We start from the raw sequence: 72,089 nt of genomic DNA, 5'->3' as shown, positions 1-72,089 counted from the left end.
GATGGGCACTACCAGTTCCGGGCTATGCCCTTTGGGATGAAGAATGCCCCTGCCACCTTCCAGAGGTTGCTCAACCAGGTGGTGGTTGGACTGGACTCGTTCAGTGCAGCCAACCTGGATGACATCGCAGTGTTCAGCTCCACTTGGGAAGAACCCCTGCGCCACCTCTGGGAAGTGTTAATGGCGCTGTGGAGGGCAGGCCTCACGATCAAGGCGAGTAAGTGCCAGATCGGGCAGGGTTCCGTGGTGTACTTGGGGCACCAGGCTGGGAGCGGCCAGGTGGTGCCCCTTCAACCCAAGATAGAAACCATCCTGAATTGGGAGTCGCACAAAACCCAGACAGAGGTGAGAGCCTTCCTAGGTCTCAACGGGTACTACAGGAGGTTTGTCAAGGGGTATGGCAACATTGTTGCCCCCTTGACAGCGCTGACTTCTAGGAAGCAGTCCAGGAAAGTGATTTGGACTGACACCTGTCAGAAAGCATTTGAGGCCCTGAAAGCTGCTATGTGTACGGCGCCCGTGCTCTTGGCTCCCAACTTCTCCAAAGAGTTTATCGTTCAGACAGACGCTTCAGAGCATGGTGTGGGGGCTGTTCTTTCACAGATTAATGAAGAGGGCCTAGATCAACCTGTAGCCTTCCTTAGCAGGAGGTTACTTCCCCGGGAACAGTGCTGGAGTGCTATTGAGCGTGAGGCATTTGCTGTGGTCTGGGCGCTGAAGAATCTAAGACCCTACCTGTTTGGGTCTCACTTCCGGGTTCAGACAGACCACAGGCCCCTCAGATGGTTGATGCATATGAGGGGTGAGAATCCAAAGCTGTTGAGGTGGTCCATTTCCCTACAGGGTATGGATTTCACGGTGGAACATCGCCCTGGTACAGATCACGCCAATGCTGACGGTCTGTCCGGATTTTTCCACCTTAGTGATGAGGAACTCCATGGGGTAGGGTAGTTCTCCCCACTTTTCAGCTGGAGGGGACACGTGTTCGATCTGGCACCTTGGCGTGAGTCTCCCTTCCACTTTTTGTCGCTGTGCCTCATGTGTTTTGCTGGTGTTAGCTGCTCAGAGCACCGTGCCACTGCCAACCAGTGCCACAGTGCAAGTGCTCCCTATTTAAAATGTATATGTTGGTTGAATTCCATGATTGACTTATTTGGTTTACTGTCAGACCCCAGTAAAGTGCACCAGGAGTGCCCAGGGCTTGTAAATACAAATGCTGCTGGTGGGCTTGCAGCACTGGTTGTGCCACCCACAGAAGCGACCTAGTAAAATGTGTCTAAGGTCTGCCATTGCAGAACCTGCGTGCAGTCGGGTACTGTCATGCTGACTGGGCAAGTGCACCCACTTCCCAGTCCCTAAACCTTCCCTTAACTTCATATTAGTCACCCCTATGGTAGGCCCAAGGGCAGGGTGCATTGTAAGCATAAGGTAGGACAAGCCCTGATGTGTGTGGCATGTCCTAATAGTGAATTACAGCCATTTTCGTTTTTCACTATTGCAAGGCTACCTGTTCCCATAGGCCAGTATGGGCTGTTAGAATTGTTACATCCTATGATCCTAACAAGCCCAGGGAACATGGTAGAACATTGAGTTTAGTATGCCTGAACTCAGAATAATAAAATACATCTTTTAGTAAAGTTTATTTTAATATTCTGTGTTTGCAAATACCACTTTTAGAAAGTAGATATTTGCTTGCCTAACCATTTCAGCCCGCCTCTGCTATGATGTGTATCTGCCTGTCTGGTTTCTGTGAGTGACAGGGCTGGGGAAACCCAGAGGGGCAGGGCTAGGTAGCCTGGTGGTGAATAGAGAGATTGACATCCAGATGGGTGGGAGGAGTGCACCTGAACTCTGAATAGGGCTGTGCTCTGCCACCACAATGCTGGCTCCACCTCCTGTGGAGAGGCTGATGTCTCTGCCCTGCACCCTGAACAGAAAGTCAGAGTCATGTCAACAAAGTGCTCAGGAACTGGTTTGGACTGGGCAAAGGCCCCTCTACCCCAGAGGAACAAAGGAATTAGGGATATAAGTATTGGGACCCTGCTCCCAAGAAATTAGATCCTGCTTGACAAGAAGAACCTCTGCCTGAGGAGAGGGAACCGGGAAAGCTGTAAGGAGGAGTACTGTCCCTGACCTGGGGGATTGGCCTGCAGTGGTTGCCTTGCTGCTGAAGGAGAGGAGAAAGACTACAAAGACTTTATTTCAACTTGTGCTTAACAGGATCTCCAAGGGCTTGGAATAGAGCTTGCCTCCTGCTGAAGTCTCAGGAACAACAGACTTCACCCCCCAGCTCCCCAGAGTTCTTTGGAAGTGCCTGCTGCTGTTGTTGGGCCTTCTGAAGGACTGCGTGTCGCAAAGAGCTGGAAGCGCGACTCAAGGAGGAGAAGCATGCCGCCGTCGGAGCTGCTGTCATCGCATCTCGTAAAGTGTATCGCCGCTGCAGCATCGCATCGAGCGGAAGCGTCTCACATCAGCCAATCAGTGTCTCGCAACGCCGAAGAAGCGTGTCACCATCGCAGCCATCGTAGCTGACGCATCGCACCGCATCAAGAGAAGAGTCTCGCATCGAGGAAGAAGAGTGTCGCCATCGCAGCCATCGTAGATGTCGCATTGCACCGCATCAAGAAAAGCGCCTCGCATCCACGGAGAAGCGTGCCACCGTCGAAGCTGCTGTCGTCGCATCGCGTAAAGGGGTGTCACCGCTGCAACATCGCATCGAGCGGAAGCATCTCGCAAACGTTGGAGAAGAGTGCCGCTGCCAAGGCCGCTGTCGTCGCATCACGTAAAGGGTGACGCCGCTGTAGCTGACGCATCGAGTCGAGTCTTCTCGCAACATCGGAGAAGTATAATGCATCTGGAAGATCTTCACGTCTTTATTTCTTTGCACCAAAAACTTCATCGCATCAACATCGTTGCAAAACTTTCGTTGCCCTGCGTGTCGCATCTAAAAGGTACATTGACTTAAAGTGTCGCATTTAAGAACTTAAGAGAACTAAGCAAAATTCTACCATCTAAAGTAACAGTATTGTGTATGTTCGTCGTTTAATGGTCTTGTGGTAACTCTATATAAAGAATCCTTATTTTTAATATAAAACCTGTGTGGTGTCCATTTGTAGTGTTGTCACTGGGTTACTGTATGTGTTCACAAATGCTTAACCTATAACGCTCTGAGATAAGCCTTGTCTGCTCGCGCCAAGCTACCTAGAGGGTGAGCAGGGGTTATTTTAGGAGTGTAACCCCTTACCCTGACTAGAGGAAAGGTTCCCTGCTTGTCACAAGTACCTACCTGTGCCAACCAGAGAACCCGGATTCTAACAATGGCCATATGCAAATCAGTCTGACCCTGTGCCTCATGGGAACAGTCCAGCCCGAACTGCCAAGCCAGGTCTTCCCTGGACTGGAAACAAGCATCCTGGGACCGGTTTCGGGTTCATAACCCTCAGCAGCCAGGCTATCTAGAATCCAGTGGCAAAGTGAGCAAGGGACCCACGTCTGGGCATACCCTGCCAACTTAGAGCGAACAAAGCGATACCAAAGGGGATGATGGACGGAGCATTTGAGCAAATCAAACACTCACCCCCAGTCAACTGATCTGGGTTTAATCCATCATCATTCTTTAGCACACTCCACCACCCCAGTTCAGACATGGCCATATGCAAATCAGTCTGACCCTGTGCCTCATGGGAACAGTCCAGCACGAACTGCCAAGCCATGTCTTCCCTGGACCCGAAACAAGCATCCTGGGGCCGGTTTCAGGTTCATAACCCTTCATAAGCCAGGCTATCTAGAATCCAGTGGCAAAGTGAGCAAGGGACCCACGTCTGGGCATACCCTGCCAACTTAGGGCGAACAAAGCGGTACCAAAGGGGATGATGGACGGAGCATTTGAGCAAATCAAACACTCACCCCCAGTCAACTGATCTGGGTTTAATCCATCATCATTCTTTAGCTCACTCCACCACCACAGTTCAGACATGGCCATATGCAAATCAGTCTGACCCTGTGCCTCATGGGAACAGTCCAGCCCGAACTGCCAAGCCATGTCTACCCTGGACTGGAAACAAGCATCCTGGGACCGGTTTCGGGTTCATAACCCTCATCAGCCAGGCTATCTAGAATCCAGTGGCAAAGTGAGCAAGGGACCCACGTCTGGGCATACCCTGCCAACTTAGGGCGAACAAAGCAATACCAAAGGGGATGATGGACGGAGCATTTGAGCAAATCAAACACTCACCCCCAGTCAACTGATCTGGGTTTAATCCATCATTATTCTTTAGCTCACTCCACCACCCCAGTTCAGACATGGCCATATGCAAATCAGTCTGACCCTGTGCCTCATGGGAAAAGTCCAGCACGAACTGCCAAGCCATGTCTTCCCTGGACCGGAAACAAGCATCCTGGGGCCGGTTTCGGGTTCATAACCCCCATCAGCCAGGCTATCTAGAATCCAGTGGCAAAGTGAGCAAGGGATCCACGTCTGGGCATACCCTGCCAACTTAGGCGAACAAAGCGATACCAAAGGGGATGATGGACGGAGCATTTGAGCAAATCAAACACTCACCCCCAGTCAACTGATCCGGGTTTAATCCATCATCATTCTTTAGCTCACTCCACCACCACAGGTCAGACATGGCCACATGCAAATCAGTCTGACCCTGTGCCTCATGGGAACAGTCCAGCCCGAACTGCCAAGCCATGTCTTCCCTGGACCGGAAACAAGCATCCTGGGACCGGTTTCGGGTTCATAACCCTCATCAGCCAGGCTATCTAGAATCCAGTGGCAAAGTGAGCAAGGGACCCACGTCTGGGCATACCCTGCCAACTTAGGGCGAACAAAGCGATACCAATTGTTACGATGTGGGCACTAGGCCCATATACTAAGTAGATAAATGTGACATCTTAGAACTGACTACAAGCATGTACGCCTTGACCTTTTGATTGGCAGGGTCACCTGACCAGTGACGCCTGTGTTGGATGGGTGTAGGGTGGTAGTAAATGCCAGCCCTCTGGGAGTGGCTGGTAAAATCACCAGAATGTGTCCAGCAGGGCACTACAACCAACTACAAGGAGCACAATTTCCACACCAGATACTGCTGGCACTATGTAACCTGTCTGCAATGCAAGGGGCTGCTTTACTGATGTGTATGCTGTTTGCTTTCTTATCTGGGTGTACATACGGCAGTTCAATTTTCAGACAATCGACTATTGCACACCTGCTGTTTGCTGGGGATTCCAATCATATGTGCCTAGTAGGTAATTATTAGGAACTCACACTGGGGCTGCATGTGTACTTGAGGAATGAATTCCCAAAGATAGGCACTCATATGTTTTTGACATCACAATACACCCACAAGACTAACATTTAATTGCATGCACATAGGGAGTCCCTGCAGCATTATCATAGCAATCATTCCTAACAAATATCCCATGTCTTTGCTGCAGCCAATGTCGGGTATGTCAAACCACCCAGCCTCAACAGACGGTCAACAGGGCCCACATAAATATGAAAGCTATCATTGAGCAGAGTATTGGCATCCTTCACATGTCTTGATCCATGGGGTAGTATTGCAGTTCAAGATACCTGTAACCTGTTGCGTGTTGCACACCCTTGTCTTTTGATGGGGGTTACATGTAGACCTTACCCCTGAACTAAAGCCACATTCAGGATACAGGGATGGGCCACAAACCAGAGGTCAGGGTTTGTAGGTTCATCACCGACTAGTGTCCTCACATTTCACCTGTGCTGGTAGTTTGTTTGGTGCATACCAGTTGCTGGATTGTGTTGAGTCAATGATGAATGGTGGATTTTGACCACAACACATTTGCACCACTACAAAACTTGCAATTTCAAATGTAATATGTGTATGAGGAAAAACTGTAGTTGTCCAGAGCAACTTTCCAAAGCAGAGAGTGAATTAAATCAAAGATTTCAAATGTGAGGCTATAACAAAGTAGTTCTAGAAAAAGCTAAGGATAAAGCCGATTTGAAGCCCAGGGAACAGCTAATATTTATGGACAGAATCAGTATAGACGTTCTTCCTGACAAGCAAGATCGAATATTCAGTTTCATTACTGGGAACAATACACAGCATCAAAAGATCAGACCTACATTTCAAAAACACTGGCACTTAGTACGTAGTGATCCCATTTTAGGACCAAAGACAGGCAGGACCTCGTGGTTAATAGTCCATGTATGCAGCAACAAGAAACATGGCTGAGACAAAGTAAGGGTTTCAGGTGGTGCCACAAATGCAAAGCCTGCAATTTGGGCGTCAACATCACAGAAGTGCCTTTACATTCATAGATAGAAAGTGGAAGATTATGAAACCTTTAAACTGTAAAAGTCAATTTGCCATATATGCCCTGAGATGCACCTGTTCCAAAATGTACATAGGTAGTACCATTTACATTTACATCAGCGTATTTTACAACATATAAGAGCCATAAAAAACAAATACCAAACGTACCCAGTAGCCAGACATTTCGAACAGGTGCAAACAAAGTAAAGGATTTGGAATACTTTGTGTTAGACCAGGTGCTGAAAAGGCTAAGAGGAGGCAACAGAGAGAAATATCTGAGGCAATTGAAATCACAATATATTTTACGTTTTAATTCCAAGATCCCCAATCACCTTAACACTGAGAAGGATTTGCATGTCCACCTATGAACTGTAATCATGAGTGATGTATCTGGTGATTATGTTGAACTTTGAAGTAGTTATGATTAATATTAACTCAGTACACTCCTACAAACAATGTTTTACCTAAATTTTAATAGTTTCAAGGACTTTGTACTGCACTTTAGCACCAAGTGGACCTGCTTATAACCGGTATGAATTTCAGACATATGCGTTAACAGTGTTAATGGGCACTTTCCCTGTTGTAATTACATGTCATTCGCAATCCTTGCAATTGTTTTCGGTGAATTGAATGATTTTACACTACAAAGAGTTTGTTGGTAAACAAGCACATTGATGCAATGTAACAACAACCCTCAAACACAGGAACAGACTCTGTAAAAAGTTGTTGGCAAGGCAGAGGCAATTCTAACATTTTAACACTTTAACACTTATTGTTCTAGATAAATTGCTATGCTGGTACGGAATGTAGTATATTATATACAATTATTTATTTGTTAAGATGACTTAACGAATTGGCACAGATCACTTTTTTCGGAAAGAAAATGCATATGTCACTTCAATTTGTGAATTTGGCACTGTCACTTTAAGGTTGTTTAAACTTTATGTAAGTGTTTAAAAAGCAAACAAAAATGCAATATTAGGTTTGACAAAGAACCTGCTGCGGTTGAAACACGTTACCTGGTTGCTGTAGCCACAATAAAGCTCTTTTTATGTGAGCCCGAGCGTGCTGGGGTCTGTTCGTATGCTTCAGCAGGCACTTTGAGGATATATATAACAACAACCTCTGCTCCTGTTTCGCAAAAGAGCACACACATGAGGACTATTTGGGTTGAGGCCTTTTATTTAGATAAAGCCTCCTCCGACCCAGCACAAAGATACACGTTTCAGCTGACGCAGCAGCCTTCCTCAGTCTAGATATATATATATATATATATATATATATGCACACGAAAAAGCTCCATTTTACCGGGGGCCTCCAACTCTGCAGGGCGAGCTCTCAAACAGGAATGGAGAATCCTGTAAATAGCACAGACGAGAACAAACAGAGCCCACAGCTTCGGCATCCTTACAAACTGACGCTTTATTTGGTCTGATTGTCATGGCAGCTTTAAAACAACTCTTAGTCCTTACGCGTTTCAGCGCCAAGCGCCTTGTTCACAGGTGAGTTGATTTGTGTTTTTGAAGTCCAAGTGGTCACATGGTCAACGTCAAGACCACAGTACCCAGAGTGCATCACTATTTAAATTAACAGCCTGGCTCACGTTGCATTATATTTCGCTTAATAGCATTAATGTTCGCCAATGTCTGTGTTGTCTTTGCGATGCAAAATGGAAAAAATAAAACGCACAGTGCACTTTGCTGCCACTCCAAAATGATACTTGCTTGAAAGAAAAAGCACGAAGTCTGCCAGAAAGAGGGCAGCCCCTCCTTCGTCTCCCTTTCTCATAACCAACACCAAAATTTTCTTGGAAGTCCAGTGAAAGGTGTGGTGAAGAGCGAGTCATGCCCCCTCCATTGAATGCACACGAAAAAGCTCCATTTTACCGGGGGCCTCCAACTCTGCAGGGCGAGCTCTCAAACAGGAATGGAGAATCCTGTAAATAGCACAGACGAGAACAAACAGAGCCCACAGCTTCGGCATCCTTACAAACTGACGCTTTATTTGGTCTGATTGTCATGGCAGCTTTAAAACAACTCTTAGTCCTTACGCGTTTCAGCGCCAAGCGCCTTGTTCATATATATATATATATTCACTGAAAAAACCATAGGTTTCACACATGTTATAGTTAGCTGTACATTTCACTCGTAAAAAACCAATGAAATTCCCGCGTTATAGTTAGTGCAGGCAACTATAACTCACGCGACCGCAATCCTCTGCTGATGCTAATACTGTATTTCGACACTTATTTGCCCATGTCTTCTTCCATTAAATTTTAGCTATACATATATTACAAATATTTTTTTTTCACAAAGACACATATGTCATCAGCAGAAGATTGCGGTCGCGTGAGTTATAGTTGCCTGCACTAACTATAACGCGGGAATTTCATTGGTTTTTTACGAGTGAAATGTACAGCTAACTATAACATGTGTGAAACCAATGGTTTTTTCAGTGAATTTGCAAGGTTTTTTTAATGCTAATTCCTAACTATAACGTGTGTGAAACCTATGGTTTTTTCAGTGAATTTGTACGGTTTTTTAAATGCTAAATTACTTTACGCCATTCGTGGCGTGCGCGCCCAGTTAACGCAGTTCATTCCGTGCGCGCACGGTGCGCTTCGCGCACCGTGCGCGCACAGTGAGCACGCGGTGCGCTTCGCGCACCGCGCGCCCACTTTACGCAGTTAGTGCCGTGCACCGTGCGCACATGGGGGACATATTATGCGCATCTTTGTGAAATGTATTCTTTGTTACATTCATAGCTGTAATATGCAATGCACAAATGGTGCCCTTCGGGCACCATTTGCACACGGGGTGGGGAGAATGTGGATAATTTTTTTTTTTATAAATTTTTACCGTACGCGTATGGTAAGCGTAATCGGCGATTTTCCGAAAAAAAAAAAAAAAATTTTTTGGGCTTGGGGGTGGTTTGGGGACCCCTGTATCAATGCTGGGTGGTTAGGATCTCATGAAACTGCCTCTTTACACATTTTTGGGGTTCGTTTTTGCTGCCCAACTCAGGGAGCGAGAGAGAAAATGGCGGCCGCCGCTTCCTGGTTTCGACCGATTCGAATGTTTACTAAGAGCTAAGAGCCAATCAAAATCGCGCTCGCGCACGCCACCGTACGCGTACGGTAAGCGCACCGTAAGCGCACCGTACGCTGGCTCAGATATATATATTGATTTAAAGGCTATTTTCTCAGAATCTACTGAACAGATTTACACCAAACCTACAAAAGGCACTTCCTTGACCTGAGGACTACCTCTCTGCCAAATTTCAAGTAATTCTGTTCAGCCGTTCGGGCTGTAGCTGTGTCTAAAGGTCCTATGGAAAAATGCATGAGAAAAACGCGTTTTGGGACCCCCCTTTTATCTCAGCCCCCGCTTCACGAATCCCCCCGAGACTTTCAGGGTAGGAGCGGAGCGTAGCGCCCCACCTATTTTGAAAAATTCGCGAGGATTTGTCGACCGGCGCCAAAGTTATTCAAAATAGAATGTTGCGGATTTCCTATGGAAACGTGGTCCTAACTATAACTACCTACTGGCGACCGCCAGTAGGTAATATGTATATATATATATATATATGTATATATATATTCACAGAAAAAAACATAGGTTTCAGGCACGTTATAGTTAGGAATTAGCATTTAAAAAACCTCAGAAATTTACTGAAAAAACCATAGGTTTCAGAGGTGTTATAGTTAGCTGGACTTTTCACTTGTACAAAACCATTGAAATTCCCCCGTTATAGTTAGTTCAGCTAACTATAACTCGCGCGCCCGCAATGCACTGCTGATGACGTCACATATTACATCACTCATGACATGGTCAGTGACATCACTCATGACATCACTGATGACATCTCAAATGACATCACTGATGACATCACTGATGACATCATCCTTGTGGCAGACCTCCTCTCACCCTAATATAACCTTTGATATACACATTCAAAAATAGAGACTAAAAATTTCAAAACAATGGACATACCAATACCAGTTACAACAACCTCTTCAGTAATTCTAAGATCCACATACACATCCACTCATTCACCAACATTCCTATACAGTCACTCATACATGTATTCACTAGACCACTAGGTACCTCCAGTAAGCGCCACAGAGCTGCGTTGCAGAGAAGTGTAAAAAGGGGCTTGGCCTCAGAACACCTGTCTGCAGCGCAGCTCCCTGGTGCATACTGGAGATGCCTGTTGGGCTAGTTGGCCCTCAGGGACCCTCAGTATTGAAGAGGAATTAATTCCCCAACTTACAACTCGCCAGGGGGCGCGTTTGCAGAGTGCTGCAAGGAGGGGGCGTGGCCTCCGGCACGATGCCAGTCTTTTATTTATTTTAATTTTTTAAGAAGGGGGGCTGTGTGGTTCCCCTTCTTATTCTAATTTATTGGCCCTGATGACCCCATCCCCCAGGGCCTGTCTCCTAATTATAGTTTTTGACCCCAATCCCCAGGGCCGGCCACTGTTTTTTATTATTTTTAAAAAATATATATTTATAGACACACCTAGGACATGCTGGACAAACCGTACGTACCTATCACCATGACGATTTGCGTGATATTCATTAAAAGGCGACTATGCATACAATGAATCCACGTGGAATGTATTTACACCACTAGTGAAGCTCTGACATGTCTGATGCCCTACCGTGCCTAATCCCGGTAGACACCCTTGTCGATTATTTATACAAACATGGGTAGCTATTGACGGGCACATTTAATACACATGCACACCAAGCCATTCAAAGGGGATTCAACAAAAATTCGACCAAAACTATGCAAGAAACCCCCCTCACGGTTAATAAAACACACATCCACTGCCGGATGTGTAATACTTTTTATTTTACTCTCTGGAAAGGGGACGAACATCACTTGAGAGTCACAGCGCGCTCCTGGCAGAGCCCAATGCTGTGTTACACCCACCATTGCCTGCTGAGTGCCACACACCTCTGTGTTGTATTCCACTAGCTAGTGCATATGCTATGACACTCTCTAGCCCATGTGCACTGTAACACCACCCCGTGAATATGTCATGCCACACTTGTCTTCGCACGGGTTATATTGCCCCATCTAACGTGCCTTCCTCGATGCCTATGTTATAACGCACAGTGCTATGCCATACATATTACAATCTGGGATCCATATCTTTGTCACAGTGCATATGCAACGTTACACTCCCCAGCACATATTTTATATTACAACTTTAGAGACTAGTTAGGTTACACAACACTGCCCTGTGCATATTACACTCCAAGGCGCATATCGCATAGCACGCGCTAGTGCCTGTGCTATCTCGCGCTCTCCAATGAATCTGTCATTGCGCACAATGTATTGCATATTATATTTCACGCCCGGTTCACCTTATATCACACTTTTTGGTGCATAGTTTATACCATACACTATATCTAGTTTTCATTTTCAATCGTGCTCTCAGGACTATGTTCTATATAACACTGTGTTCACCTACCCTTTTCATGGGCATTACATTTTGCGATAGGGGGTGGAGGGTCAGGGGGTGTTTCTGCCAAGTGAGCCCGGAGTCACAGTCACAAACGTCCTCTTCTTCCTGAATAAAAGTGAGATTATGCTGCATACTTGTTCATATTTTAAGTAGTTCGCACAGACACACGTTTTAAAAACAATAAAGTTCCTAATACCCGCCTTCTCTGAACAGTTAGCTTGCTGCCCCATCCCCCTCCTCCCTATCCTCTGTTGTGTGAATCCATGGACTAGCCTCCTCCCTCCTGCCATGCATGGTCTGATGTGCTGCCACTGCCCTCAATTTAGTATGATGTACCAGTCCACTCCTCCTGCCCTCCATTGCCCAATTCTATGCCCCATCATTGACCTCCTGCTTAAACTCTGTGCTTAGCTTGCTGCCCCTATTCTCCTTCCCCCTGCCCTCCGATGTGTTTGTGCATGCCCCTGCTCCATCCTTTTTGCCCACCATGTTCCATAGACCTGCCACTCCTATCTACTCTGAGTGTTCTGTTGAGCTGCCACTCCCCTCCCACCTGCCTAGCATTGTCAGATGACTGTAACCTGTCCCTGCCACCTCCACCCTGCCTGTCCACATGCCATGCCCCTATCCTCTTCCTCCTGTCCTACATGGTCCATTGTACTGCCACACCCTTCTGCCCTCCCTGGTCTGTTGTGCTGCAACTGCTCCTCCTGCCTGCCCCGTGCGGGCTGTTGTGAGGCCCCTTCCCCTGAACTTTCTTGTCTGTGCACAGGTCCTGATTCTCCCTTCTATCCTCCATCGTCCTTTGTGCATGCCCCTGCACCCTCCTTCTTGCCCATCATAGCCATTGTGCTACCACTAACCCTCCCACTTGCCATGCATGGTCTTCTGTGCTGCCATGGTCCCTCCCACCTTCCCTGTGTGGTCAGTTAGCTGCCCCTGAACCCCTCCCACCTTCCCTCCATGGTCTGTGTGTATGCCATCACAGTCTCACTGTTGCTCTTCATGGTGTGTCTTGCTTCTAGTGCCCATCCTGCCTGACCTCCATGGCTATTTTGCTGCTCCTGCCCTGCCCCCTTGCCCCCAGCCCTCTGTTTACATGTGCAGACCCCTACTCCCTCCCTCCTTGCTTGTCTGTTCCATTGTAATGCCCCTGATCCATCCCTCCTGCCCTTTATGGTCTGTTATGCTGCAGCTTTCTCTCCTGTCTGTCCATTATGGTCCTGCCTCTTGCCCCTCTGTTCTCTGTTGTCCATGTGCATGGTCCTGTCCCCTCCCTCTTGCTTTCTATGGATTGTTGTGCTGCACTCCCGTCCCGCATGCCCTGTGTGGTGTATTGTGCTGCGGCAAACCCTGATGCCTGCCCTGCAGGGTCAGTTTGGTGCACCTCTCCATGTCCCTCCTGTCCTCTGTTATCCAAGTCCATGTCCCTACCCCATTTCCTTCCATGATCCAATGTACCATACTTGCGAACATTTTGAACTTGGTAAGAGGGAGATTTTGAAAAAAAACTGGGGTATTGATTTTCCCCTTTGAGTTACATTGAAAAAGAGGAGATTGTAGACAGGAGACAGATAAAATAAAGCCCATTTGTGCTTAAAAACATTAGACGTTTCCTGGCTGAATCGGGTCTGTTGGCATGTATTGTTGTACTACCATTGCCTCTTCCTTCTGCCCACAATGGTCTATTACATTACCACAGCCTCTCTTGCAAGTCCTGTATTGTTGGTTTGTTGCCCCTGCCCCCCTTTCCACTGCCCTCCATAGTCTGTTGTGCTGCCACGGCCCTTCCTGCCTGCTCAGTGTGGTTAAATTGTTGCCTTTGCACCCTCCTACCTGCCTTCAATTTTCAGAGTCCGTGCCCCTGGCCTCTGCCTCTCAACAGTATCCTAATGAACAACTAGATTGCTAACATTCTATATTTATTACAAAAGTGTGGAACACCTGACGTCATCTTGATGTAATCAAAACTGTAATACCTAGAGCATTTCCTTTAGAAATTACATATGTGAGAGGGTCTTATTGGCATCAAAATTATGGTTAGTGCTCTAAAAGACTAAAATAAGGACATATTTTCTGAGTTTTCAAATAGCGAGAAAGCACTTTTAAATTATTTGTTACCTGTATGTTTTTTTATCCAGTTGACCACTTGATTAAATGTTGCACTTAGGGGAGAGGATGTGGTGTTACTTCCAGAACTGCAGACTTTGCAACTGGGGAACTAGGTTGGAGTTTCTGCTTCAGCTCGACATTCTGTGATTCTGGTCAAATCACTTAGTCTCCCCATGTCTACAACCAAAATGAATTTGTTCTTGTGTGATGTAACCAATGCTCATGTAAAGCACTCCAATACCTGACAAGTCTGCACTATATAACACTGCAAAAACACAAAATAATAAGTGTTTTGCACACTTCTGTCATTGGGCTATATTTGGGCTACATCTGGGTGATTTTGGGCTACATTTGGGCTCTTTTGCCTCCGGCGGCCATCTTGGGAGATTTATTTGTTATGAAGTTTCCTAATTTCCTAATGTACTGCAGTCTCCTCAGTAGGAAATGCTTTCAGTTTTTTACTTTGATTCCATCATGAAGGTATTCAGATATGTCACACATTTGCCATAAATTCTGAATGTTAGCACTGTAGTTGCTCATTAGATCACTGTAGTAAAACTACTGTTCACCATGGAAGTCTGCTCCTGGTATTAAAAGTGCATGTTTCAGTCTGCATGTCAGAATTTTTTAATGAAATAGAAGAGGATTTGAGAAGTCACTCAAAATGTGCCCTCATTTTCTTTCTTCAGCATTAATCATAATTTCTATGGCAAAATGAACCCCCTCATTGTGTTCCTTTTTAAATTAAATGTTTTAAGTGTTACCAGTTTATTCCAATCAAGATGGCTTCAGGTGTGCCATACTTTTGTCATAATGAAGACAGTAAGCGCTCTAGTTGTTTTTAAGAACACTCTGGGACATTCTGTCATTGGGCTATATTTGGTTGGGCTACATCTGGGTGATATTTGGGCTACATTTGGGCTCTTTTGTCTCTGGTGGCCATCTTGGCAGACTTATTTGTTATGAAGTTTCCTAATTTCCTCATTTACTGCAGTCTCCTCAGTAGGAAATACTTTCAGTTTTTTACTTTGATTCCAAAGGCATTCAGATGTGTCACACATTTGCCATAAATTCAGAATGTTAGCACTCTTTTTGCTCATTAGATCACTGTAGTAAAGCTACTGCTCACCAGGGAAAACTGCTGCTGAATTGAAAGTGCATGTTTCAGTCTGCATGTCAGAATTTTTTAATGAAATAGAAGAGGATTTGAGAAGTCACTCAAAATGTGCCCTAATTTTTCTTTCTGCAGCACTAATCATACTTTTTATGGAGAAATGAACCCCTCATTTTGTTCCTTTTTAAATTAAATGTTTTAAGAGTTACCACTTTAATCCAAGCAAGATGGCTTCAGGTGTGCCATACGTTTATCATAAGTAGGACTGTTAGCGCTCTAGTTGTTCTTTGGAACACTCTGGGAAGCTGCAGTAGAACACAAAGGAATCAACTGACAGTCTCTGCCCTTGTTGGATGTACATGTTTTACTGAGAATGTCAGACTTCATTCTCACATGACTGAGAAAGATAATGTGAATTTACAGAAAATAAGCTCTCAGTTTAGCTTATAGATCACCTTCCAAACCTCTGTGGGAAAAGCATGAGAAAATATTTTTCTCTCAATCATGATATCCCAGCAGAAGGCATTTTCACATGGTGAAATCACCTTAGAACATACCACAATTCCTAAAATGAGTATGGTACCATCAACAAATGATTTATAATGTAACTAAAGTCTTAAAACCTTCTATTAACTGCACTGCTTTTTAATGAGGTGCTATCATGTATATTGGTCCCAAGATGGCTGCCAACACTTCTTGGATGAAGTGCTGACAGCCAATCAGATCTCAGGATGAGATGTGTGGTTAGGCTCCGCCCACATATATATATGATTTTACTTTTGATTTTCTCAGGAACTACTGAACAGATTGACACCAGACCTGCAAAAGGCACATCCCTGACCTGAGGACTACCTCTCTGCCAAATTTCAAGTAATTCTGTTCAGCCGTTCGGGCTGTACCTTGGACTAAAGGTCCCTATGGAAAATTGCATGGGGAAAACGTGTTTTGGGACCCCCCTTTTTTTCTCAGCCCCCGCTTGACGAATCCCCCCGAGACTTTCAGGGTAGGAGCGGAGCGCCCCACCTATTTTGAAAATTTTGCGAGGATTCGTCAACCGGCGCCAAAGTTATTCCAAATAGAATGTTGCGGATTTCCTATGGAAACACGGTCCTAACTATAACTATCTACTGGCGACTGCCAGTAGATAATATATATATATGTACGCTCCTTATTCCACTCGAGAAACGGGGTGCGATTTTTGCGGCTGTGGACTCCGCAATACTATTTCGCTTCACTCCTCTTAGTCCAAAAAGAAGATATCGCACTCCCGGGGACGTTGTCAAGAAAGTTTATTCAAATGACCAGCAACAGACGCGTTTCGGCAAGAATGCCTTTCTCGATGTCAATGACACATCGGAAACGCCATGTTTTTCAACATTTCTGATTGCATGAAAACAAGGAAAGGACTAGCGCATTCAATCTAACAAAGGCGCCATTTTGTAGTGAGTATATGTACTCATATTATCTACATACTTCAATTAATTTATGAATTATTTCACAAGTACCTTGCACAAATATGTATATAGTTGCATGCACTCACATTTACACATTATTTGGTAATAACACGGAGGCACCACCGCGACTGCTGCAAGCGCCATAAGAGGATCCCGTTGTGGAGGAGGGTTTGATGTAAAGTTCAGACTGCTAATACCACAGTGCTTTGCAGCACAAGCCGGAAGTGGCGTGAGATCTTGCTGAGTAGGGCGGGACTCTTTTTAAATAAAAGCAGGTGTTCTGAACCACGTTGTCTGTGGTGAATTTGTGAAGGGCCCTGGATTAAGGATTAACCTCTGAAACGATCAGCCTGTTTACAATGCGTACATGATGAGCAAGAACCCACTGCTGACCTCGCTGTATGGGGAACGTTACCGTGAGGGCATTCTCACAGAGGGCAACTCTTGACTGTTGTATACATATATATATATTCACTGAAAAAACCATAGGTTTCAGGCACGTTATAGTTAGGAATTAGCATTTAAAAAACCTTAGAAATTCACTGAAAAAACCATAGTTTTCAGGGGCGTTATAGTTAGCTGGACTTTTCACTCGTACAAAACCATTGGAATTCCCCCGTTATAGTTAGTTCAGCTAACTATAACTCGCGTGCCCGCAATGCACTGCTGATGACGTCACATATTACATCACTCATGACATGGTCAGTGACATCACTCATGACATCACTGATGACATCTCAAATGACATCACTGATGACATCATCCAGTGAATGTGTGTTTTTCTGAAAATTACATATGTTTTATATATGTATATCTCAACGTCGATGGAAGAATAAATGGGTATATAAGTGTCTAAATGGATGATTTGTTTTTGAAAAATTGATTGTATAACTGACTGATTAAGTGTATCTAGTGAATATATGGCTTAGTGAGTAATGTTTAAATATGTAAATATCTGTATCAGTCTCTCACTTTGTGTATAGGTGGCTGCATGGGTTGGTGAGTAGCTACATGAGTGTCTATATAGGTTATTAGTTGGTTTTTTGAGTATCAGTATGAGTGTCTGAGTGTCTGTATGGTTCGGTGGGGTTATTACGTAGTGCATAGGTGCATGAATTAGTGACTCACTGTTTGTATGTGTTGAAGACAGCATGTGTGCAGGACTGTATAGGTGGATGAGTGTGTGCATGGGTGTGTTAGTGAGTGAATGACTGTCTCAATAGTGTCTTTATGAGTAACTACATATGTTTTAAACTAGTATATGTGACTATTGGTGTATATAAGTGAGTATATGTGAGAGTGAGAGATTGAAAGAGTTCTTGTATGAATGAGTATGTGTTTCTATAAGTGATTGTTTAAAAGACTAAGTATGTGTAAGTTTCTGTAGAAGTAAGTGTGGTGGTGTGTGTATAACTGTATATGAAAGTAAATGGATGTTTGATTCTTTATTAGCATGAGTGACTATGTGTGTGAGTAACTCTATGGATGAGTGGCATTGTGTAACAGGATATATAGGTGTATGAGTACATATGATGAGTGAGTACATGTATGAGTGACTGTATAGGACTTTTGGTGAATGAGTGGATGTGTATGTGGATCTTAGAATTACTGAATAGGTTGTTGTAACTGATATTGGTATGTCCATTGTTTTAAAAATGTTAGTTTCTATTTTTGAATGTGTGTATCAAAGGTTATATTAGGGGGAGAGGAGGTCTGCCACTCTATCACAAGGATGATGTCATTTGAGATGTCATCAGTGATGTCATGAGTGATGTCACTGACCATGTCATGAGTGATGTAATATGTGACGTCATCAGCAGTGCATTGCGGGCGCGCGAGTTATAGTTAGCTGAACTAACTATAACGGGGGAATTTCGATGGTTTTGTACGAGTGAAAAGTCCAGCTAACTATAACGCCCCTGAAACCTATGGTTTTTTCAGTGAATTTCTAAGGTTTTTTAAATGCTAATTTCTAACTATGCCTACAGAGATAGGACATGTGAAGAAAGAAGAAAAAACGCACAGAAAGAAAAAAAAGAAATGCAGAAAGAAGCAACAGAAGTCCTCAAAGATGAAGAAAAGTGCAGGAAGAAGGATAACGTGCAGAAAGAACAAACAGAAGAGCAGAAAGAAGCCTTGTTGCAAAATCATCCTGTACCCTCAACTTTTTCAGACGGATACTGGTGGTAACTGAGTCTGACTAACCAGCCCTAGAGCCAGTGCTATGTTAAAAGACGCTCAGAATACAGTGAAAATACCTACATACACTAGGGAACACTATGCGTTGGGGTCCCCCTGTGATCAGCATGACCTCCTCTGTACGCCCCTAGTATATAATAGGGCAGGGGATTAAAACTACCTCTTAAAACGCGCCACAGGGTGTGTTTGCACACGTCACCTCAGGCCCCGTCCCCTCACTTCCCCACTGTGTAAACACGCCCTGTGGCCATTTTAAGTTGGGAGATTAAGTCCCCTTGAATCCTGAGGGTCCCTAGGGTGCAACTATACCACTAGGTACCTCCAGTAAGCGCCACAGAGCTGCGTTGCAGGGAGATGTAAAAAGGGGCACGGCCTAGACCACCTCTCTGCAATGCAGCGCAGTGGCGCTTACTGGAAGCACCTGGTGGGCTAGTTGGCCCCCAGGGTCCCTCAGGATTGAAGGGGAATTATTTCCCCAACTTAAAACGTGCCACAGGGCTTTGTTTGCACACGTTAACTCAGGCCCCGTCCCCTCCCTTCACCACTGTGTAAACACGCCCTGTGGCTGTTTTTAGTTGGGAGATTAAGTTCATTTGAATCCTGAGGGTCCCTAGGGTCCTACTAGCCCACTAGGTACCTCCAGTAAGCGCCACAGAGCTGTGTTGCAGAGAGGTGTAAAAAGTGGCACGGCCTGGACCACCTCTCTGCAACGCAGCTCAGTGGCGCATACTGGAAGCACCTGGTGGGCTAGTTAGCCCCCAGGGGCCCTCAGGATTTAAGGGGAATTATTTCCCCAACTTAAAACGCGCCATAGGGTGTGTTTGCACACGTCACCTCAGGCCCCGTCCCCTCCCTTCCCCACTGTGTAAACATGCCCTGTGGCCGTTTTTTAAGTTGGGAGATTAAGTCCCCTTGAATCCTGAGGATCCCTAGGGGCAAAATAGCCCACTAGGTACGTCCAGTAAGCGCCATTGCAGAGAGGTGTAAAAAGGGGCATGGCCTGCACCACCTCTCTGCAACACAGAGCAGTGGCGCTTACTGGAAGCACCTGGTGGGCTAGTTGGCCGCCAGGGTCTCTCAGGATTGAAAGGGAATTATTTCTCCAACTTAAAACGCGCCACAGGGCGTGTTTGCACATGTCACCTCAGGCCCCGTCCCCTCCCTTCACCACTGTGTAAACGCGCCCTGTGGCCATTCTAAGTTGAGAGATTAAGTCCCCTTGAATCCTAAGGGTCCCTAGGGTCATACTAGCCCACTAGGTACCTCCAGTAAGCGCCACAGAGCTGCGTTGCATAGAGGTGTAAAAAGAGGCGTGACCTCAGAACACCTGTCTGCAACGCAGCTCCCTGGCGCATACTGGAGATACCTGTTGGGCTAGTTGGCCCTCAGGGCCCCTCAGTATTGAAGGGGAATTAATTCCCCAACTTACAACTGGCCAGAGGGCGCGTTTGCAGAGTGCTGCAAGGAGGGGGCGTGGCCTCCGGCACGATGCCGGTCTTTTATTTATTTTATTTTTTTAAGAAGTAGGGCTGTGTGGCCCCCTTTCTTTTTCTAATTTACTGGCCCTGCACCCTAATATTTTTTGTTGAAAAAAATAAATTTGGCCCTCCTAAGGCCTTAATCGGCCCCGGGGACCCCAACTCCCGGGTCATGGCCTTTTTTTTTTTATTCTTTAGGAGGGGGCTGCGTTGCCCCCCTCCTCAGTCCACTTATGGCCCCGGGGACCCCATCCCCCGGGGCCGGCCTTTGTTTTTTATTATTTTAAAAAAATATATATTTATAGAAAAACCTAGGACATGCTGGACAAACCGTATGTACCTATCACCATGACGATTTGCGTGATATTCATTAAAAGGCGACTATGCATAGAATGAATCCACATGGAATGTATTTACACCGCTAGTGAAGCTCTGACGTGTCTGACGCCTTACCGTGCCTAATCCCGGAGCCCCCACCGGTGGGTACTCCCCAACTAGACACCCTTGTCGTTTATTTATACAAACATGGTTAGCTATTGACGGGCACATTTAATATACACGCACACCAAGCCATTCAAAGGGGATTCGACCAAACTATGCAAGAAACCTCTCTCACGGTTAATAAAACACACATCCACCGCCGGATGTGTAATACTTTTTATTTTACTCTCTGGAAAGGAGACAAACCTCACTTGAGAGTCACAGCGTGCTCCTGGCTGAGCCCAATGCTGAGTTACACCCACCAGTGCCCGCCAAGTGCCTCACACCTCTGTGTTGTATTCCACCAGCTAGTGCGTATGCTATGACACTCTCTAGCCCATGTGCACTGTAACACCACCCCCTGAATATGTGATGCCACACTTGCCTTTGCACGGGTTATATTGCCCCATCTAACGTGCCTTCCTCGATGCCTATGTTATAACGCACAGCGCTATGCCATACATATTACAATCTGGGTTCCATATCTTTGTCACAGTGCATATTCAACGTTACACTCCCCAGCACATATTTTATATTACAACTTTAGAGACTAGTTAGGTTACACAACACTGCCCTGTGCATATTACACTCCAAGGCGCATATCGCATAGCACGCGCTAGTGCCTGTGCTATCTCGCGCTCTCCAATGAATCTGTCATTGCTCACAAAAAGTATTGCATATTATATTTTACGCTCCGGTTCATCTTATATCACACTGTTTGGTGCATAGTTTATACCATATACTATATCTAGTTTTCATTTTCAATCGTGCTCTCAGGACTATGATCTATATAACACTGCGTCCACCTACCTGTTTATCGGTCATTACATTTTGCGATGGGGTGGAGGGTCAGGGGGTGTTTCTGCCAAGTGAGCCCGGAGTCACAATCACCAACGTCCTCTTCTTCCTGAATAAAAGTGAGATTATGCTGCATACTTGTTCATATTTTAAGTAGTTTGCACAGACACACATTTTAAAAACAATAAAGTTCCTAATACCAACCTTCTCTGAACAGTTAGCTTGCTGCCCCATCCACCTCCTCCCTATCCTCTGTTGTCTGAAACCATGGACTAGCCTCCTCCCTCCTGCCATGCATGGTCTGATGTGCTGCCCCTGCCCTCCATTTAGCATGATGTACCAGTCCACTCCTCCTGCCCTCCATTGCCCAATTCTATGGCCCATCATTGACCTCCTGCCTAGCCTCTGTGCTTAGCTTGCTGCCCCTATTCTCCTTCCCCCTGCCCTCCGATGTGTTTGTGCATGCCCCTGCTCCATCCTTTTTGCATGGACCTGTCACTCCTATCTACTCTGAGTGTTCTGTTGAGCTGCCACTCCCCTCCCACCTGCCTAGCATTGTCTGATGACTGTAAACTGTCCCTGCCACCTCCACCCTGCCTGTCCACATGCCATGCCCCTATCCCCTTCCTCCAGTCCTCCATGGTCCATTTTACTGCCACACCCTTCTGCCCTCCCTGGTCTGTAGTGCTGCAACTGCTCCTCCTGCCTGCCCCACGCGGTCTGTTGTGAGGCCCCTTCCCCTGAACTCTCTTGTCTGTGCCCAGGTCCTGACCCTCCCTTCTATCCTCCATGGTCCTTTGTGCATGCCCCTGCACCCTCCTTCTTGCCCATCATAGCCATTGTGCTGCCACTAACCCTCCCGCTTGCCGTGCATTGTCTTCTGTGCTGCCATGGCCCCTCCCACCTTCCCTGTGTAGTCAGCTAGCTGCCCCTGACCCCATCCCACCTTCCCTCCATGGTCTGTGTGTATACCATCATAGTCTCATTGTTGCTCTCCATGGTGTGTCTTGTTTCTAGTCCCCATCCTGCCTGACCTCCATGGTCATATTGCTTCTCCTGCCCTGCCCCCTTGCCCTAGCCCTCTGTTTCTATGTGCAGACCCCTATTCCCTCCCTCCTGGCTTGTCTGTTCCATTGTAATGCCCCTGATCCGTCCCTCCTGCCCTTTATGGTCTGTTATGCTGCAGCTTTCTCTCCTGTCTGTCCATTATGGTCAGCTAGCTACCATTGCCTCTTTCCCCTCTGTTCTCCGTTGTCCATGTGCATGGTCTTGTCCCATCCCTATTGCTTTCTATGGATTCTTGTGCTGCACTCCCATCCCGCATGCGCTGTGTGGTGTATTGTGCTGCTGCAAACCCTGATGCCTGCCCTGTAGGGTCAGTTTGGTGCACCTCTCCATGTCCCTCCTGTCCTCTGTTGTCCGAGTCCATGTCCCTACCCCAATTCCTCCTGCCTAACATGATCCAATGTTACCATACTTGCGAACATTTTGAACTTGGTAAGAGGGAGATTTTGAAAAAAAGCTGGGGTATTGATTTTGACCTTTGAGTTACATTGAAAAAGAGGAGATTGTAGACAGGAGACAGATCAAATAAAGCCCATTTGAGCTTAAAAACATTGGACGTTTCCTGGCTGAAACGGGTCTGTTGGCATGTATGGTTGTACTACCACTGCCTCTTCTTTCTGCCCACAATGGTCTATTATATTACCACATCCTCTCTTGCCAGTCCTGTATTGTTGGTTTTTTGCCCCTGACCCCCTTTCCACTGCCCTCCATAGTCTGTTGTGCTGCCACTGCCCTTCCTGCCTGCCCAGTGTGGTCAAATTGTTGCATCTGCACTCTCCTACCAGCCTTCAATTTTCAGAGTCCGTGCCCCTGGCCTCTGCCTCTCAATAGTATCCCAATGAACAACTAGATTGCTAACATTCTATATTTATTAAAACAGTGTGGAACGCCTGACGTCATCTTGATGTAATCAAAACTGTAATACCTAGAGTATTTCCTTTAGAAATTACATATATGAGAGGGTCTTATTTGCATCAAAATTATGGTTACTGCTCTAAAAAACTAAAATAAGGACATATTTCTGAGTTTTCAAATAGCGACAAAGAACTTTTAAATTATTTGTAATCTTTATGTTTTTTTATCCAGTTGACCACTTGATTAAATGTTGCACCTAGGGGAGAGGATGTGGTGTTACTTCCAGAGCTGCAGACTTTGCAACTGGGGAACCAGGTTGGAGTTTCTGCTTCAGCTCAACATTCTGTGATTCTGGTCAAATCACTTAATCTCCCCATGTCTACAACCAAAATGAATTTGATCTTGTGTGATGCAACCAATGCTCATGTAAAGTACTCCAATACCTGACAAGTCTGCACTATATAAAACTGCAAATGCACAAAAAATATGTGGGCTACATCTGGGTGATATTTGGGCTACATTTGGGATCTTGTCTCTGGTGGCCATCTTGGGAGATTTGTTTGTTATGAAGTTTCCTAATTTCCTCATTTACTGCAGTCTCCTCAGTAGGAAATACTTTCAGTTTTTTACTTTGGTTCCATCAAGAAGGCATTCAGATGTGTCACACATTTGCCATAAATTCTGAATATTAGCACTCTAGTTGCTCATTAGATCACTGTAGTAAAGCTACTGCTCACCAGGAAAGTCTGCTGCTGGTATTCAAAGTGCATGTTTCAGTCTGCATGTCAGAATTTTTTAATGGAATAGAAGAGGATTTGAGAAGTCAAAATGTGCCCTAATTTTTCTTTCTGCAGCACTAATCATAATTTCTATGGCAAAATGAACCCCCTCATTTTGTTCCTTTGTAAATTAAATGTTTTAAGTGTTACCACTTTATTCCAATCAAGATGGCTTCAGGTGTGCCATACTTTTGTCATAAGTAGGACTTGTTAGCGCTCTAGTTGTTCTTTAGAACACTCTGGGAAGCTGCAGTAGAACACAAAGGAATCAACTGACAGTCTCTGCCCTTGTTGGATGTACATGTTTTACTGAGAATGTCAGACTTCATTCTCACATGACTGAGAAAGATAATGTGAATTTACAGAAAATATGCTCTCAGTTTAGCTTATAGATCACTTTCCAAACCTCTGTGGGAAAAGCATGAGAAAATAGTTTTCTTTCAAACATGATTCATGATATCACAGCAGAAGGTTTTTCACATGGTAAAATCACCTTAGAACACACCACAATTTCTAAAATGAGTATGGTACCATCAACAAATGATTTATAATGTAACTAAAGTCTTAAAACCTTCTATTAACTGCAATGCTTTTTAATGAGGTGCTATCATGTATATTGGTCCCAAGATGGCTGCCAACACTTCTTGGATGAAGTGCTGACAGCCAATCAGATCTCACGATGAGATGTGTGGTTAGGCTCCGCCCAGATATATATGTGATTTTACTTTTGATTTTCTCAGGAACTACTGAACGGATTTACACCATTTAAGCAAAAGGCACGAGTCTGAACTGAGGACTACCTCTTTGCCAAATTTGGTGTAATTCCGTTCAGCACTTTGGGCTGTAGCTGCGTCAACAGGTCCTATGGGAAAATGCATGGGGAAAACGCGTTTTGGGACCCCCCTTTTTTCTCGGCCCCCGCTTGACGAATCACCGTGAAATTTTCAGGGTAGGGGCGGACCGGAGCTGGCCAAAAGTTTGGAAAATGTCGCGAAGATTCATCAATCGACGCCAACGTTATTCCAAATCCAAAATGCGACTGCCAGTAGGTAATATATATATTTATATATATATATTTGTTGTTGTTATGATATATATAGATTTATATAGATATATATAGATTTTTGATAATCATGTATGCATTTAAGAACGTTTGTATTTTTAGTCAGAGTAGATAACCAAATGAATTTTAGATGGGACGGACTCCCTGTTCATTGGAATGTAGTATTTTGTCTTTGTTTAGCACTTTACGTCATATAAATGTAATTGAAACATGGCGCCCTTTAGATTGACAAAGTCAGCCCCCTGCCGAAACGCGTCTCTTCTGTACAGAGTCGTGGAGGCCCATGGCAATAAAGATATCCTGTCGATTTTACCTACCTCGTGTGCGTTCCCACTTCTTGTCTGACTTGAAGTAGGTTTTGTGGGATATATATATATATATATATATATACATATATATGTATGTATGCATATCTTACCTACTGGCGGTCACCAGTAGGTAGTTATGGTTAGGACCTAGTTTCCATAGGAAAAGTGTTTTTTCTTTTCCCAATAACTTTGGCGCCGAATGACGAATCTAAGCGAAATTTTATAAACTCGTGTGGCGCTCCTGTCAGCTCCTGTCTTGAAAATTTTGGGATGATTCAGCAAGCGGGGGCAGAGAAAAAAGGGGGTCCCAAAATGTGTTTTCTCCATGTTATTTTCCAAAGGAAACTTTAGACAAGGCTACAGCTCGAACTGCTGAACGGAATTACACCAAATTTGGCAAAAAGGTAGCCCTTGGTTCAGAAAGAGACCTTTTTATTAAATGGTGTAAATCTGTTCAGTAGTTCCTGAGAAATTTAAAAAAAAGAGGTCTGAAAATCAATTTCCCATAGGAAACTTTAGACACGGCTACAGCTCGAAGTGCTGAATGGAATTACACCAAATTTGGCAAAAAGGTAGCCCTTGGGTCAGAAAGAGACCTTGCCTTTAAATGGTGTAAATCTATTCAGTAGTTGCTGAGAAAATCGAAAAATAAAAGTTTCGATATATAGAGGCGCGATGGATCCGCGGACCCTCCCGACCACGAGCTTTATTCTAATTGGCTGTCAACACTCCAAACCAGGAAGTGTTGACAGCCATCTTGTGACTTGAAAGAACCGAGTCACAAGAAAACAGGGAAATAAAGGTGAAAAAAAAGAAAGGGGGGCAGGGTAGAAACACCCTGACACCCTAGGCCTGCTCAGGGGGTTCCACAAGGACCCCCTGGGCCAAAAGAAAGGGGGCGAGTTTGCAGAGTGGTGGAAAAGGGGGTATGGCCTTTGTCTACCTCTCACCAATCCCACTGTGTGGGGCCTACTGGAGGTAAAAGGTAGGCTAGTTGGCCCCTAAAGGACCCCAGCAGTGAAGGGGACTTTAATCCCCATCGAAGAGCATGCCAGGGAGCGCTTTTGTAGAGTGGTGGGAAAAGTGGGCGTGGCCTGGTACGAGTTCTTACCAATGCTGCAGTGTGGGACTGACTGGAGGTAATAGTTTGGGAAGTTGTCCTCGGGGGCCAACTACCCCTCTTGTTACCTCCAGTAAGTCCCACACAGTGGGATTGCTAAGACGTATTCGGAGGCCATGGCCCCTTTCTCTACCATTCTGCAAACGTGCCTCGTGGCAGACTACGGGATGGGGGTGAAGTCCAATTTAGTCCTGAGGGAGTTTGGGGGCCAAGAATCCCTCCTGGTACCTCTGTAAGTCCTACAGAGCGGAATTCCTGAGCATTGGTTGGCCGCCCAGCACCCTTTCTCCACCACTCTGCAAACGCGACTACTAGTTAAAGTAGTATATTTCTGCACCTCTGACTTAGAGGTAGTTTTAATACCCCTGCCCTATTATGTACTAGGGCCTTACAGAGGAGGTCATGCTAATCACAGGGGTACCCCAACGCATAGTGTTCCCCAGTGTATGTAGGTGTTTTCACTGTATTCTAAGTGTCTTTTAGCTTAGCACCGGCTCTAGGCCTGGTTAGCCAGACTCAGTTACCATCAGTACCCGTATGAAAAAGTTGTGGGCACAGGATGATTTGCAACAAGGCCTCTTTCTGCTCCTCTGTTGGGTCTTTCTGCACATGTCTTGCTTCTTCCTGCACTTATATTCGTCTTTGTGGACTTCTGTTGCTTCTTTCTGCATTTCTTTGGCTTCTTTCTGCGCGTTTTTTCTTCTTTTTTCACATGTCCTACCTCTGTAGGCATCGTTAGAAACTAGCATTTAAAAAACCTTAGAAATTCACTTAAGCAACCATAGGTTTCAGGCACGTTATAGTTAGAAATTAGCATTTAAAAAACCTTTGAAATTCACTGAAAAAAACATAGGTTTCAGGGGCGTTATAGTTAGTTGGACATTTCACTCGTACAAAACCATAGAAATTTCCCCATTATAGTTAGTTCAGCTAACTATAACTCGCGTGCCCGCAATGCACTGCTGATGACATCACATATTACATCACTCATGACATGGTCATTGACATCACTGATGACATCAATGATGACATCTCAAATGACATCAATGATGACATCATACATGTGATAACTTCATGCATCTTCTCTCACCATAATATAACTTTTGATACACCCACTCTAAATTACAGACTGCCATTCTCAAAATCATAGACACTCCAACACCAATAACTACATACCCACTCACTGATTCTTAGGTCTACACATACATCCACTCACTCACCCGTACAGTTACTCATAATTACGGTCACTCAGTACAGGACTATCATATACATTCATACACCTATATAGACACTCACACACCGCCACTCATCCATAGAGGTACTCACACACCTAATCAGTCATGCAAATAATTAATCACACTACCATTTACTCACCTATACAGTTATACACACAGCAGCTCACTTACTCATACAAATACTAGCACATTCTTACGCTCTTATACAATCACTGATACAAGCACACCCTCATCCATACAGCCTCTCTCACAATCACACACTCTCACGTATAGCCATTTATATACTCTAACACGCATATATACTGCCTTTCACATATGTAGTTACTCACACATGTACCACTGAGATAAACATTCACTCACTAACACACCCATACACACACTCACCCACCCATACAGTCCATCACAGATGCACTCTTGAAACCATGCACCTAGTGAATCACCCACTCACACATCTATGCACAGAGTCACACACACCCCACCCTCACAAACACTCAGGCACCCATACAGATACTCAGACAATCAATCAATAACTCAGATAGATACTCATCTAGCTATTCACAAACCCATGCAGCCGCTTACACACCAACAGACAGACGATACAGACATTCACACATTTTAGTCACTAACCCATGCATTCAGTAAGATACGTTCAATCACTCACTTATAGAGTCAGTCACGCACCTACTAAGTCATCCATTCAGTCACTTATACACCACCTCATTCTTTGATACGCCTTTCCCTATATATATTAAACATATTTAAACTTTACAGAAACACACAGTCACTGGATGATGTCATCAGTGATGTCATTTGAGATGTCATCAGTGATGTCACTGACCATGTCATGAGTGATGTAATATATGGTGTCATCAGCAGTGCATTGCGAGGGCGTGAGTTTTAGTTAGCTGAACTAACTATAACAGGGGAATTTCTATGGTTTTGTATGAGTGAAATGTCCAACTAACTATAACGCCCCTGAAACCTATGGTTTTTTCAGTGAATTTCAAAGGTTTTTTAAATGCTAATTTCTAACTATAACGTGCCTGAAACCTATGTTTTTTTCAGTGAATATATATATATATATATATATATATATATATATATATATATATATATATATATATATATATATATCTGTATATTTTCTTCCAAGTGCTTTGTAGAGACAAAGTGTGGCGCACTCTCGAGTCGATAATACAGATCACTTTATTTTGGTCCCATCGGCAGACAAACTGCCATTTTGGAGTGGATAGAGGGTCATCTATGCTTTAAATAAAGCACAGCAGACATCTTGTACAAAATACAGGAACATGATTTTTCTATATGCTAATTAATTCACTCCATTTGTTAGACAAAAATTGCCCTCATTTAAGCACAATCTAGCCCTTGATGGGCTCCCTTTGATAAAATTCCGTATGATCCATTGTGTAATGGTCACAGCTATTTACTCTTAAAGAGGTCTACATCTCCATAATTTAGCCCTGCATGGGGTCACATTATTACAAATATTAAATTATATGTAATAATTTGCCATTCCCGCTGTTCTAAGTCATTTTCTAAAATGTGTCCAAGAAAGTTTGGTAGTGACGTGAACAATTAAACCTCCTATTCTACAATCCTAAGGATAAGAGAGAAAGCTAAGATATAAAAAACATGTACAGTATTTTAGCACCAAATCAAAATAAAATAAAAACATCAAAATAAATAAATCTAATTGAATAAGAACCAATTGTTCCAATAATATGTCAAACATGATTCAAAATATGGTGGGACCAGAATTGTTATTTGATATTAAATATCTGTGGAGCTCTAAATATTTCAGATAATATTCAGATTATATTCAGTGGGAAATACTTATCTGGATACATAATATAATCATACTTCATCTCATAATGTATTGTCTAACAAATGGAGTGAATTAATTAGCATATAGGAAAATCATGTTTCTGTATTGTGTACAAGATGGCTGCTGTGCTTTTTTTAGAGCATAGATGACCCTCTATCCACTCCAAAATGGCCGCTGCGACATTTGGTTATGATAAATGTTTCTAAGTCCTTTCACTGTGTTGATAACATAAGACGGGAACTGACGTGTATTTAAAACTTTATCGATCATTGTTTACATTGACATTGACAAAGGCAGTCATGGCCGAAATGCGTTTGTCTGCCGATGGGAACAAAATAAAGTCATCTGTATTATCGACTCGAGAGTGTGCCACACTTTGTCTCTACAAAGCGCTTGGAAGAAAACATTGGCAGTACACCGCTGCCAGTGGCAGCACCCACCTAGAAAGCGTGCGGCGGATTTTGGTGATTAACTTTGGCTAAAAAATATATATATATATATATATATATTGCGAATTCCTCGTTGTACGTTCCTTTCACAGAAAAAAACGAGCGTGGACCCAATTCGTGCTACAAAGTTCTTTATTGCCACCACGCTAGTCCGCCATGACGCGTTTCGGCCGTCCCAAGTCCTTTATCACACATATAGATATATATATATATATATCATAACAACAACAAATACTGAGAATTCGACACACAATAATAATTTCTTCCCGCTTTGTTGTTTAATAATTCTTTTATTCATTCAGTACAGCATACCGCCTTCAAAACAGCAAACAGCCAATACGTGTTTCGTGCCTCATTGCGCTTCTTCAGGGCTTTTATATTTATTTCTTATGGTCTTTTTTAGTATACTTCAATTGACCTCTTTTTGATTCATTGTATATCAGTCTCTCATGAACTTTATTGTGCGATACTTCCAGTCACTTGCTATAGTTTTCCAATGTTGCGACTTTGAAACATACGGGAACTACTGGAGTGTTATTATTGAATACAACCCTTATCAAGGGGCCTCTACATTGGCCATCTATCAATATGAACATTGGGAAACTAAAATAAGTGACATGAAGTATGTGTGTGTGTGTGTGTGTGTGTGTTTGTAACAAATCACTCACCTATTCATCAACACATTCAATTACAGATCTACATATACCATTCACTCACACTTGTTATCTCTCATCAGATCATGGCATCAGAAATGTATCTTGCATTGAAAAACACATATGAGATATAGGAGTAAACACTAAAACCGTTAATGTAATTTTTTTTTCATTATACATCAAAAAAGGTTATGTCAAAGCAAAATTGATGTCCCTAGAGTGCTATTCATAACACCAATCAGGTTTTCCCCTTCACTCTCTCGTTTTCCCTAGTATGCCTAGGTGGCGAATTATTTTGTCTCAGCTACGTTGGTAGGGAACTATGTAGCATAGATGGTGTTTCTATGTCTGCAAAAAATAGAAAGTTGCATACTGAAGCAGGAAGTAAGGTAATTCCTGAGTCCTTCTAGGACCCCAGCAGAATCCTTCTCCATCCTGCTGCTTCTGTTAATCCTGAAACCATTACGATGGCTAAGGAGAGAAAGGGGCCCAGCTTCTCTGGGAGAAAATAGAGGTGATCAGAGATGGGATCCCCTAAAAATGTTCTAAGCTTTATGAGGGACGAAATGTCCAACTGAATAATGCAGTGCACATGGGAATATGGAGTGATATTGCCACTAACCCTGGGCGTAGGACTACGTTACGCTTGCGTAGTTTGAGTAGTTTGCGCAACTATGCGCTACGCGAATTGCACGTAGCACTGTGCAAAAACACGTAGCGTAGCGGGCATTTTTTGCTTGCTCGCGGTCCTCAACGTCAAGTTGGCAACCGCGAGCGAGCACAATAACATCCCGGCGAGACTTTTTCCTTGTTCGCGATCAGCAACATCAAGTTGCCGATCGCGAGCGTGGGAAATAAACCTCCCGGCGAGATTCTCAAAGCGGGGAGGTCAGGTTTCTCATTGCGAGTGGTTGCGTATGCTCGCGACAGCTCGCGATGAGAAACTACCAGTCCGCGTTGAGAAAGCTGCCGCTCAAGTACAAATCTACTTGAGCGGCAGTAAATGAACGCTTGCACTGTGCAAGATGCGGTTTGCAATGATTTCACAGGGCAGACATGCATCCGGCACTGTGCAATCAGTGCGAACATCATTTTGCACAGTGCACTATGCAGTTCGCGTAGCTTGCGTAGTGCGAAGTGCACTTTGCGTAGCTACGCGTAGCGCTAATACGCAAACTACGCCGCCACACAGTACAATGCGTAGTGACAGGAAGTGCTGCACATCTGTGAGAATTTCCAGCACTGGGCACAGCAGTAGGCTCAGGATGTGTTGGGGTTATCCTCCCCGTCCATTTGAAGTACCCTTGTCTCTCCTCACTCCACAAGAGGGTCCTTGAAACACCTTGGCTAACCTTCGATACTCAGCTGGAGGCTCATAATCAGCAGTCTGTGGTAAGGTTACCATATAGAAAATGTCTTTTTTAAACACTGAATTACAAGTTTTTTAGTGTCATATCTCATGTTTAATCTATCCTGATGTGTTCATGTTGTCTATATTTCATGTTGGCTGCCAAAATCTGGATATGAGAGCTTATCGTTAATGGAGCTATTATCTGGAGTTATCATTTTTCTGTAGTAACTGTATGAAATACAGTTATCTTTTATATTTGCACACAACCTTGGTCACAAAAAATTACGTGTAGGTTTACGAAGAATGTTCAGGTCATCATGGTCTTATGAATACATTTTCAGAGTAAATCTGTGAGAAATTTGGGGGCATATTATCAAGCCAGGCGATAAAATTATCGCCGCTTTAGCGGCAGAAAACTGCCGCTAAAACGGCGATAATGGGCTTGATAATATGCTCTATGGTATTCCAATTGAAGCCCATGTTAGATGTCCTTCAAATCTAACATGGACTTCAATTGGAAATCCATAGAGCATATTATCAAGCAAATTATCGCCGTTTTAGCGGCAGTTTTCTGCCGCTAAAGCGGCGATAATTTTATCGCCTGGCTTGATAATATGCCCCTTGGTTACTGATTGATTGGGGTGTGAGCCCTAGTCAAGCAGCAACCACAATCCTTGTCAGGGAAGGCACAAGCAAACCTCAAATTAACCTGTGCTCAGCCTCCTAGTAGTTGGGAACAGCAGTCAGGCTTAAGTTAGAGGCAATGTGTAAAGTATTTGTGCAACACTTCAAACAGAAATAAAGTGAAAAACACCACACAAAAAGGATCCCACAGCAAGTTAGAAAAATCGAGTAAGATTTAGTAAATAAAGCAAGACCAAAACTACAAACAGCCAATCATGTAAATAGTTTATTGTTTGATAATTAAAATCATTACAATATGTATAAAAACGTTAATCGGGTATTTTGAGCTGTGCTGTTCTCGTCATAATCATAAAAATATAACAGTTATATATTAATTTATACATTTAGAAAAAATTCCTTTCTAAAAATGGGGTAGCTATCTTGTAAAAACCGTGCAGAGTAGCACTAAAGTGCATATGTGTTGTCAACAGTTCATCAATAAGGTGGTAAATGGTTAAGTAAAGACTCCAGGACAAACTAGTTCATTCCCGGCTGTGCTGCGCCAGTCTTAGCTTGGGGGTCAGAGTTACAGTGATCTATAACAGGTCATTGATGTTTCGATTTAGAACAATTGATTCTGCGTTGCACATAGAGTAGCGCTTGGCAGAGGTAAAGTCCGTCCCGAGGAGTACTGTTGGATATATAACATGATTCGCTGTTATGAGACTGAGGTAGAGGTATTAATTCTTGGAACGTTTTGTGAAAATAGTGCCAAAAAGCAAAAAGGGCCAACTCTGGATATCTGTCCATGCTTGACGGAGTCAAAGTCACACTTTCAAGCTGATTGCGATGGAGCGCTGGTTGGATATAGTCACCATTAGCTAACTGAAGTTTACCATCTCAAGTTCATGACAAAAGTCTCATTCACACTGAAGAGGCTTGAAAGAACTAAAGTGTGAAGAGCTGGCTGGCATCTCTGGTGGGCGTTGCTGGAGCTTTACTTTGGCCGTCCCCATGATCGGTTGATGCTGCTGTGCAGAGAGTCGGGCGACGAGGTCTTGTGCAAACGGATTCATTCGTGGTCATGTAGAGCCCAAAAGCTTGAATTCAGTGCCCTTGAGCCACACCAAGTGTCCAGGACTGGAGAGGCATCACTTGGGGGTCAGGAACTCACTGCAGCTGGGTCCAGGAGCTGGTGCAGGATGCTGGTGCACATATGAGGAGGCAGGCAGACTGCCTCCTCACACTGCATACTGAGAAGTATCTGCCATCACATGAAGGCCACACCGATCAGTCATCAATTGTTAGCCTAAAAATGATGCCTATGTTCCTGTTTGCCATCATGACTGAATATGGTGGTGACGTTTCTTAAGTCAAGACATCCCATGTGTTACAGTCCATATGTACATCTTTAATGAAGCTTTATGTTAAAGCAGGAAGTAGCGTGCTTCAGCTGCACATTTATTGCCTATAGTCATTCGCTGTTAAAATGCACATGTAGTTATACTAACCTTGCACTAGACATGGGTATGAGGCAGTTGACAATGTCAGTCCTTGTCACAGTGGCTAATGTAATGAGGAAACACACATTTGCATGCAGAAAACATAATGAATATATGTGCTCACAAGCTTCTTCTTTTCTCACCTTTCCTTTTTAGTGGGTCTACAAGTTGGGATGGGGAAACAAGAAGAACAAGATAAAAAAGGGGCTTGTTAGACCTGGCATCATTGGCATGAGTCTCTCCTCCATTTTTTTCTGTTTGCCTCCTTTGTTTACGATGTTTTTGCTGGATTATTGCTTTGGGCACTGTGCCACTGCTGATCAGTGCCACAGTGCAAGTGCTCCCTATGCTAAATTGTTACATTGATTGGTGTTACCATGATTGGCTTGGTTGACTTACTGTTCAGACCCTAGTCTAGTGCACTGCGTGTGCCAAGGGCATGTAAGTTGACTGCTGCTGGTGGGCTTGCAGCACTGGTTGTGCCACCCACAGAAGCAGCTTGTAAAATGTGTCTCAGGCCTGCCACTGCAGCGCCTGTGTGCAGTCCCTGACTGCCATGTCGACTTGGCAAGGAAACCTACTTGCCAGTCTCTAAACCTTCACTTTGCCACATTTCAGACACCTCTATGGTAGGCCCTAGGGCAGGGTGCATTGTTGGTAAAAGGTAGGTCATGCCCTGATGTGGGTGGCATGACCTAATAGTGAATTACAGCCATTTTCGTTTTTCACTATTGAAGGGCTACCTGCCTCCCATAGGCCAGAATGGGCAGACGGATTATTAACTCCATTATAATCTATCTGACTCAGGGAGCATGGTAGCAGGTCGAGTTTAGTATCCCTGACCTCAGAATTTAATAACACACCCTTTAGGATGGATGGTTTTTAAATTCTATGTTTGAAAATAGCCCTTTTAGAAAGTGGCTATTTTCTTGTCCAACTATCCACCGGTCTCTGCTGGTTTGGTGTGTGTGTCAGGGGCTGGGTGGCTCCAGAGGTCTGAATGAGTCAGTGTGGGGTGAATGAGGCATTTACACATAGAGTGAGGGAAGAGTAGCCTGCCCTGCCTGACACAATGCTGGCTCCACCTCCTGCTGGGCGACTGATAGCCCTGCTCCTGCCAGTGACAATACTGGCTCCGCCTCCTGCTGGGCGGCTGAGGACCCTGCCCTGCTCAGTGAATAGGCCAGGTGCCTCTGCCTGGCAACACCCACAACAAACCTGAGATGGTGGGAATTTCCCTGCTTGGACAAAGGGAACAAAGGAGAAATGGGGTATAAGAGAAGGACCCCTGAACCAAGAACTCAGATCACTTCTGACAAGGAAACCTGTACCAAGGACAAGAAGCCTGCTGATCTAAGGACTTGCCTCCCCTTTCTGCCAGAGTGCTGTTTTGCTGTGGAGGAACCTGAAAGCTGCTTCTTTATTTTTGCCAAGGAACAAGGAGAGAGGAACTTGGTGTGTACTCTCTAAAAGCTTGCTAGAAAATCTCCAAGGGCTGGAAGAGTGCCAGTCTCCTGTTGAAGTCACAGGGCCAAAGGACTTCACCATCTACTGAATTGCTGAATTGCTGGAAAGTGTTGTTTCCAGTACACAAGGGAAAATCTGCAGTCTCGACGCCGCCGCCGACGCCGCCGAATCCAGCTCGACAACGTGAGTAACGGCTCCAGTGTCCCGAGCCTTCGACGCCGGCCGCCGGGCCCGATCGACGTCAGCAGCAACGCCAGTGAGCAGTGGGTATCGGCCCCGGCTCCAAGTGACCCCGTCTCGACGCCGGTATCGACACCAGTGAGGAGTGAGTATCGGCTCCACCTCCAAGCGACCCCGTCCCGACACCGCTACTGATCGCATCGACTCGACGCCCTTCTCGACGCCGTGAGCGCTGCTCCGGCCCGACATCCCTCGACGCCGCTGCGGATCGACCCGAATCCAAGGCACGATCGACGCTGACCTCGACGCCGACATCTCGACGCCTTGGATCATCGTTTTCTTCATTCCCAAAGGTACTGTGTTTGTGGGGTCTGTTGCAACTCCAGGCTCGACGTAGCGCTCCTCGCGGTCGACGCCGAACCTTGGGAATATAGTAGACTCAACGTCGTGTGACTCCTGTGGGGGTTACATTGTTGCCAAAGAACTGTGCTCAGAAGAATACTTAATTCTGTTGCTAAAGAACTATTTGCCAAGAAGAAACCTTACTTGAACTAATTTTTTTCCTTCCAAAGAGTATTTATTAAGACTGTGGGATATTTTTGTCGTTATTTGGTCTTGTGCTAAGCCTTATATAAAAATCCTATTTTTATAATAACTTCTGTGTCGTGTCCATCTGTAGTGTATTCACTTTATTACTGTATGTGGTCATAAATGCTTAACACACTGCCTCTGGGATAAGCCTGTCTGCTCTGCCAAGCTACCAAGGGGGTAGCAGGGGTTATCTGAGTGTGTAATCCCCTTGCCCTGACTAGAGTTGGTAGGTCCCTATTTGTCAGAAGTGTATACCTCTGCCAACTAGAGACCGCCGGTTCTAACATTGGTGGTCAGCGGTGAGGATTGAACTTTGCATTTATGACTCATGTACAGTGATTAGTGTACGCTACATAGTGAAAGCAGACCATAACACAGCCACAGTCTGTTTGGTAGGATATTCTATTTTTTTTGTTCGCCGCTTTCCTGGAACTTATTATTTAAACACTGCCAGTTTTGACCATGGAGAATGCCGGAGCTGCTACACCTGTGGAGATTGTTGTGTGGGAATTTGATAAGGAGAAGATAGATTCCTACACGCTAAAAGATCTAAAAGGGTTTTGCAAGCAGTTTAAAGTTCCTACCACAGGTGTCACAAAGAAAGACGGCTTCCTCAAAGCGCTGAAGGCCTGGTTAGAGGCCAGAAATCCCTCTCATCCAGTGGTGGTACCGGAAGAGGAAGAAGAAGAGGAAGAGCCCACAGGTGGGCCAGTGTCATCTCCAGGCAGTAGTGCGTCCTCTAGGAGCCTTTCCCCTGAAGAATTAGAAGACAGGGAGAGGGAGAGGGGGTACAAGTTAGAAATGGCAAAACTTAAATTAGGAGGGCAGTTGGAATTAGAAAAAGCCAAGAGCCTGAGAGAAGCTGAAATGGAGAGCAAAAGATTAGATTTTGAGAGAGAGAAGTTAGCATTTGAACGTGAGAAGATGTTGAGGGAGATGGAACTTAAAGAAAAGAGTTTAGAGTTGAATCCCTCAGGTGGCAGCGCTCCATCTATGCCTGCAGAAAGTAGGTTTTATTTTCCTAAAGATGTGATCAAAGATTACAGTAAGAATGAAGATATTAGCCAATGGTTTAAAGCATATGAGTTAGCATTGTTGGCCCACCGGGTCCCTGAGAAAGATTGGGGAACGGGGTTGTGGAGCTGCTTTACAAATAAAGGGAGAGATACCTTGTTGAGCATGCCTGAAGAGGAAAGGGCGTCTTATACTCATATGAAAAATGCTTTAATGCTGAGATATGGCTTAACTCCAGAAAAGTACCGACAAACCTTTAGAGAATGTAAGAAGTTGCCTGGTACTACGTGGGTTGAATATGTGTCTTTTTTTTGCAGAGCCATGGATGGTTGGATAAAGGGTAGCAAGGTTGATAGTTATGATGCTCTTTATGATTTGTTTGCTTGGGAGCACTTGTCTAATAACTGTTTTCCAGAGCTACGCCAGCACCTTGTTGATAGCAAGATATCTAACCCTAGAAAACTTGCTGAGGAGGCGGACCGCTGGGTCAGTACCAGGGTCCACAAGGGTCCAGTGGGAGACTCAGCCAAAGGTGGGCAGGGTCCCCAGCAGAAGAGTGGGGGGGACAGGGGTAAACAGAGGGAGTTTCAGAAAGGGCCCCAAAGTAATCCCCAAGGGAACCAAGGGAAGGGTTCCCAGCCTCCCCCTGTAAAGAAGCCAGAGGCCCCGACAGGTAAACCTGTTCCAAGGGGCCCCATGACCTGCTACGCTTGTAAGCAGGTGGGACACCGTTATTATGATCCCCAGTGTCCCATGAAGGATTCCAATGCACCACCACGTGCAACCCCTCGTCAGGTGACGAATGTAGCCCTGGAAGGGAATGAGATGGGTGCCCCCGGTGGGTGGGGTCCCGCAGAAATGTCCCTGGTCTCTTTAGGAGACGTGGAAATGGTCCCTCCAACCCCTCTGCCTAATAACACTAAAAAATATAGGCAGTGGTTGACCATTAATGGCCATAGGGTGGAAGCTCTCAGAGACACCGGAGCAAGTGTGACAGCTGTCAAGTGTCACTTGGTGTCCAGAGAGCAGGTGGTCCCTCATGCATTCTACCCCGTTGTAGCTGCTGACAACTCACAGAGTAAGTGTGAGGTAGCTCAAGTTCCTTTTGAGTGGGGGGGGGTCTCAGGGACTCTTCAGGTTGCTGTGAGGCCCGCCATGCCTGTTGATTGTCTCCTGGGCAATGATTTGGAGGACTCCCCTTGGGCTAAGGTGGAGAGAAAATCGCATCTGGAAATGTTGGGTCTGCCTGAGTGGGTGTGTGCGACCACCCGGTCCATGTCAGTTAGTAAGGGTGTTGATGGGGCCCTGGAGCCTGAAAGTATGGCCCAGGTCCCAACCGTGAAGAGAAGAGGCAGGGGGCGCGGGAAACCGTCCCCCATTGTTCCCACGGTCCAGGAGGGAGCAGACCCTGAGGGGGATGCCCTGGAACCGACAGGAGAACAAGTGGCCGAACTGGGAGACCTGCCCGAGCTGACCCATTGGCAGCAGGATGGTGGTCCCTCCAGGGAGGAATTTTGTGCTGAGCAGAAAGTGTGCCCTTCTCTTGTGAGTATGAGGCAGCAGGCCTCAGCCCAAACGACAGGTGATCAGTCAGGATCACATTGGATCTACTGGGAGAACGACCTCCTGTATAGCGAGCCTAAGGCTGCTGAGCCTGGGTCAGCCCGTGTGCTGGTGGTACCCCAGCGCTTCAGAGCCTTCCTACTGGGGTTGGCTCATGACGTTCCGTTAGCTGGACATCTGGGGCAGGACAAGACCTATGACAGGCTTGTCACCCATTTTTATTGGCCCCAGATGAGAAGGGATTCAGATATCCATTGTAGGAACTGTCAAACTTGCCAGGCAAGTGGGAAAAGTGGGCGGAAGCAGAAGGCTCCCCTCCAACCTTTTCCCGTCGTCAGTACCCCCTTTGAGCGAGTGGGAATTGACATTGTGGGGCCACTGGACCCCAAGACAGCCATGGGCAACAGGTTTATCCTGGTCTTGGTGGACCATGCCACCCGGTACCCGGAAGCCATCCCTCTCCGCACAGTGACGGCCCCCGTGGTGAGACGGGCACTGATGGGTGTTTTCTTCCGCATGGGGTTCCCCAGAGAGGTGGTGTCAGACCGGGGCACCAACTTCATTTCTAATTATATGAAGTCTCTGTGGAAGGAGTGTGGGGTAACCTACAAGTTTACCACTCCTTACCACCCTCAAGGTAATGGGCTGGTTGAGAGATTCAACCGGACCCTCAAAGGCATGATCATGGGTCTTGAAGAACCAATGAGGCGTAAATGGGACGTCCTCTTGCCATGCCTGCTGTTTGCTTACCGTGAGGTGCCACAGAAGTCTCTAGGGTTCAGCCCCTTTGAGCTTTTGTATGGCCACCCGGTAAGAGGACCTTTGAGTCTGGTTAAAGAAGGCTGGGAGCAATCTCCCAGGAAACCTCCCCAGGATGTATATAGCTACATGCTGGCCTTTAGGAACCAGACTCGGCGCTTCAGAGATCTTGCTCAGGCAAATCTGGAGGCCAGCCAGGAAGAGATGAAGCGGTGGTACGATCAGAATGCCACTCTGGTTGAGCTTCAACCTGGTCAGAAAGTTTGGGTCATGGCCCCTGTGGAACCTTGTGCGCACAAGGACAGGTGGACGCGACCATTTGAGGTTGTGGAGAAAAAGAGCGATGTCACCTACTTGGTGGACTTGAAGTCTCCCAGGAACCCCTTAAGTTTCCTGCATGTCAACCGGTTAAAGCCCCACTTAGAAAGGTCCGAAGTGGGCATGCTCCTTGCCACAGATGCTGGGATGGAGGAGGAGAGTGAGCCTCTTCCTGACCTCCTGTGTGCAAAAGAAAAAGATGGGTCAGTGGATGGTGTTGTCCTCTCTGACACACTGACCCCTGAGCAGCAGCAAGATTGTCGCCATCTGTTGGTACAATTCCCTGATCTGTTCTCCTTAATCCCTGGTGTCACTTAGTGGTGTGTCCATGATGTGGACACTGGGGACAGCACTCCTGTGAGGCACAAGGCCTACAGGGTGACTGAAAAGGTCAGAGCATATATCAAGGAGGAGGTCTCCAAGATGTTTGCCTTGGGTGGTTGAGTCCTCTAGCAGTCCTTGGGCCAGCCCAGTGGTCTTGGTCCCAAAGGCTGCAGCGCCTGGTGCTTCACCAGAACTTCGGTTCTGTGTGGATTACCGAGGACTCAATTCGGTCACCAAGACTGACGCGCACCCCATCCCCAGAGCTGATGAGCTCATCGATCGGTTGGGGGCTGCCCGGTACCTTAGTACGTTTGATCTAACGTCTGGGCACTGGCAGATCGCCTTGACTGAGGGGGCAAAAGAGAGGTCTGCATTCTCCACACCAGATGGGCACTACCAGTTCCGGGTGATGCCCTTTGGAATGAAGAATGCCCCTGCCACATTCCAGAGGTTGGTTAACCAGGTATTGGCCGGGCTGGAAGATTTCAGCGCCGCCTACCTGGACGATATAGCAGTGTTCAGCGCCAGCTGGGAGGAACACTTGCGCCACCTCCAGGAAGTGTTGTTGGCCCTGCGCAGAGCATGCCTCACAATCAAGGCCAGTAAGTGCCAGATTGGGCAGGGTTCAGTGGTGTACTTGGGGCACCAAGTAGGGAGCGGCAAGGTGGCCCCCCTGCAACCCAAGATAGATACCATCCTGGCTTGGGAACCGCCCAAAACCCAGACTCAGGTGAGAGCCTTCTTGGGTCTCACGGGTTACTACAGGAGGTTTGTCAAGGGGTATGGCAACATCGTGCACCCCTTGACCTCGCTGACTTCCAGGAAGCAGCCGAGACTTGTGATCTGGACTGACGCCTGTCAGAACGCCTTTGACACCCTGAAAACTACAATGTGTACAGCACCGGTCCTCCAGGCACCCGACTTTTCAAAAGAATTCATTGTCCAGACAGACGCTTCAGAGCATGGTGTGGGGGCTGTTCTAGCACAGATGAATGAGGAGGGCCGAGACTTACCTGTAGCCTTCATCAGCCGGAGGTTACTTCCCAGGGAACAAAGGTGGAGTGCGATAGAGCGTGAGGCATTTGCTGTGGTCTGGGCCCTGAAGAAGCTGAGACCCTACCTGTTTGGGACTCACTTCCGGGTTCAGACAGACCACAGGCCCCTCAGATGGTTAATGCAGATGAGGGGTGAGAACCCAAAGCTGTTGAGGTGGTCCATTTCCCTACAGGGGATGGACTTTACGGTGGAACACCGCCCTGGTACAGATCACGCCAATGCTGATGGTCTGTCCAGATTTTTCCGCCTTAGTGATGAGGACTCCCTGGGTGAAGGGTAGTTCTCCCCACATTTCAGCTGGAGGGGACACGTGTTAGACCTGGCATCATTGGCATGAGTCTCTCCTCCATTTTTTTCTGTTTGCCTCCTTTGTTTACGATGTTTTTGCTGGATTATTGCTTTGGGCAATGTGCCACTGCTGATCAGTGCCACAGTGCAAGTGCTCACTATGTTAAATTGTTACATTGATTGGTGTTACCATGATTGGCTTGGTTGACTTACTGTTCAGACCCTAGTCTAGTGCACTGCGTGTGCCAAGGGCATGTAAGTTGACTGCTGCTGGTGGGCTTGCAGCACTGGTTGTGCCACCCACAGAAGCAGCTTGTAAAATGTGTCTCAGGCCTGCCACTGCAGCGCCTGCGTGCAGTCCCTGACTGCCATGTCGACTTGGCAAGGAAACCTACTTGCCAGTCTCTAAACCTTCACTTTGCCACATTTCAGACACCTCTATGGTAGGCCCTAGGGCAGGGTGCATTGTTGGTAAAAGGTAGGTCATGCCCTGATGTGGGTGGCATGACCTAATAGTGAATTACAGCCATTTTCGTTTTTCACTATTGAAGGGCTACCTGCCTCCCATAGGCCAGAATGGGCAGACGGATTATTAACTCCATTATAATCTATCTGACTCAGGGAGCATGGTAGCAGGTCGAGTTTAGTATCCCTGAACTCAGAATTTAATAACACACCCTTTAGGATGGATGGTTTTTAAATTCTATGTTTGAAAATAGCCCTTTTAGAAAGTGGCTATTTTCTTGTCCAACTATCCACCGGTCTCTGCTGGTTTGGTGTGTGTGTGTCAGGGGCTGGGTGGCTCCAGAGGTCTGAATGAGTCAGTGTGGGGTGAATGAGGCATTTACACATAGAGTGAGGGAAGAGTAGCCTGCCCTGCCTGACACAATGCTGGCTCCACCTCCTGCTGGGCGACTGATAGCCTTGCTCCTGCTAGTGACAATACTGGCTCCGCCTCCTGCTGGGCGGCTGAGGACCCTGCCCTGCTCAGTGAATAGGCCAGGTGCCTCTGCCTGGCAACACCCACAACAAACCTGAGATGGTGGGAATTTCCCTGCTTGGACAAAGGGAACAAAGGAGAAATGGGGTATAAGAGAAGGACCCCTGAACCAAGAACTCAGATCACTTCTGAAAAGGAAATCTGTACCAAGGACAAGAAGCCTGCTCATCTAAGGACTTGCCTCCCCTTTCTGCCAGGGTGCTGTTTTGCTGTGGAGGAACCTGAAAGCTGCTTCTTTATTTTTGCCAAGGAACAAGGAGAGAGGAACTTGGTGTGTACTCTCTAAAAGCTTGCTAGAAAATCTCCAAGGGCTGGAAGAGTGCCAGTCTCCTGTTGAAGTCACAGGGCCAAAGGACTTCACCATCTACTGAATTGCTGAATTGCTGGAAAGTGTTGTTTCCAGTACACAAGGGAAAATCTGCAGTCTCGACGCCGCCGCCGACGCCGCCGAATCCAGCTCGACATCGTGAGTAACGGCTCAAGTGTCCCGAGCCTTCGACGCCGGCCGCCGGGCCCGATCGACGCCAGCAGCAACGCCAGTGAGCAGTGGGTATCGGCCCCGGCTCCAAGTGACCCCGTCTCGACGCCGGTATCGACGCCAGTGAGGAGTGAGTATCGGCTCCACCTCCAAGCGACCCCGTCCCGACGCCGCTGCTGATCGCATCGACTCGACGCCCTTCTGCTCCGGCCCGACATCCCTCGACGCCGCTGCGGATCGACCCTAATCCAAGGCACGATCGACGCCGACCTCGACGCCGACATCTCGACGCCGTGGATCATCGTTTTCTTCATTCCCAAAGGTACTGTGTTTGTGGGGTCTGTTGCAACTCCAGGCTCGACGTAGCGCTCCTCGCGGTCGACGCCGAACCTTGGGAATATAGTAGACTCAACGTCGTGTGACTCCTGTAGGGGTTACATTGTTGCCAAAGAACTGTGCTCAGAAGAATACTTAATTCTGTTGCTAAAGAACTATTTGCCAAGAAGAAACCTTACTTGAACTATTATTTTTCCTTCCAAAGAGTATTTATTAAGACTGTGGTATATTTTTGTCGTTATTTGGTCTTGTGCTAAGCCTTATATAAAAATCCTATTTTTATAATAACTTCTGTGTCGTGTCCATCTGTAGTGTATTCACTTTATTACTGTATGTGGTCATAAATGCTTAACACACTGCCTCTGGGATAAGCCTGTCTCCTCTGCCAAGCTACCAAGGGGGTAGCAGGGGTTATCTGAGTGTGTAATCCCCTTGCCCTGACTAGAGTTGGTAGGTCCCTATTTGTCAGAAGTGTATACCTCTGCCAACTAGAGACCGCCGGTTCTAACAGGGCTTGAATGCTTACTGACAACAAGAAGACAGCTCCTACACAGAGGAGGGTGGTGAAGGCCCCAGCAGACAGGCCTGAGCATCTCGCATATTCCCAGTAGGATGGAGCAATTGGAGGTTGGTGTTTTAAGGCAGAGGGCCGCTGCTCATCTTTCGTCTCCATTCGTCTCCATTCTCCAACTCCCCCAGCAAGTGCTCTAGAAGAGAGGGAAATGCAAGATGGAGGAGAGAAAAAAGGGGAGAGGTAAATGAAAAACGAGGAACGTACATGGGCTCGTTTGAACATTCTTGCCAGGGCTGCCTTTGGTTCCCATCCAGTCTGGCTTATCAGAGAAAAAGGTCGGGTGGAGCCACATTCCGGGGCCTGGCTGTTGATGCAGCTGAAGTTTCAAATGTGTTTGTTTTTTCAGCTGGAATTCCCAACCGGTAAAATCGGGTCCATATTTCCAAACCTGGGAAAATGGGTGTTGGAACACTGGGCTGATGGTGATTGGGTGGAGCAAATTCCACCATGGAAATGCCCTCTGCCTGACTCATAATCATGGTCTATGTGTTATGCCTGATGGACCCTTTGCTAATGCTTAATAGTCCTACAACAAACATTATTGTCAATGTTACCATGTTTAGTTAGATTAAATCACCTCGCAATCACTAGTGCAGTATACGGCGAACGTAATAGTCGTTGCTGATGTAGTATAGCTCTTTGGAGTCCAGTCTAAGTAGAATCAGAGTTGAAAGCAGAATTCAACTTTTATCTATATACTGCCTAGGGATTGACAATCTGATACAGACATTTTCTCGTTGATCATCTGTATGCCATCTGGTCCAATGGGAGCACCCTGGACCAGGGAGTACAGGAGGCTGATGGAGAGTATCTTGGCCCATATACAAGGATCTTTAGCAGTCCTCCCAGGACATAGAATCCACTCAGTCTTATACGGTCACATGTAATACGGAGTGAAATAACTTTATATAACAGTAAGGATAGGCGCCCCAGTAATAGAGGCCGCAAGATCTGGTCTCCTATGAGCAACTGGCTTACAAAGAATATAGACGGGTGGGATTGGCTTGGTCTGGATGTCTGGGAGAGGGTACGCCAGGCCTGCAGCTCTGTTAGGATCTTTGTGAGCAAGGCTGGAAGAGAATTCTGCTAGTTATTATATAAGGATCTCCACCATCCGTTTTTTACCCTCCTTCTTATTACATTTTATCTGTTTGTATGCTCATGTTTTTATATGAATATGAAATTTATATGAAATGTATACCTAATTTATGAAATCTAGTATATATCAAACTGTTAAATTGTAATGTATAGTTAATTATGATGCTGCTCTCTCCAAATAAAAATATATAAAAATAAAAAATCCACTCAGTCCAAAAAGAACATTAGGTTCTGAGGCTTCTTTTATTTTTTCTGTCTATGGTGTCGAGCATAGTCCATGGTTCCATGAGGCCATATTTGATGTTTCACAGCTTCTGCCAAGGTTGCAGAGCCAGGAAATCCCATCCTTTGACGCTCACATATGAGAATATTCTACCAAGAAATGGATTTGGTGACCTTCACAGTGAAATGGGTCCATCTTTCATCTTGGTAGCAAGTAGAATCTTCCAGGTGTGCTGAAGGCATAACAGGCATGCAGTGTTTGGTGGGAGTCTGTAGGAATTCGATTTACTGTGAGGTTGAATTTGATGGGTTTAGAATTCAAGAGGTAACGGAAGATGCAAACCCAGTATATGTTACAGAAGGTCTTGTTTGAAGCAGACCACCTGGTCTTTCTCTAACTTCTCTGGTATTCCCCACATCCTGATATTATCTCAGCAGGAGCAATCTTCTAAATTGGTGTAGGAAGCTGACTTTGTATACCATACCAAAGTAAGGTATAGTGTGCACAGAGTCCAGTGGATCCCCAAAGGTATAGCAGAGGCTAAATTAGATAATCATTAACAGCTCTCTTTGTGGAATTGTGGTCGAGCATTTAGGCTTATTAGGAGGGTGTGTTAAGCATTTATTGTATTCACTCAATCAAGGCTGATGGCACACTCTCAGAGACAGAATCCAGACCAATTAGGTAAGTATAAAAAAGGTATACTTATGTTTTATTTCTAGAACCAAGCAGGACTTGGCACAGGTAAGTAGAATATTCTTTCAAATGCAAAACTTTATGTGGAAATGCAGTTGTGGATGAAATTAAAATCATTACAGGTTTGTACTTCCTTTCAAAACAATTTAAAAGACATAAAAATGACTTCTGATTACTTTCAGATTACTTTTCAGTTACTTTGAGTGTTGGAGGTGACATACTGAGATATAACACATTGGAGACTACCGCTGACAGGTAAGTACTACAATTTTAGGTTTAAAGCAAAGTTACAAAAGTTCAGAACATTTTTAGGAACAAAAATTACAACATTAATCCCTATGGTAAAAAGATGGTTATCAGTTTGTAGGTAAGTAAACGACCTTCAAGAATAGTTTTGGGGGCTTAGAACCAAGGTCCTCCAAGGTTCAATTAGGCACTTAAATTATACCACAGCGGCACTGGTGCGGCCGGTTGCAGAGTGCAGGGGCCCAATGTTAGTCAATAGGGGGTAAGGGTGCCTTCAGTCAGAGGCTGCTTGCAAGCAGGCCACTCAGGTGTGGGAGCAAAGCTCCTGGGGATGAGATCAGCACTGCAATGACCAACATTCGGCACAGGATCTGCAACACCAGAAGCACGGAGGTGGCCAGATGCAGAGTGCCGAGAAGACATCGGGAGCCCTGTATTTTTCAATGGAGATCTCCGGCTTGAAGAAAAGGCTGCAGGCTCATGCAGGGAGGCTTCCTGAAGGTGACCACAAGCAGGAGAGGTAAGTTGGGATCTTGGGGGATGCCTGGACTCCATTGGTTGGGCCACCCAAGTCTGTGGGGCATTGGGTGCAGGGGTGTCTTTTGGTTATTGTGTCTCCTTACCTGCTCTGGTCGCGGGCAGGGGGACCCTAGAGGTTGAGGCTGCAGGCGTCGGCTTGAGGTAGGTCCGGGATCATGAGTTCCCGGGTCAGTATTACTGGAGAGACCTCTTCATGGTGTTGGGTGTCGGGTGCAGAGTGGTGCAGAACAGCAGAGCCTTCTGGATCTGGGTTCTGTGTCTGAAGTCTTTGTTGAGCAAATCCAGTGCTTACGGGAGACAGAGCCTTTAGGATGAGTGCTGGGCAGGTCCTCTGGGTTATGGGGGCTGCTAGACACGTCAGGGTTTCCGCTATAGGCAGGTTATAGTCGGGACAGGCCAGTAGGGCTGGGCCAAAGCAGTTGGTGTCCTCTACTTCCTGGGTCAGCACTGCTCTTCAGTCCTTCTTCTTTCTTTCTTGAACATGAGGAGGCAAGGTTCAGAGTTGCACCTGAATACTAAATTTAGGGGCATTAAAGGGGTGTGTAGGTCGGGACAAATGGGTCCCTTCCTTGGGGTGGGTACACCCCCTATTATGCCACCCTCGAGTGGGAGGGGGCATGAGACTCTCCCTAATTGGCTGGGTACCCTCATCTTCAAGATAGAGGTGACTGAGATGTGTGCTTCATCTCACCCTCCCCATCTGAGGGGTGGGGTTGGCAAAGGTGGGCACACATCTCCTCCTAACTTGGTTTTTCTGCCGATTCTCCTGCCCAAAGTGGGAGTCAGAACCGGTGGGAGCCAATTGCTGGGGGCAGCAAAAGGCAGGGAAGGCTTACAATTGTGCCAGGCCTTTGAAGCTTCCCCTTCGTGGACCCAGCCCATTCTGTGGAAGGAGGCATGACACCTTTGCACAAGATGGGCTTTGTTTCTGGACCCAGATAGTGGAGGCCCTCAACCCAGGGGTCCAGAAACCTGTCTGGTGATGGCAAATGGTGGGCAGCCATTCAGGAACCACACCAGGGTGGCTAAATCCCACACTGGCATCAGTGTGGGTTTTATGTGCAGAGAAAGTTGCTACCAAACTTCCCAGGTTTCATAAAGCCATTATGGAGTTGTGGAGTTCGTAATGACCAATTCCCAGACCATATACTCTTCATGGCTTTACTGCACTTACAATGCCTCAGAATGGACTTAGACACTGTAGGGGTACTGGGCTCATGTCACCGTACCCTCACCTGTGGACTAGTGCAGCCTGCTAGAGGGATTACTTATCTAGGCCCCAGGCAGTGGGTTGCAGGCATGGCACACAGGGATGTGTGCCATGTTGACTATTCACTTTTCTCTGCATCAAAACACACAGCCTGCAATGGCAGTGTGTGGGTGTTTAAGGTGCAGGTCCTCTAAGGGTTGCACAATAGGTGCTGCAGCCCTTAGAGGCCTAACCTGGTCACAGTGCCCTTGGTACCCATGGTACCTTTTACAAGGGGCTTACCTGTGGCCAGAGATGTGCCAATTGCGGGTACACAGTTGCTGTTTTGGGAAAGAACACTGGCCCTGGGAAGCTGATTGGCAGGGACCCAGGGCACATCAAGTCAAGTTGCATCAGACGTCAGGCAAAACGTGGGGGGTAACCATGCAAAAAGGGGCACTTTCCTACAGTTGGTCATCATGCAATATTGGGATCACATCTCCGGGTCCTGTCAGGGTATTCATTCAGGTTGTCTTCTCACACACCCATACACTTTTCGGTCGTGTCCAGATATTGGAAGAAGGTGAGTAATTCTGGCACATGAACTTGACTTCAGCTTACATATCATTGACTGAGGTCTCTATTGTTCCCATCTCAGCCCCAATGGCAGAACGTTTCGAGAGTATTATAGGCATTAGTCAGTTGGATCGGTTGTATATTTTCTTAAATTGTTGCTGGGAAAATGAGCTGCCTGGCAGGTTTGAGGAAGACAAAGGTATGACCACCCTGCTATTAATTAGGATTGCCCAAGTAAAATGTCACAATACTCCTGTCCCTTCACTTGACTGCACCTGTATGCATAGGTAGAGGGGAATTTAAGGCAAAGTAATCTGCAAACACTACGCCTGCCGGAATAACCTGAAAAACTTAGATGTACCCCTGATACATAAAACAGTGGGACTGGAGAGACAAACTGCATATATTACGATAAATGTAAGACAATTGTTGCAGAGAGAGGTGGCTTTAAGCTATTGATCTGGAATTATGTTTGTGAAGGTGAAGTGAAAATTGGTTGTCTTGAGTCACAGTGAAGATTTTAAGCATCTTCCCACCTCAGAGCTGATGTCATGAGGCGGAGTCCTGCTGCACTCACTAGAAAATCGACCACATGAGTAGGATTGCATTGTTACTAGTGCCTTCCACTTTAGAGGAGAAGCTGCTGTCTCCTTTTTTAGGGAACTTTTAGGGAAGTTTCTTGAGTCTTATTCCATCATCAGGTGCGTGGTCAGCCCCTTAGTGAAAGTGTTCATGACCCCAAGTGGGAAGGTGGTGAGGACTGGCAGCCCATATAATATTTCATGAACACCTGTAGGCAAGTGTCCATCGCGCTCCATGTCCAAAGCACATCTTTCAGCTGAGGAAGTAGTTTTGAAAAGGAAGTGGAGGCAGGGCTCATTCAATCTCTGTACGTTCGTGTTGCTTATTGCAGCTTTGTAGCAGGACCCATACAGAACGAGGCAGATCAACTCTGTTTGAGACTCCATAGTACCCCGATGAAGGACGGCACGCCAGGTGGGGGACAGCTGCTGGACATTAAAATGGCATATGAGGGCACAAGGCCACTGATTTGGAACTCTGTAATGAGCAGCCATCAAGGCACAACTAAGTTCCGCCCAATGTTTACGTGATGGCAGGGCTACTGGTTGTCAGGAGTGTGGGATTTTGCTCAGTTGAATGCTGTTTCCCTGTTTGCTTCTATTCCTAGTCCTACATAACGAAGGTGGAGTTTCTTCCCTCCATTGCGTACGCATGCAGTCCAGGGGTAGAGCCACATACCTTTACTAATGAGCGGATATTTCTCCCTGAGTTCTGTTTTACACCATCTAGGTGTGAAATTCCACACAGGCATAGACGGTGGCCCTTTGTGTACAGATCTCCACACATAGATTTACCTAATTGACTAGGACCCAGTAGGGTTGGACTGGGTGGGAACCCAAAGCAGTCCAGGCAATTTTGTCGGGCCATCCCCCACCCACGGGGAAAAGGCTTGAGTGGGCAGCGTGACCCACTACTGCTAAACAAAACCAGCCCCAAACACTCTGCTTTTGTTACTGGGGGCCGATATTGCAGCATCCCGGCAAAATCACCCCCCCAGTAACTAAACCTGCCACCACCGCTCCAAAACCGGCCCTCACCCTTCCACTCTCCCGGGCAACACCTGATGTCTGCTACAGCCAGTTCGGGCTTGAGATCCAGGGGAATATGTACAACAAAGTGGAGTAGTGTGGCGTTAGCCTCCTTGGCTTAACGCCAAGCTCTGCCACTTCTAAAAAACTCAGGACTGCACCATATTTACAACAATATGGTGCATCTCTGTGTTTCCCCCTGCGCTGGCGCTAAATTTACCTGCCTAGTGCCAACTCAGGCACCCTTGCACCACAGTGCAAGGGTGTCTGCGTTAAGCCACATTGGTTTAACGCTGCCTTGCAAATAAGGCGAAGCACATATCGCCACAGGAACGTCACTGAAAGTGAGATTGTGGTGGTGATAGGGTCTTGTAAATATGCCCCTCAGTGTCTCCTGCATAGGGAGAGCATTGAATGGCACCAACCGTCATCAGCAAATCTTTTGCAGACTAAGGAATAAAATCTTGTCAGCTAAATGTGGTGCATAGACTTTTGGATTTCATTCTGAGAACCTCAATTATGCAAAAAGATGAAGAGTGAAGTTAGTATAAATCTGAGATGACTTACGGTAATATTCCCTGACCAGTGGATTTATAAATGGTCACAATGAACATAACTCTTCCTGTTATATCAAATTTGTAAGTGCAGCAGCTGGTCCTGAGCTGTAATTATCTGTTTTTTTTAATATACGCCACCTAGACCCAGAAACACTTCTCTTGCCAAATGCTTACAACATGTGGTAAAGTTATTACACACCACAGTAATTCCCAGTGACATTAGGCACTAAAAACAATATTTTCTCTAAAAAGCTCAGCTTGAAGCCATTATACACATAAATTGGGAGCTGTAAAACTCTCGTAACGAACCAAGCACACATTGGCAGATTGCATTTCTCCTCCTAAAACAGATCGCTGGTAAAAATGCTGGACAGTGGTGATGGGAATTAACTGTTCATGATCTACTAAAATAAAGAATGCTCATGTATATGTGTGTGATCTCAAAATGGGCACACTTTTGCTAATGTTTTCTAGCCAATTACATTTTTGTTTAGAATTATTTTGGTAAACTAGTAAGGAACTTATGAACCTTAAATAAAGGACAATGCCGGCTGAAAACAAAAATGTAATAACTAAATCAATAAATAGATCTTAATTTGGGAAATGAAAATGAATACCTAAGTTTAGTCATCTGATTCACACATTACATTAGCCATACAAATGCCACTATAGTAGTCAATTTCAAAGATGAAATCATAGAGGACGAGTTGACAGCCTTGTTTTTAAAAGCAATACAATAAAGTCATCCTCATCAAGACTTACCAACAAATACATTTACTTCAGTGCTAATTCAGCAATATAATGAGGGAGAGAGAATGGGGTAATGACTAAGGCTTGCATCGGTCACCATAGCACTTTACAACTGCGTAGATTCCCAATGTAGTACTCTTTATGTATAAGATAACATTCTACAACCCTATGTCTTAAATTAGGCTGTCACATTCCCAACTCTCTAGAGCAATGCCTGAGACTCCTTCTGAGGTCAACACATGTACTGGACTGTCGTAATATGTACATAGCCAGAATTTGGAGTATATTGTGGCAGAACCCCTTTCACCGGGCCGCAGAACATGCAGGGGCTACTGGGCCCAACCGTGGTGGTTGCGGCCTTTCACTCCTGATGTCCTAGGGCCAACCTACTTCGGATTTTAAGCAACTGGGCCAAATATCCCTTCTGCACTTGATTCTTAGGATAGTTTAGTCCGAGCAGTCCAAGGCTTGGGAGGTTCAAGAGGTGGATACAGGTTACTGAACACAGGCTCACAACTCAAAATGCACACAGCAGCAATAAATCATTGTTCAGCCAAATATTCCCTTTTAGTCTTTTATTTCTACCTCTATCCGCACAAAGAAAAAATAAGACATTCACAAACAATTACACAGTCCCGTCTGTTGTCAGGGTTCTAGTGATTCTTTGGCAGTTCCCAGTTCCCTGTTCCACTCCTACTTCACTCTTGCGATAGTGGTTACTCCCCATTCACTATTGGTAACTTTCAATGTATGCCTCACTAGCAGCCCGAGTCTCAAGGGTCCACTTTGACTCTAATTTAAAGTCAGACATGTTCCAGTGCCACTGTGCTAAGTTCGCAATACGTTCCCCTGGGGTTAGTGGCTGTAGCTAAGTTCAGGTGAGTCAGACGCACGCTGTCCAGGAAGGTACAATCAGCGGGTGCAGAGTCTCTCACTCGTGGTTGTGCTCCCAAAGTGACCAAAGGCTCTCAGAGTCTGTGGGTGAGTGTCCGGCTTCTCTCGTGGTGGGGGCGATGATCCTGTCTTAGGTCTCTCACCCGGGTGATGGTGCGCAGGTGCCCCACCACCTCTTCACTTCTCCAGCAGAAGGTGACAGATCAAGGCACTGTTCTCGATACTCTTGGTTACCCCCTCTGGCATATGGGGGTCACCATTTCTCATAGCACATGGGATCCTGCCTGATTAGCATATTGAATTTCTCTGAGGAAGCCCCTCCTGGCATACTTGGTTGCCACCCGCTACTGCACAAGACTAGGCCCTTACTGAATGACAGTCTTTTTCACAGAGTCCCCTCCTGGCATATGAGGATGCTGACTCGGAAGTATGCATGGGCTACTGCCTCATAGGCACAGGAAAGCACACTGCTCAGTTCACGGCAACCCTCTTCTGGCATACAGTGATCGGAGACTCTGTCCTGCACTAGGGGAATGACCCAATCGGTGCAGCAGCTGTTTTCTCACACCCCACACAGGAAATCCACTCAACAGGGCTCCCCACTAGATCTTTCTCCTTACAGTACTGTCCTCTTCCACACAGGGCACACTTGTCTTGGCAAGCAGGCAGTTGCTTTTGCTCCAGGCTCCAGGGCAGGTGGTCTTGGATTCCCTGGAGGATGTACCTTCACCCATCTGGGAGACTAGCAGGCCTTGCCCCCAGTCCCGGTCACAGGCTGAAGTCTTGCAGAGCTTTCCCTCCTGACACGACCTGTCTGGCTGCTTGGCAGATGGTAGTTTTTGGGCACTCAATTGCCCCTTCTTATGGTTTATTTCCAGACGATGCCAAATGTGATTTAGGGCCTGACTGAATCTTTGACGTTGTATGTTGGGCTTCTGCTTCTTTTAAAGTACCCACTTCTCTGCTCTCTCTTCCTCTTGAAAAGCAGTCTGTCACAGCAGGAGTGACTCCAAAGCTGATAGTCCCACAGCACAGGCCATGGGAGTGACTAGAGCTCACACCTGGATGTTAGCCATGGTGATTTGTGCATAAAAAGGTTAGCTCATGGCTCCCAACCCTACTCTTTATGATTCTCCTATCAGCTCCAACTCCTTCCTGAGATGTGCCCAGGCCCCTTTCTGTGACCTCTCACTGAATCAAAGAGTACTCTTTGAGCTGTACAAGGGAAGTCTGGCATTCTCCTCCTCAGTGTGTGTCCCACCCAGCTAACAGGCATTCAGCAATATACAAATCTGTCTGAGGGGGGGGTTCCTCTACCTCATCATGCTTTCACCATGCAGGCCTGGGTCTCCAGAAATGGAGTCTCCATGTACTGTACCACGCATAGACACACATACACCCAGCAGATACACTTACCATGCATGCACCGTGGATCACTGTATCCTTCATATCTTGTAAAGCTCATTGGTACACATATATTAAGCACATACATTTAGCATGCATGCAATGAATAGCACTGTATCCCTTCTGTACTGTACCCCCCCTAGGTACACATGCATCCAGCCCATGCATTCAGCATGCACACATCGTGCAGCACTACGTCCTTCTTATATTGTAGCATTCACTGGCACACATACACCCAGCATGCACCTAGTAAGCACAGTCTGTACAGAACTACATCCTTCATGTATTATGCCATTCATAGGCACACATACTCCCCGCACATGAATACAAAATGCGCACACTGCATAATACTGCATGATCCTTGTACTGTACACTCCACATACACCCAGCGCAGATACATCACGCATGCCCTGCACAGCACTACACACCAAACTGATGTAAGTCAAAGTAAGTCAATGGATGAGTTAAGCGCACACCTACAGAACTTAACAAAATGAGGAAGGACCCTTCCCCGGACTCCTATTTGGCCTGAGGATGCCATCTCCTGTGCCAGCACAAACTTAATGGGGGCCCTGAGGACAAATAACAGGTCCAGGACTTCACCCCTGGGACCTAGAGCACTGCAAGCATCTTACTCTCCTCACTCGTAAGTGGCCTATGCAGGGGGGAAAAGCCAGTAAAAGTGATTCCCCCATTGGGGAACAGGAAAAGAAAACTGGACTTGCCCGTTGGAAGGCCAGGTCCTGAGCACAGACCTGGAGCAGGTACGGGAAGCAGACAGAGTGTGTTGGCCTTGCCCCCCCTGCCCAAGCTCCCACCGACCCTGCCAGAACAGGTGGTGTCCCGGGTGTGACCAGGATACAGAAGATGAAACAACAAAATGAAACAAAGACGTGTGGTGTGAGGTGCTTTTGTAAACAAAGCAAACCCGCTCATTAAAATTCACTGCACTATGGAGGGAGCGCCCCATAATATTTGTTCACTCTCCGTGGAGTTCCAACGTTGGCAGGGGCACCACCAATATTGGCAAAGAAGTGCTTGGGGCTGCAGGAGCACAGCAGCCTCCTCTTGGGTAAGTTTATAAATTCAACTTTTGACTCCCAGATCCCAGGACAAATCACCTGGTTAAACTTTTGCATGATTTGAAAGCACTTCCTAGGCTGAAGCTTTTGCTCAACATCCTAAGAGTGAATGAACGTCTACTGGTTTGTTCCATGGTTGCATTGTAATTGACCTAAATGTGTAAAAGAAAGACTCAGATACATGTTATGCTGAATTATAATGCTTTATTAACAATGTATTGCTGAGAGTGATTTCCGATTAGCATTACAGTGCTTAATTAACAATAATGATTACATTAAACATGGTTACTGATTCGAGGGATATGACAGTGCTTTTTAGCTTTTGATTATTGGTCTTATAATGAAGTGACCCCTTGAAAAAGCCACTGGGCTTGCATTTTAATTTTATGTGGTGACTGCCTGACCAAGCCAGTAGGCCTGTTTTATTTACAATAACACCCACTATATATTTTGATGTTGGACCTGGTATAAGTGGGGGGGGGACATACTGTGATTTTGGGAGTCATGACTCAGTCGGGGCCAAATGTGATTTCACAATGTCACCAAGGGTATTTCAATCTGCCGGATGTACATATCTTTTAATTAATGCGTAGTATCAACTAGTGTGTGCCATTAATGTACTTTTCCTTTTCTCAAAGAAAAAGCACTGACTCGGCAATAATTTATTGTGTGTTGCACTCGGAGATTACTAGCCCTCAGTACCTCCACTGAACTGCTCTGTTTCATTACCCTGAGTGAGGGTCAAGTGCTACAATGGGGTGTTTGATTCCCATTTTGGAGAGAATTGTGGACCTATTACTTGTGCAGGACTTACATCCGATACAACTAATAACCCAATCTCTTAAATTGGTGTTCAGCACTAGTAATAATAGTATTCATTTCCAATGTGCATAGATATCATTTGATAAGTTCAGTACTAGCACACATTACCTATGCATCATTGCAACAAATATATCAAAGCGCCAGGCTTTGAGAGGGGTTCAGAGGTATGGTTGGGTGAATTCCATGTGTGGGAATGGAAATCCTCACCTACATGTATCATTTGAAAACTGAGGGTTGCTTGGTTGATGTATTAACTGTGTTTTTGATAAGTGTTTTACATTTGAAGATGATGTGATGACAGGGTGGGTTTTCACACAGTGTTCCCATCAGATTCTTCCAGGCCATAGTGTCCTTTGAACCCCAACCCTACACACTAAGCCTGTATGAGGAGGGTTCACCATAGATTTGGATGAAGGAGTTGGCCCTGTTTCTTGGATTACAGAATGTGTTTGGGGGCTTCAGTAAATTCTCACACTTGCCATGGGCAAGATAGATTTCCCCAGAGGGAGTCCACCATGAGTCATTCCTTTTGTAGACATTTTCCTGCCATGGGTAGGCCAGAAACCACAGAAAGGGTAGGGCAGCAGCATTCCCAGAAGTAATGACCACTTCCAGGGGCTCCCAGCAGGTGGGTGGGGTGGTCCCCAAGAAATTGTCCCACAGTGCGGGGCCAATGGTTGGGTGCAAGAAAAAGTTGTAGTTCATATGGTCCCAATAGGTAAACTGGTGGGGGGGGGGGGAGCTGTCCAAGGGTGGCCCATAAAGATCATTGGCCGAGTAACTGAGTAATGGAATGGTTCCCGAGGTAGAAGGTGTAGTGACTGACCCTATGGAGATCAGAGAAGGAGTGATGGACTCTCTAGGTTCCTAGGATGGGTTAGTGGTGGGCACTGAAATATCAGGGTAGGGTAAGTGACTGCCCGAGTACAGTGAAGCATGTCATCCTAGGACTGTCACCAAAGGTCTCTTACTCTGCCTGCTGTTTGTGTGTATATATATATATATATATTAGCACAAACTTCGTCGGCTTGCGCAAACTTCTCAGATCAACGAAGCACAGACCACAAAGTAATGCAGCAAAATGATTTTCTTTAATCCCAAACGACCTTTACAGCCATGACGCGTTTCAGCCCGGAAGGGCCTTGATCACAGATATATATATATTCACTGAAAAAACCATAGGTTTCAGGCACGTTCTAGTTAGAAATTAGCATTTAAAAAACCTTGGAAATTCACTGAAAAAACCATAGGTTTCAGGGGCGTTATAGTTAGTTGGACATTTCACTCGTACAAAACCATAGAAATTCCCCGTTATAGTTAGTTCAGCTAACTATAACTTGCGCCCCCATGCACTGCTGATGACATCACATATTACATCACTCATGACATGGTCAGTGACATCACTGATGACATCACTGATGACATCTCAAATGGGGGTGGTGGTCCCCAGGGCCATCAAGGGCTCCAGGAGCGGGGCCACGCGGCCCCCCTCCCATTTGCACAGCCCCGGGGAGGTGGTGGTCCCCGTGGCTCTGTTACAAACCACCAAATTTGAATATTCATGCCCGAGGGAGGTGGCGGTCCCCAGGGCGTGTGAGGGGGCTCAACACAGGTGCATCTATTTTTTTTAAAAAGCCCCGGCGGTGGCAGTCCCCGGGGCAGCGAGGGGGCCATGTGCCCCCGCAAAATAATTAATAAAAGCCCCTGGGGTGGTGGTCCCCAGGGCTAGGGGGGCCTTAGAGGCCCCCCACACATAAAAGTACAAAGCCCCGGGGTGATGTACCATAAAAATAAACTATAGGACTATACCTACCAATAGTCCCAGTACCATTACCAAATAATCAGTCAGTTGGCAGTGAAGAAGGTTCATTCGTTTATTAAACAGAATACTCTATAGAGGAGCCTCTCCGAACCTCACCCATCAGGTGCACCGAGAAGACTGTTGGCTCGTATTCAAACATGAGGTTATATACTTTTCGGTTCAACACATACAATCACTGTAAAAGGAAAAATACCAGTTGGCCCTTGAGCTCCAGGGAAGGACCATATATGGCACACATCAGATAAGTACATAGGCTTCACTATCTATTACACAGGAGGTCAGGAGGGGTGGCTCCCTTTCGTCTTGGTGCCTGGGAGTGTAGGCACGGCGCCTCCAGGAATGCCCTTATCGCCCCCAAAGCCAGATGCGACCTTGAGTCTTAGACCAGTCGAGTAAAACAGCCTACCTTCAGCTGCTACCAGTAACTCAAATGAACTGATAACTGCACGTGATCAACACGTGATCACAGCCCGTGCTCGAGCATATAATCAGAAGATGGCGTCTGTATGGTTCTCGGCCTACTCGGCCTACTGTTTTAGCAATAGATATACGGAGAGAAAATAAATTTCCTCCAAACAAAAGCATACATATCAAACAGGGAGTATACATATAGATGCATCATGCTAACATAATATAGGTCCGATACCCCTTATATACGGAAAATCTACTTTTTTATCCCTCAGACTGGCCCTTTTAGCATGATGTAGCTAACAAAAACCGTTCAATCTTCAAATATTCCCTCATCAATCTGCATTAAGTCTTTGAGCTCCTGTTGAACTAGCTGAGTTTTTACCACCGTTGGAGATGGACCAAACACAGAAGAAGTGAGTATTGTCGCGCAATAAGAGCAACATGCAGGTCCACATTGTACACAAACACAACACATGAATATGATACCGGCTATACATGCCAGCACCATCAAAATTTTCCATCCCCAAGTAAACAGCAAACCCCAGAACCAACCAGAGAGGGACCACGTACCAGTTTCTACATGTACACAGCAAGAGCTGCCGATCACACAGCATGCTCCTCCTCGATCTGCCAAGATAATGTCCAAAACCATAGGGTTTTGTAGTGAAACAAGTCTGGTCGCCTGTAGCTCTACTGTTATTTTGGTCAGTATTCCTGCAGTCGTGTTAATTACCCCTTCAACTACTCTAGACAAAGTCGTACTTTTTGGCTAGTAAGCATAGGCCCCCAAAAGGGTAACACTCCCTTCATAATGTCGGTGAAATGCTGCAGTGGAGTATCGGTCAGATCTATATTGGTGGTATCTATCTCCCTTTTATTTCTCTTACTAAGCACACTACGCTTATCTAGTCGGTGATCCTTGTGATAATTAGAAGGGGCAATATCGACTGGAGGGTACAGGAAGGACAGGTAGCAACGTCCAGTCCAACCTCGTGGAAGCCAAGTATAGGCACTTTCTCCACAGACAAAATATACATTAGGAGGGGTTAACAACAGAGGGCTACTAAAGGTACGCGCAACCGATAAGTGTAATTACATCGGCTTTCTCCTACTGATATGTACCCTGCTCCTTGAACACAAAACGTAGAGGTACTATTTAATACAGGCACTGGAATAGCCCTATCTTCAGTAACATTACGGTCCTGAAAGTCTCGATAATATTGAGTGAAATTGAATTCAACAAAGTCCATAATTTCATTTTTCAACCAAGTGGTATTTTCATTCGTTATATACATATTCATACAAGCATTCGGATCTAAAGTGCCCTCTCCATTGTTCCCTTCGGGTTGAATCCTTGATGAACCTCAATATATGCTAAAATCATTTCATTATCCCTCTCTGAAAACCTTTTAGCATCCACAGTGTAATGCATATACATCATGGAAAGCAATTTGAACCAAGCCTCACAACTTCCCAGATGAGACAAAGGTAGGGATATAAATAAGTCGTGCTTGTGCATAACAGATGGTAGAAGACCACAAACCCAGCAATTTGTAGTATTGGTGGCACTGTGTGCTTGATGAAGCATTTCAACAAATGCGTTTTTCACATAGGTCTGACGATGCCTTTCCTTATGAGGGGCTAAAGCATGAAACACATGTTCCGGAGGTGGGGTAGTTGTTCCTAACACAGTATGCATAGGGTGGCGAAATTCCAAATTTATGAACACTCCCAGTAATATAATTAGCAATATTGCTATAGTAGCTACAAATGCAATTTTAACACGATTGGTCCAACTAGAAAAAACAGGCATATATGTAGGAAAATAGCGTGGTACAAAAGGACCTGCCAGAGGGTGCTTCTTTCCTGTGTCCGTTTAGAGCCTCACAGGCAGGCTCCTATCGTTCATCACAGGTAATACCAAAACAAACTTCTCACGTTGGAGTTATGTTCTCACACAACCCTTGAAGAAAACACAACCGGGGCCCCTCTTAACATGAAATTCAGTCTTTCTTTCTGAACAGAGCAAACAAATGTTCAAGGCTCTCAGCGCGTTCAGTCCAGTGTCTCGCTCAGTACACCAGAAGCGTATCTAACAGACATTCATAGCACAGGTCTGTACCCTATCACTCAAGTCTCTTCCTATCTCCTACCATGTTCACCTGGTGTACCGTGTTGTTTTCTGGGCCGCAGGTTGTACCGAGTATGGCCAGGCACTTCTTGATCAGAGAACAAAACAGAGGATGACGAATCCAGTGAAACAGGGGCACTGCGAGCCTCTGAATTAGCTATAGGAACAACAGAATCTGGGGCGATCAATTGTGCTGATGACAAAAGCCCCTTCCGAGCCCGGTGCACCTTCTCCTTGCCCTTCTCCAATTACCTGGGTGTCACCTGGCTCACTCTCCTGAGTCAGCACCCCGTCCTGGATTCGCTGATCATATGGAAGCGGGAGGGGTAGTTTTTTCAGATGTGACACATGAATCCAGTGTCGCTTGCCGTTCACCTTTACCGCCATCCGCGTGGCCAACAAGACCTGAAACGGTTCAACGGTTCAGACCAACGAGGATCCAAGCTGGATTTTCGCTGATAGTTACGGACCAGAACCCACTGTCCCCGTTCCAAATGATGTCCAGGACCCTCCGGCAGGGGCTGCAAAACTGCTGAAACCTGTTGATGAATGGAACAAACATCTTTAGTCAAAGCAGACAAATAATCTGTCAGCATAGGATACTCTATATCACGAATTGTTCTGGGTCTAGGGACACCCCAAACATTAGCAGGGCGCCCAAAAATGACCTCATACGGAGACAAACCAGAACGAGAATGAGGGGTAACTCGGATTGACATTAATGCCAGCGGCAGAGCATCTGGCCACTTTAACCCAGTACTTTTTTTAACTTTAGCTAATTTGAGCTTTAATATCCCATTATACTTCTCGACCAAACCAGCGGACTGGGGGTGTCGAGCCGCATGGAATTTCTGTTTAATCTGTAGTCCATTACATATATGAGTGATGAGTTCTGCATTAAAATGTCTTCCGTTATCACTCCAACTCACACAAGGCAATCCGTAGCGAGGGAAAAACTCCTGTACCAATGCTTTTGCCGTTGCCAAAGCAGTGTTTTCTTTTGTCGGGTAGGCTTCCACCCATTTACTGAAAGCGCATACCACGACCAGGACATACTTCAAATTGTTAACGCGCTCCAGCTGGATATAATCCATTAGAAGCACCTCAAAAGGCAAAGATGGGGGTGCAAAGTTTCCACTCAGAATAGGCTCCCTGCCCCCTGGATTATGTCGTAAGCAAACCATGCAATATTGTACCAAATGAGCAGTGGTCTAAGAAATATTGGGATTGTACCATACAGGATTTAATAATGCACAAATACCTTTCACCCCAATATGAGCTGAACCATTGCCATTGTCACCACCGCATTCACTAATGCATTAGGCAACAGCCACTGCTGCTTTTCTGTCAGATCAATCCAACAACCATCTGCATCTAATCTCCCAATTCGCTCTTTCCAGTAAACCAGTTCAATAGGGGTAGCTTATTTCTGTATTTCTCAGACACTCTCCATGGTATTATCAAACATCTCTGTTTCAGCCCCCCACCTAGCAGAGCTAGTAACAAACATTGGGGTCAATTTGGATTTCGCAGTTTCCTTAGCGACTTTATCGGCAAAGGCATTACCCTCCCCCACTGCATCAACCACTGCCTTATGTGCACTACATTTGACTACAGCCACTATTTTTGGTAACGACAATGCTGTCAGTAATCGTAAAATCAAGGGGCCATGCTGTATTCGCTGACCATGAGAAGTAAGAAAACCTCTCTCGGCCCACAGTCGGCCAAAACTTGGAGCCACGCCGAAGGCGTACTGGCTATCGGTGTAAATATTTACTCTCAGTCCTTCACTTAACTCACAGGCCCGAAACAATGCCACTAATTCAGCCGCTTACGCTAACTGATAGGGTACTCGAGAAGCCTCAACTATAGTATGAAGGGTAGTTATCGCATATGCAGCAGTTGTCGTACCATCTGGTAACTTGAAACAAGAGCCATCGACGAACAACTCCCCTTGAGGGTCAGATAGAGCAGTGTCAGTCAGGTCTACCCGTCCCTTCGTTTCTTCCTCAGTCTGAAATATACAATCATGAACATCATTGTTCTTTGCATTTGAAGGGAGGGGTAGTATTGTAGCGGGGTTCAGAGTGGCACATCGTTTAATCGTAATATGTGGAGCAAACAAAGTCAATCCTTATCCAGTAAGACGTGCACTCGTTATGTGCTGGGTCTTTGTTTTGTTCAATAATGTATCCACAGCGTGCAGTACCATCACTGTGAGGTCAGTGTTCAAAACGAGCCATTCCGACTGCCGAATAGCCACCGCAACCGCAGCAGTAGCTCTTAAACAGCTAGGAAGTGCTCTGGCGACGTTATCTAACACCGCCGAGAAATAGGCACAAGGTCTCTGCTTACCACCAAATCCTTGTGTTGACACAGAAAGCGAGCAACCGTCCACCTCGTGTACGTAAAGCACAAAAGGTTTTCGGTAGTCAGGAGTACCAAGAACAGGTGCAGAGCAAAGCGCAGATTTCAAAGAGTCAAAAGCATCTTGACAAGCATCAGTCCAGGGTAAGGGTTCAATGCACATCTTTAGTGATTAGAAGCAGAAGAGGTTTAGTAAGAAGGGAAAAATGCACGAACATCACGCTGAGTATGAGGTACAGACATATTAAAAATGGTAGTCACACGCTCAGGGGTTAGTGTCCTCCCCTCCTTCGACAGTAGATGACCAAGATAGGTCACCTCCTGTCGACAAAATTGAAATTTAGAGAGGGATACTTTATTGCCATTAGCAGCCAAATGAGACAATAATTGTACGGTGGCCTTTTTACAACCTTCCTCGGTATCCGAAGCCACCAACTAATCATCTACGTATTGCAAAAGCACATTACCGGGGGGCAAGACCAAATCATTCAACAATGTTTTCAAAGCTTGACTATAAATACTAGGACTCTCTGTCTACCCCTGGGGAGCGCAGCAGAACCGGAAGCTGCGACCAGATAATGAGAAGCCAAAAATATGACGGCTATCAGGATGAATTGGAATGCTAAAGAAAGCATTCTTTAAATCAATCACAGAGAATTATTTAGCAGTAGGAGGAATCATAGTGAGAATAGTAGTGATGTCTGAAACCACAGAGTACTGGGTTACCACTATTTTATTAATTTCACGCAAATCAATCACAAAACGATAGGTATCAGCATAGTCAGGATCGCTTCCAACAGGGGCTCTTTTTAAGATAGGCAAAATGGGGCTGTTACACACATTAGCAGCTGTCTCTTCTACCACACCCCTTTTTACCAAATCTTGTATGATGGAGAGCAAAGCCTTCTCGTCTGCCGGAGAAATTTTGTACTGAGGTATACGAGGAAGCCGAGCATTTTGCTCCAAAGTAATAGAAATGGGCGGAATCTTTAATAATCCTACATCTGTGTCACCAGTGGCCCACAATGTTGCTGGAATAACTCAGGAGGGAGGGGTTCATTTTTAGTGAAACACTGCAAAGTATGCTTCCCAAGGGAATTAATAGTCAAGTAAACACCATCAGGTGAACAATGAATCTTAGCATGTAAGTTCTTCAACAAATCCAAGCCCAACAAATTTTCGCCACAATGGGAACTCAAAAGAAACAGGGAGTCTATTGTAACAGGACCAATTGTAAAAGGAATAGGTTTGGAGATGGGGCTCACCACCGGAATTCCCGAGAATCCTACCGAAACATTATTGTGCCTGGACAGAGCAGCCCCTGGGGCCAGGGAATGAGAAATAGAACTATTCATTGCACCCATATCAACTAAAAACTTTTCAGATGTCCCCATCAAACGTGCCTCTACATAAGGTCCTTGCAGATCAACGGGTACTGACACCTGGCCCTCACTCTGTCCATGGCTGTCCTATGTATAAGCATACCCTTCGGTCGTGTCCATTTTACACTCCTCATTATAGTACTGCCTACCTCTTGGATTATCAAAATAATTATTTTCTTGTCCAACTTGCGTCGCCTCTTCTCGTCGCATATCACTGCGATCCACACTTCCCCGACCTCTTCCTCTACTTCTCATAGCCCCATTCTGGGCCAGCAACAACGGACACTGAAATCGCCAATTCCCTTCCTCCTTACAATAAGCACACTGGTTTATTCCCAAAACGACAGCCGGCCGTCTGCCTCGTCCAGTTCCCGCCCCCCTCGGGACGAACCCTCTACCGCCTCTCTCTCTGCCTCGTCCTTGAGCAACTTGTTGCAACAACACCTGTGTTTTAAGATCCTTCGCTTTCTTTTCCGTCTTATCCTTACTCTCATTTTCTCTATGTTCGTAATATTGAGCCATACTCAATATTACCGAGGGCGTGGAAGTGGTCCAGGTACTTTCAGCGGCTTGTAACCGTGCAGAGACTTTGGGTAACAAATTGGTCACAAAACGATTAACAAATAATCGTATACCGCCCTCCAACGACAAATCCTGTCCACTAAAATCAATGAATACGTCCTCAAATCTAGTGAAAAAATCAGAAACACTTTCATCTTTCTTCTGTTTACATGCGGTCAATTTGTCCCAATCCACCTTACGAGGCGGAATTAAGGAAGGCATGTAAGTGATAATACGGCCAGGTAATGCCAATAATTCAGGTCTCGGCTTATCCCCAGGCTTACGATCCTTATCCCAATCTTTTATCTGATCCCATGTTCCGCCTAATTCTTGAGCATGGTCCTGACGCCATACGTCCACGGGAACTAACAATGCAAAAAATAGCTCTATATCAGCTACGGTCATGACGGCCGAAGAGGCCGCTTCTGTGAGTTCTTTATAATAAGCCGTGAGGTTCTTACGGGGGTCGGGTAATTGTGATTTTAGCGAGAGGACTTCACTCCTCTTCCAGGGGGTATAAACCCATTGCTCCTGCACTCGAGCCTCCACATGAGGTCTAGTCACCATGCCATGGTCGTCCTTTAGTTCCGGTATTTCAGGATGAAAAATAGGGTGAACTTCTCGCATAGGATGCTGAGAATCCCACGAGGGACACTTTTGATGCATCCGTTCGCGATAATTTTATAAAACCTCTACATTTCTATACACTTCCTCCGGGCTAAGTTCAGACTTATTAGCCCTGTCCCGGATGTCATACATCACTTGAGGGGCCATCCCTCCTGGAAAACACTGTTCACAGAGAGTAATGATACGTACAGCCATGGGTTTCAAGGCATGTTGCTGCATAACAGGCTCATAGTCTCGAAGCGTGTTCCATATGTCAGCTATAGTGTAAATAGGCTGTCGAGTTCCCCCGGAGCACAATATGGAGTCGAAACAGCTGGAGATGGGGTCGTGTTCGGAGAAAGGGAGGCCCACACAGGGGTGAGGGGAGACAAAACAGCTGTGTCCGTAACAGAAGACGGCAGTGTAGCAGGCCATAAAGTAGCCGTCTCAGACACTGGAGGAGACAAAACAGAGGACGTTCCCGGAGATGCAAGGGAAGAGGAATCAACAGGGGCGGAAGCTGAAGGGGCCTGTACTAGAGTCGGGGAAACAACAGGATATATACGCTGCGGAGCATAAGGTGGAGGTGGACAAGTATCAAATAAATCCTCTATCTCATCTTCCGCTTCAGTCCTAGCCACATAGGTCTTATCCACTTGCAATCTAAATTGTCTGTCTGCACAATCAATCCCTTGTTCAGTTCGTGCTTTATCATAAGCTATAGCTTTCTGCGTAATCGTCTGATTTCCTTTCATCCTACATACTTTCTCCTCCCGCATACGTCTACGCTTTGCTTCCTTCTGCCACAGGTTGAGGGAGTCAAACATTGACTGTCGACTTCGTTTAGAAAATAATCGATCCTGCAGAAAATTTATATTTTTCTCATCAAAAGACCTGGTTAAGGGCCATTGTAATTCCACATTATATTTAGTATATTTGTGCCATAGTCTATTAAACAAGAGAGGTGTAATACCATGCTTTACATACATATCATAACTTGGGCTGCCCTCAGGCGGGGCAGGTTGACTTTCAGCCAAACGCGTATCATTAGGGCGACAACAACATCCAAAACAACTCAATTTGCTAAAACACGGCATGGTTATTGTCGTCACGCGCTTCTCATTTGACCATAAAAATAAGCTTCCAAGCATGGCCATGTTCAAACATTCACAAAACATACAACCTTATGCTCATTCAAACATACACAAGACGATAATATACATACACATACAAAAATATTCAAAATGACGTCTTTTCCAAACAAAGAACAGAGCCCGTTGACTCCTGTTCGTGGAGAATCAATCAAATTCAGATTCCAAGACCGACAGATACCAAAATCAAGCAGTCCAAAGACTACCAAGAGACCGTCAGACAGGTATAACCACAGACCGACCTACAGACCATCCTGCAGCCTTCCTGGTTCACTCTTGGGACTATTCTGACTAAGCCCGCTTCATTAGCACCGCTTCAGATGTGTTCCCAAGGCTACCCAGGTACAGCCACAGGCTTTTCCGAGAGCAGTCCGGCCGGGAGAGCACCACACGTGCCACACCAGGCCTCTGATCGGCGTCTCTATTATTCAAAAAAGGTCCGTGAAGCATCTGTACGTGCAGCCACCACAATGCTGCCCCGTCAGACCCCCAAGATTCTCCATGGTACACTGACCACCAAATACTTACACAGTTGACTGCTCAACAGTGAATGCCAAGAACATCAAAACAATTCCACTCACCTGGTGCACACAAGTACAATTGCATGTTTTCCACTGCCAACTCCTGAAGACCAACACGGTCAGCTCCTGGGTTATGCCCTTAGTACTCCGGTGAAGGGTCACCAGCAGCAGGAGATACCTGATCGTGAGAGCGGAGTAAGTTCATACAAAAGATGGCTAATTTTCAAAGGATCCTTTTTCCGTCCACCCGCTCGACCAGAATTACCCCTTGTCCTTACCACCCGTTTACGGGGAGGACGACCCAGTCACGGAGTCCCGGCGGAGTCGCCAACTGATGTACCATAAAAATAAACTATAGGACTATACCTACCAATAGTCCCAGTACCATTACCAAATATTCAGTCAGTTGGCAGTGAAGAAGGTTCAATCGTTTATTAAACAGAATACTCTATAGAGGAGCCTCTCCGAACCTCACCCATCAGGTGCGCCGAGAAGACTGTTGGCTCATATTCAAACATGAGGTTATATACTTTTCGGTTCAAGACATCCAATCACTGTAAAAGGAAAAATACCAGTTGGTAATCGAGCTCCAGGGAAGGACCATATAAGGCACACATCAGATCAGTACAAAGGCTTGACTATCTATTACACAGGAGGTCAGGAGGGGTGACTCCCTTTCGTCTTGGTGCCTGGGAGTGTAGGCAAGGCACCTCCAGGAATGCGCTTATCACCCCCAAAGCCAGATGCGACCTTGAGTCTTAGCCCAGTCGAGTAAAACAGCCTACCTTCAGCTGCTACCAGTAACTCAAATGAACTGGGGCCTGACAACTGCACGTGATCAACACATGATCACAGCCCGTGCTCGAGCATATAATCAGAAGATGGCGTCTGTATGGTTCTCGGCCTACTCTTTTAGCAATAGATATACGGAGAGAAAATAAATAAATTTCCTCCAAACAAAAGCATATATATTAAACAGGGAGTATACATATAGATGCATCATGCTAACATAATGGTGCCAATTCCGATCCTGTAAAACCCGGGTACGAATGGTCAAATGAAGCGTATTCTCCGTCTGACTCGTACCCGAGAAAACCACCTTACAAACCCGCAAGTACGATTCGTACAGAAATACCATTTCCGTACGAGTCGCACAAAACACCGACCGGCAAAAAAATACCCACAATTCCGATCTGGAACATCGCGTACGTGACGTCCGGACGGAGTCAGGCATTGTTTTACGGACCAGCAAGTACGATCCGTGCCCACGTCAATCCGCACCGCTCATTTTTTACGGCAGCCAATAACTCCCGGGAAATTGAGGACGACGCGAAGAAGGAGCACAGGTACGCGATGGACAGCCATGGACCCCATCCTAGGTGTCATCCCGGCCCTCCTAGCATACGACCTGGTGCACAGAAACCGACGCAGATGCCGCAGAATCTCAGAACAACACCCAGGGGCAGAGGAGGGGGGGGCAGGGGCAGCAAACATAACCCCCACCCAAGTAAAAATGTTAATATGTCCTGTACATACATGACCTCCAGGCTCTGGTCACTTTAGGGGGGCGTGTCCACCAACCCCTATGTACCGTCACAACAGAAGTGGACGTGGACGCGCACCTGTCACCATGACAATGGTGGTATGGACCGTACCCATGCCCCCAGAGCGTGGGTACGCTCGTACCACCATTGGAGTGTTGATGTAGGGGTACGCGTCGTACCCACGCCCCCAGAGTGTGGGTACGGCCCGTACCACCATTGGAGTGGTGACGTAGGGGTATGCGCAACGGAAGTGGACGTGGACGCGTACCCGTCACCACGATAATGGTGGTACGGGCCGTACCCATACTCTGGGGGCGTGGGTATGGCGTGTACCCCTACACCAACACTCCAATGGTGGTACGTGCCGTACGCACACTCTGAGGGCGTAGGTACGGCGTGTACCCCTACATCAACACTCCAATGGTGGTTCGGCCGTACCCACGCTCTGGGGCATGGGTACGGTCCGTACCACCATTGGAGTGGTGATGTAGGGATACGCGCCGTACCCACGCTCCTGGTGCGTGGGTACGGCGCGTATCCCTACATCACCACTCCAATACCACCATTGGAGTGGGGATGTAGGGGTAGGCGTGGTACGGACCGTACACATGCCCCCAGAGCATGGGTACGGCTTGTACACACCATGAATGTGGGGGTACGGTCCGTCCCACCCGTACCACTACGGCACTACTACAGAATGGATACAAGGCGTACACACGCCACGAATGTTGGCTTAGGGCCTGGTGCAGCATATAAGCAGTATATTGGTGTGTGTGTATGCACAGGACAGCAGTGTACTGCACCAAGGGGGCGGTGGGTGGCTGGGTGGCTGGGTGGCTGCAGAGGACTCCCAGCAGTGGACAGAGACATGTGAGGGGTGGGTGCCTATCACTCCCAGCAGTGGACAGAGACATGGGGGTGGGTGTCCAGGACTCCCAGCAGTGGACAGAGACATGTGAGGGGTGGGTGCCTATCACTCCCAGCAGTGCCCAGACATATGAGGTGTGGGTGCAGAGGAACACCCAGTAGTGGACAGAGACATGTGAGAGGTGGGTGCCTATCACTCCCAGCAGTGCCAAGACATATGAGGGGTGGGTGCAGAGGAACACCCAGTAGTGGACAGAGACATGTGAGGGGCGGGTGCCTATCACTCCCAGTAGTGGACAGAGACATGGGGGTGGGTGCACAGGACTCCCAGCAGTGGACAGAGACATGTGAGGGGTGGGTGCCAATCACTCCCAGCAGTGGACAGAGACATGGGGGTGGGTGCCCAGGACTCCCAGCAGTGGACAGAGACATGTGAGGGGTGGGTGCCTATCACTCCCAGCAGTGGACAGAGACATGGGGGTGGGTGCCCAGGAATCCCAGCAGTGGACAGAGACATGTGAGGGGTGGGTGCCTATCACTCCCAGCAGTGGGCAGAGACATGGGGGTGGGTGCACAGGACTCCCAGCAGTGGACAGAGACATGTGAGGGGTGGGTGCCAATCACTCTCAGCAGCGGACAGAGACATGGGGGTGGGTGCTCAGGACTCCCAGCAGTGGACAGAGACATGTGAGGGGTGGGTGCCTATCACTCCCAGCAGTGGACAGAGACATGGGGTGGGTGCCCAGGACTCCCAGCAGTGGACAGAGACATGTGAGGGGTGGGTGCCTATCACTCCCAGCAGTGCCCAGACATATGAGGGGTGGGTGCAGAGGAACACCCAGTAGTGGACAGAGACATGTGAGGGGTGGGTGCCTATCACTCCCAGCAGTGCCCAGACATATTAGGGGTGGGTGCAGAGGAACACCCAGTAGTGGACAGAGACATGTGAGGGGTAGGTGCCTATCACTCCCAGCAGTGGACAGAGACATAGGGGTGGGTGCACAGGACTCCCAGCAGTGGACAGAGACATGTGAGGGGTGGGTGCCAATCACTCCCATCAGTGGACAGAGACATGGGGGTGGGTGCCCAGGACTCCCAGCAGTGGACAGAGACATTTGAGGGGTGGGTGCCTATCACTCCCAGCAGTGGACAGAGACATGGGGTGGGTGCCCAGGACTCCCAGCAGTGGACAGAGACATGTGAGGGGTGGGTGCCTATCACTCCCAGCAGTGGACAGAGACATGGGGGTGGGTGCCCAGGACTCCCAGCAGTGGACAGAGACATGTGAGGGGTGGGTGCCTATCACTCCCAGCAGTGCCCAGACATATGAGGGGTGGGTGCAGAGGAACACCCAGTAGTGGACAGAGACATGTGAGGGGTGGGTGCCTATCACTCCCAGCAGTGCCCAGACATATGATGGGTGGGTGCAGAGGAACACCCAGTAGTGGTCAGAGACATGTGAGGGGTGGGTGCCTATCACTCCCAGCAGTGGACAGAGACATGGGGGTGGGTGCACAGGACTCCCAGCAGTGGACAGAGACATGTGAGGGGTGGGACTCCCAGCAGTGGACAGAGACATGGGGGTGGGTGCCCAGGACTCCCAGCAGTGGACAGAGACATGTGAGGGGTGGGTGCCTATCACTCCCAGCAGTGGACAGAGACATGGGGGTGGGTGCCCAGGACTCCCAGCAGTGGACAAAGACATGTGAGGGGTGGGTGCCTATCTCTCCCAGCAGTGCCCAGACATATGAGGGGTGGGTGCAGAGGAACACCAGTAGTGGACAGAGACATGGGGGTGGGTGCAGAGGATTCCCAGCATAGTCCTGACATATGAGTGGTGGATGCATCATCCTCAGATGACCACATCTCCATGGGTTCATGAACGCATCCTCAATGTGTGAAAATGTTGAGAGTGCCATATCAACACATCACTGACAGCAGTGTCCCACTCCCATGAGGATGGACGTCTTTCCCCCACGGCATGACACACCACATGTGGGTGTGAGGACAAATGACACATGCATACCCACGCCGGGCGGATGCAGCACAATACACACACTGAGAACATGTCACAAGACTGCATAGTTATGTGAAAGCCTACTAAACTAAGAGAGCCAAAAGGAATACACACTGTCATGCACATTCCAGGACTGATAGGAATGTACAGGTGCTGGCACAGCCACCAAGTAGTTGTCTCCCATGGAATAGGGTGGACTTCCCACAGATACAATGACCACAATTGTCAGTCAGGTGACCAAATACCCTGCAGAACAAGTACCAATTGTGTGCTAGGCTGGGAGTACACACATGCATAGTGCGGAAAAGTGACAATTTCCACATGGAGGCATGGCAACATACTCTATACACAAGCACAGTGACTACCAAGGATGGCACAGACGATGCAGCCGGAGACATTGCTGAGCAGGCATGGGCCTAGTTGAAGTGATCCGTCTGCCACCAAGGAAATGTAGACACAGGTCAGCACAACAATTGTGCAACTCCCTGCAGGGAAGATGTCAGGTGCCACAGAGGAAGGAACACTCCTTAGGACAATGTCTCCAATCACAAAGAGCATACACGGGCATAGAATCTTTGCAGAGACCTTGTGATGGCACGCAGATACCAGGGTCCACCCCATGAGCACCATACTACAACATTTCCCAGACACCTAACACATGATCACCACCTCAACTCATGGAGCATCAGCACCAACATCAATACCTGAAAAGCAATCGTGTACAAAGGGAAAACAAAATGCTTTATTCAGCAGCAAAATAAAATGTATGAAAGGACACTATGTACAAAGGCCATAGGCCAGTTCAGATGCGATGT

Source organism: Triturus cristatus, chromosome 3_1, assembly GCF_964204655.1.
Source record: "Triturus cristatus chromosome 3_1, aTriCri1.1, whole genome shotgun sequence".
Classification (NCBI taxonomy): domain Eukaryota; kingdom Metazoa; phylum Chordata; class Amphibia; order Caudata; family Salamandridae; genus Triturus; species Triturus cristatus.
This window is presented reverse-complemented; position numbering follows the sequence as displayed.